Source organism: Gastrolobium bilobum, unplaced genomic scaffold (genome assembly GCF_033153095.1).
Source record: "Gastrolobium bilobum isolate Gb01-03AN ecotype WA unplaced genomic scaffold, APGP_CSIRO_Gbil_v1 utg11595, whole genome shotgun sequence".
Taxonomy (NCBI): Eukaryota; Viridiplantae; Streptophyta; class Magnoliopsida; order Fabales; family Fabaceae; genus Gastrolobium; species Gastrolobium bilobum.
In genome coordinates, this window is record NW_026898316.1 from 420,949 (window position 1) to 489,942 (window position 68,994).

At 33.3% G+C, this 68,994-nt stretch overlaps 6 protein-coding genes and 1 non-coding gene across 7 annotated transcripts; 4 read left to right on the forward strand and 3 right to left on the reverse strand.

Moving 5' to 3' along the window:
- The first annotated feature begins 17,138 nt into the window (after positions 1–17,138).
- Positions 17,139–22,801, forward strand: LOC133314818 (auxin response factor 2B-like). Its single transcript, XM_061516347.1, has 15 exons — positions 17,139–17,641; positions 17,734–17,846; positions 18,093–18,188; positions 18,342–18,398; positions 18,509–18,664; positions 18,764–18,848; positions 18,977–19,067; positions 19,159–19,323; positions 19,519–19,638; positions 19,802–19,877; positions 19,962–20,133; positions 20,234–21,165; positions 21,249–21,439; positions 21,541–21,741; positions 21,870–22,801. Exons 1-14 carry the CDS (start codon positions 17,500–17,502, stop codon positions 21,707–21,709), a joined length of 2,565 nt encoding a protein of 854 aa, XP_061372331.1. The 5' UTR covers positions 17,139–17,499; the 3' UTR covers positions 21,710–21,741; positions 21,870–22,801.
- Positions 22,802–23,309: 508 nt separating this feature from the next.
- LOC133314819 (transcription factor ICE1-like) lies at positions 23,310–26,274 on the reverse strand. The gene is made up of 4 exons (XM_061516348.1): positions 25,251–26,274; positions 24,793–25,020; positions 24,288–24,458; positions 23,310–23,640 (listed from the first exon to the last, which is right to left on the reverse strand). The coding sequence occupies exons 1-4, from the start codon at positions 26,172–26,174 to the stop codon at positions 23,557–23,559; spliced, it is 1,407 nt and encodes a 468-aa protein (XP_061372332.1). The 5' UTR covers positions 26,175–26,274; the 3' UTR covers positions 23,310–23,556.
- A 9,991-nt stretch (positions 26,275–36,265) lies between these two features.
- LOC133314802 (chaperone protein ClpC, chloroplastic-like) lies at positions 36,266–43,206 on the forward strand. Its single transcript, XM_061516319.1, has 10 exons — positions 36,266–36,368; positions 37,543–38,124; positions 38,947–39,062; positions 39,174–39,296; positions 39,420–39,605; positions 39,876–40,091; positions 40,718–40,935; positions 41,258–41,333; positions 41,418–41,507; positions 41,683–43,206. Exons 2-10 carry the CDS (start codon positions 37,560–37,562, stop codon positions 42,859–42,861), a joined length of 2,769 nt encoding a protein of 922 aa, XP_061372303.1. The 5' UTR covers positions 36,266–36,368; positions 37,543–37,559; the 3' UTR covers positions 42,862–43,206.
- A 69-nt stretch (positions 43,207–43,275) lies between these two features.
- LOC133314835 (dual specificity protein phosphatase PHS1-like) lies at positions 43,276–51,260 on the reverse strand. Its single transcript, XM_061516362.1, has 11 exons — positions 51,240–51,260; positions 50,930–51,019; positions 50,616–50,761; positions 50,317–50,518; positions 49,223–49,399; positions 48,956–49,116; positions 45,937–47,017; positions 45,239–45,385; positions 44,912–45,139; positions 44,138–44,295; positions 43,276–43,877 (listed from the first exon to the last, which is right to left on the reverse strand). The coding sequence occupies exons 1-11, from the start codon at positions 51,258–51,260 to the stop codon at positions 43,517–43,519; spliced, it is 2,772 nt and encodes a 923-aa protein (XP_061372346.1). The 3' UTR covers positions 43,276–43,516.
- A 2,963-nt stretch (positions 51,261–54,223) lies between these two features.
- LOC133314836 (uncharacterized) lies at positions 54,224–55,642 on the forward strand. Its single transcript, XM_061516363.1, has 5 exons — positions 54,224–54,349; positions 54,820–54,942; positions 55,032–55,293; positions 55,378–55,474; positions 55,639–55,642. The coding sequence occupies exons 1-5, from the start codon at positions 54,224–54,226 to the stop codon at positions 55,640–55,642; spliced, it is 612 nt and encodes a 203-aa protein (XP_061372347.1).
- A 9,546-nt stretch (positions 55,643–65,188) lies between these two features.
- LOC133314837 (uncharacterized) lies at positions 65,189–67,752 on the reverse strand. The gene is made up of 4 exons (XM_061516364.1): positions 66,946–67,752; positions 66,155–66,821; positions 65,685–65,711; positions 65,189–65,250 (listed from the first exon to the last, which is right to left on the reverse strand). Exons 1-4 carry the CDS (start codon positions 67,750–67,752, stop codon positions 65,189–65,191), a joined length of 1,563 nt encoding a protein of 520 aa, XP_061372348.1.
- A 37-nt stretch (positions 67,753–67,789) lies between these two features.
- On the forward strand, positions 67,790–67,896 carry LOC133314841 (small nucleolar RNA R71). Its single transcript, XR_009752013.1, has one exon. It is a non-coding gene; the product is annotated as a small nucleolar RNA R71 (small nucleolar RNA).
- Positions 67,897–68,994: the final 1,098 nt, after the last annotated feature.

Sequence of the window (68,994 nt, forward strand, 5' to 3'; positions counted from 1 at the left end):
GGTCCAATAACGATATGGAGTAAATTTGTTTCGAGATGGATGTTGTTGCAGGATCCTCCTGTAGAATAATTGTGTCGGTATTGGAGTGCTTTGTTTGGTTAGGACAAATGGGGAGAGGTGCCTGCAAGATACTCCAACGCTCAAGTTAATATTTAATCAACGAGCTTATGTTAAGATGGATAAGATTGTCATACCTGGGCTTCATGTCTTTCATTGTATAGTGGTTGAGTGACCTAACTATACCCCCTCAGTAGTACGGTGGCACTTAATTTCGTTGGTTGAGTGTCCTACTTAACTTGTGTGTGGGATGCTTATTTGTGAGCCATGTCCTTTAGTCATAGTTGAATCATGTGCTTGTCTCTTAGCCATTAGCTATTGAGGAGACTATAGAGCTCAGAGCTACTGTTACCATAGTTGCACGTTTGCAAGATATCGTGTATGTAGGATGAACACGTCCCGAAGCAGATTCACTCCAAATTGCTATTGGATCATGCTACCACGTGTGATTAAGCCCAGCATTTCTTGAAGTGATGAGTTTGATAACCAAAGGTATTCCTAAAATAAGTAAAACTAGATATTTTAATTATTTGATATCCAATATTTTCATAGGCACCTAAAATAATTAATTATTTTACATAACCGTGTCTTAAAATTTTCAGGATATATTATAAAAAAAATTCATATTCATTCTATTGGCAACTCACGTTCGAAAAATCGAATTATAAAAACAAATCGTCCCATATCAACAACCCAATTATACTAACCATTTTTGTCGATTTTCTCAAAATTTAATTATCATCCTTTTGTAGTAAAGTTGTATCATGTGTGTGTATATATATAAAAAAAAGAGAAGGATCCGTTTATAATTTTTTTTTACAAATTACATTATATATGACCGGTCATACACTCTTAATTAAAATATAAGTGGTCATACTTAATGTAATTTGTAAACAAAAAATTTATAAATATAACCTTTCGACAAAAAAAGTTGTATCATGTGTACTCTAAAAAAAAAAGAAAAAAGTTGGATCACGTGTGATGTGTGTTTCTCTAAAATGAAGCCAAAAAATTATGTACTTTGTGGACACTAAGCAGTAAAGATTACATGACTTAATTTTACTAATTTTGTACGTCTCTGCTTTTTACCTGTTGGTCCAAAAATAGCTTTGCTACTCTCTTTTTTTCCTCCTTCGTCTCTGTTCATCAATTCTTCTGAAAGGTCACGAGCGTGCGTGGATCAAAGATGAGATGAAAATAACGTACATTCCAATGCATATTTTCATTGCTTCCAGTATCATCTTCGACTTGTCCTAGTACTTATATTTCTAACATGTCGTAAAGATCTTCCTCTTTCCACATAAGAATGCAAAGATGTAGTTGAGACACGTGCACGTTTATGTCCTACGGTTCTCACTTCTCAGCTAGGTCACATCACGTGGAGTGCATGCTCATTAATTCCAATCTGTCATTTAATTGGGCTTTTGGTATGTTTGATAGAGAAAAAAAAAAATTTGAGAATTATAATTTTTAAGAATATGATGAAAAAATAATTTTTTTTAGAATGTTATCAAAAAGTTATTTGGTAGATTGAAATATTTTCAAGAATATTGAGTTAATTTTCTTAATGCTATGCTTAATTGTGTTAAATTTTTCTTTGTCATAATAATCTTATAGATGATATTTTAAAATAATTTTATACACAAAATAAAATATCAAAAAAATTAGATTTCCAAAAAAAATTTAAAAATCTCGTAACAAATATGATAAATAAAATTAACATATTCAATTTTTCAGGAATCCTATAATATATCTTCTACCAAACATTTGTAATATCGTTTTACCAAGGCCTCGCGGAAAAGTAATATACATTACTGATTAATTATCAAAACTAATTGATTATTTACAAATCTTTAATTGTAATGTCATTACTTATTTATGTTATTATTTTAACCTCTTATAAAAAATATTAATTTATTAAGTATTAACCTCTTATAAATTGTTTTTTTATATTTGATGTCCCATCATTTAATAATGGTATCAAAACATAACATTGTTTCCCCTTTGTGTTACTATTCAACTCACTATGATCAACTTTTTGTTGAAGATTTTTGTTTTCTTTATTACCCATTGTTTTTTCAACAAATTAATATGGGGTCTTGAATTCTTAAAAAATTTATTCATAAAAATTGGCTTTGCTAGCTTAACTGGTAAATCAATCGGTACAAGATTATTCTAACTCAATATAGTTGTGTTTTGTTGGGAGATATTTGTTATTCTTATGTATTGTCTGGCTCGACCGAATTAATTAATTAATTGATTAATTAGTGGAGGAATTTTTAAAAGAATTTAAAAATTAAACATGAATTATGTCGTTAAGACATAAGAGACTTGTGCAATTTTAGTATTTCACATAAATATTAGTCTCGAACCAACAAAAAAATGTAAGAAAATGAAATATTGGTAAATCAGAGGTTCAGTCGTCTACCTCCCTTTCGTTAAGACTTAATCATTCACAATGATTATCTCACAACGAAAATAAATAATATTTTGGCATTAATAATATCAAAAGCAAAAAAAATGAAATTTAAAACAGTAAATTATAAAAACTAAAAATATTGAAACTGTTTGCTGAAAGTTTAGAGTTAAATTGAATGATTTACAATTCAACGTATCAAAAAATAAGGGTGTCTTACGTGATACATATCAGTATATAAATTTATATATTGTTAATATATTTATAAAACAGAACATAGAGCAATTAAAATTTGAAACAATCACAATAAATGGCTCCTTTTAAGCATTGGCGAAGGATTCAGTCTGCACGTATAATAAAATAGGCTCTATTCTAAAAAAGTAAATAATAAAACTCTACATGATACCTGCAGCATGAAAAAAAAAATATGGCCATACGGGACAATTAATTTAAAGAAAAAAGGATGGGGGACCTTTTAAGTTAATGCAAGAGGGGAATGGTTTCATATATGACTTTTTTAATCGTGTGACTTAATCATTGTTCAAATCTTCATTTTATGTTAATTAAAAAAAAATTATTGATTTTTATTTTTATTTTGTGTAAAAATGTTCTCTTTTCAACTTTTGACTATTTATGTTTATAAAATAGTGGTAAGTATAACCTAAGAAGCACAGACACATCAATTTGGAAGAAAAATATGTGTCTGACACATGTCGGATATCAACATATTTCGAAAAACGATAAATGTTTCGATACATTTTCTGCCACGTTCCGACACGCGGTCAATATTTTTTGACATGCGATCATCGTATTTTTTGACTCCTTATATTTATTTTACGTTTTTACCCTTATTTTAAATTTATATTTATAAATTTTATCTTTTACTCTAATCATTCGTTTAGTAATAAATTATTTTATTTTTCTTTCTTCGTAAACAATTTTTATGGAACCTTGATCGATAATGTAACCAACGAATTATAATAGGATTATTTTATGAATTTTTTTTTTGATATTGTTGGAGATTGTTTTCTCACGTTATGAGTTATCGAAATCCGTATTATTCTCTTTTTATTTTTTATTCTTTTAACAAGTGATGAATCCAATATTTGTTGTGTCCATATAGGATGAAAAATACTACCTCACGTGACATGAAAAAAAACCCCCTTATTTTATAGGTGTATATACTTCTATAGTTGTATAAGAAGAAATTTTTTTGCAGCTAAGCCACAGATTGCCATTTTTAATTTTTTTGCGTTTCTCTCTTCCATGTCTCATAATTTTTAAAAATTTAATTTTTTTAATTTTTACAGTCATTTAAGATAATATTATCTACAACTATCCACTTTTAACTAAGTCTGACTAGTAAGACATAGTTATAATAATAAAACTGTTCTTTTTTCTCTCTACTCAAACATTGTCGGCTGACGTTAAAGGTGGCAAAACGGGTCGGTCCGCCCAGACCTGTCCCGTCCCGTCGCCAACCCGCCGAAAACGGGTTGACCCGCCCTGCCCCGCATCTTGATATGGGATGAAAATTTCAACCCACCCCGTTTTGTGATGGGTTGGCGGATGGCATGTCAACCTGCCTAAAATATAAAAAATAAATACATTTTTTTAAAATTTTATATTTTATTAAATTTATAATATTTCTTATTTTCATTTCACAATCCCTTTAGTTATTTTTTCAAACTAAAGTCTAAATGTATACTAATATTCAGTCAGATATTTTTTAAGAACTTATTTTTGCTTCTATATATGGATAACTTTTGTCATAAATAAAGTTTTTATTTTTATATTCTAGGGGAGTAATAAGATAAAAAAAATCATATCACAAAAACTTAATGACAAATAAAATACTACATATTAGTGCTTACCAAAAAAAAAAAACTACATATTAGTAAAAAAAAAAATGACTCACTGGCCAACCTGCCCCGACCCACCACCAACTTGTTTTGACCCACAACTAAGCGAGGCGGGTTGGGGCGGGTTGGTGGGTTAAAATCTATGAAGCACCGACACTTCAAAAATTCTGACGTGTCGTGTCCGACACTCTCCGACACTTCGACACTTCTCGACACTTCAACACACATTATAGAAATTCAAAAAAAGGTTCAAAGGTTGTATTACATGGAGTTTTTAGTTCCAAATATTAGATTCGATGGATTACGATTATCATTTTATTGAGTTTAATATAAATATTTGGGATATCTTATGTTTCTTTGCAAAATTGATAAATATTATAAGTTTAGTTTCATTTTTTTGTTAAATTATTGAATATTAAATATAATATACACTACATAAATTAAAAATATTATTTAATATCAAAACGTGTCCTAACGTGTCGAAATCTAATATTTTTTAGAATTAACGTGTTGAAGTGTCGTGTCGTATCGTGTCACGTGTCAGTATCGGTGCTACATAGGTTAAAATGTATAACCCAACCCTTCCCGTTTTGACTGGTTGACCCGTCAGGGTCAACCCATATTGCCATCTCTAGCTGACGTGACGGAGAGAGAAAATATAATTTTTATGTCTTACTACTCAAAATTAGTTAAAAAGTGATAATTGTAGACAACCTTATCTAAAGTGACTATATAAATGTTTAACCCATATACATATAGGTATTGATGCGGATGAGAAATTTTGCAACAATCATATTTACTCTATGATCCGCTACGGATCCTGTTATTTAATATATATATATATATATATATATATATATATATGATCCGCAATAGAAGTACATTATATGCAACCCTCAATTAATGTCCTATTTGTAATTTTAAAATTGACCCTATATATAACACTAACTTTTTTTTAATGTTACATCTCTGTCAATAAATTAATTATTAACGTAAAATTAAACCAAATAAATAAAAATTATTATTATTATTTATTGCTAAAATAAAATTTTAATATACGAGTAAAATTGTATATTTAATATTAAATTAAATGTTTACAAAAAAAACAGATTAAATTAAATTAATATATATTTTTTAGATTTCTCCTCCAATTCATTCAATCAATTTATCCCATCAATTCAGACTGGATCTCAAGAGAGACAAAATTTTCTGAGCACATCATGATTGAGTTCGAAATCACTTATTTAGTTAAAACAACTTCATATTAATTAATTTATGTGTTTTGTGATTTATGCTTATGTTTATGGATGATTCAAATATGTATTTATTCAAAAATATTTTTTTGGAAAAAAGACTTAAATTGAAAAGATAAGCCAGTGCCGAGCAAAGTTAGATTGGACCAGAGAATTGCAGTACGAGCGTGTATTCTTTTGACATATTGCTAGTGATGTATTTTTTATTTTTATTTTTCAGGACAAAGAAAAGAAAGAATATTCGCCTCTTTAGAGAAAAATTTTAATGCACCTTAAATTCGGTGCCTTCCTTATTAAATAGGAATTTTTTTTTACTCATATTTTCTTAACATTTTTCTTTAAATTCTAAAATAATTTTGTACTGTTCCGAAGACAGAAATATTTAGCCCAATAGGCAAATGAGTTGCTTTTGGATCTAGGTGTTCTCACATCTATGAGTTAGATACCTTTGAATTTAGCAGATTACTGTACACAAAAAAAAAAGACAGCTTTCACCCAACATAACAATAATAAAAAGAGAATAGTCATACGTGTGGACTTTACTTTTTATTTATAGAGTTTATCTGTGTGTATTAGGATTCTGGATCTTTTGTGTCTCCTCTAATAGCTCAAACTCATGTTTAATGTTGTCATATTAGAATTGATGTCTTTGATGGATATTTTTCTTTAATTATATTATATTTATATTTGAATTGTCTCTTGTTGAGCCTCGTAATAAATGAGTTTTATATATGAATTCATAATAAAATCTATTTAATATAAAAACACCAAATTCGATAATCCCAATATATTGAAAATTTTATCGTTGCTTACAATGCTTTGGACCATACATACAAACAAAGCTGTTACAGTGCCGTAGACAATCCACGTGGGTCCCCAACTTTATTCTCTACGTCTTGTGTGTATCTTCACGTGACTTGCCTGCACCTTCAAATTCTCCCCATGTAGCAATTTTACAGTGTCTCATGTCCCAAACTGGCAGCATGCTCTCTCTCTTTTTGTTTTGGTCCCAGGCTTTCATTTTATTTTCAAAATCTTATTTTTCTAATATAAAAAAAATGAAAATTAGAAAAAAAATCATCTGGGAATATTTAAATTAAGATAAGATAAACTGAATTTTTAAAGTAAAAATAAAAAATATAAATCTTTAAATATTATTATATCTCATATCGTGTTTTTAATATGGAAAAACATTTTCTCATGTCGTAGGAGAGTTGTTTTCTCCTACTAGTAACCCCTTGAATTTTCGTGCAATATTTTCTTTTGCTTTTTTATTTTTTAATAGAAATGAGTTTCTCATCAGATGTGTCTACAGCATGAGAAATTTTTTTTCTACTGCATAAGAGAATCGAAACCCTTTTAATACACTATCTCGTATTGTTTTAGTATCAATTTTTTGACGAGTTATTGGATATCCATTGATAGTTAATTACATTTAAGGATTTTTAAATATTTATTATAGGAAACAACAATTTTTTTTTTTTTGGAGTTGGAAACAACAATCTAAATATATTCAAATTAATCAAGAGTATTGGTTTCGAGAAAAGAAAAGAAAAAAACTTGGTCTCAAGAAAGATTGTTTCAGATTTTTTGGAAAAAAACACGTGTCATTCTATTTTGACAGAGAGATAAGACTTATTCAAAAAAAAAATAAAGACAAAAATAAAAATAAAAATGTGGGACCCATATCTTTTCGTAAGAATAAAATGATACAAAATGTGTTCTTTAAGATAACACATTTTTCTCATATTTATTATCCTAAAAGATTCAGGCCATTAGATGCTTGATATGATGCCAAAGATTGATATACGTTGTGCATTTTTCGGATGAATATGCCCCATAAAGGTGTGTATATAATTAGATTTAGATTATCCCATGTTAGAAAAATATCACATAATCATTTCAAGAATCATAATCATATAAAGATAAATTAATAATAATAAAAGAAGAGAAAAAATATATTAAAATATGTAGTTACAAAATTATAATCATTGATTTATCTTTCTATGATTGCGACTTATGATCTTCATATATGACCATATTATTATTATTATTTTTATAATATGAGAGGGTCTATTTTTGTATATAATTAGGGTTTAATGTATGGGGAAAGTAAGTATCATGTTATATCATATATCTTGTGTCATGTTATAGACACAAAAAAGTGGAACGTAAACCTTATTTTTTAGTAACAATAAACCTTTATTTATTTTTTTAGTGGAATACATACCCTTTTGTGTCTATGACATGACACAAGATATGTCTGTAATACAACACTCACATTTCCTTTAATGTATATTATATTGTAAAAGATAAAATTACTCTTATACATGTATAAAAATATATGTGTTCCATGTGAAAAGAAAAGAAAGGAAAAAAATACAGGTCTCACTCACTTTTATATATATATATAAGAGATAAAATTATCTTTTATATGAGAAATATTACACCCATATAATTAATCTATAATTTAAGAAGGAGATTTTTTATTTTTACCGTATTGTTCACGAAATTACTATTTCATTGTGCTCCCGAAGACAAATAATTATTACGACATCATCAAACCATTCATAAGCAATAGCGGACCTAGAAAAAAATTTAATGTCTGCACACTTAGAATAAAAGTATCAAAGAAAAAAATTTAAAGAAAAATTTAAATATATTTAAATACAAAAGAATATATTAAAATACAAAAGAAAACTTTAATTTAATATAAAAAAGTAATCAAGAGTCAACTAAACTGTTACAATATAACATTTTGGATCCTCATCAAAAATTACAGGCCTCAATTTAATCTCTTAGGAAAAAAAGTCTACTCATGATCTTTCAAAATTTAAAAATAGACCCAGATAATCAAAATCATGGTCTCTGAAATTCAAAAAGACTCACATTAATATCTCAAAAGGACTAACATGGGTCTATTTTAAAATTTAAAGCGATCACAGGTCAACTTTTTTTGATAGATTAAATTAGATTTGTAATTTTTGTTGATGACCCAAAATATATTTTATTTTATTTTTTTCCCAAAAAATTTGTTTGTGCAAGTGCACACACAGGTCCGCCAGTGTTCATAAGCATTAACTATTCATAAAGAAAGCCATCTGTATGTCGGACTAAAAATTTTAATCTAACAAATTACAAAAACGGATGATTTTTTGATAGAAAGTCACATAAGAATAATGTGATATATATTACACAAATTAGAGGTAATTGCCTAAAATGGACTATCCTTCAAATCCAAGCATAGGGCTCAGAGTGACAATTTTCAATATGATCAGTTCACACTTCACACAATATAAATACAACACCATAAATTTGTATTTGGATCGAATCAATTTTAAATTCATATTGTTTTTATAATAATAATAAATAAATAAATAATTATATTATGTGTCAACCTGCAAATATGATATTGACTCGCGTTAATCTTTAAGTTTATTTTTGTCGTGTCATATTGTGTTAAGTTAACATAATATTGGTGAAAGTAACATTTAGTACACATGTTATTTTGTGTTTTGTTGGGTCATGTCAATCCGAAAAATTAGTGTGTCGTGTTAGATTTTTTATATCGTTTTCAAATTATTATTGTGTTCATGCCAAATGTATTCGTGTTTGTATCATCGCTCGACCTGACATAAAATTGTCCCATTGAATGATTTGTCACCCCTAGGTGTAGCAAGCATGCATCTGCACCTCCTCGTCATTAATCTCTGCACAAGATCCCAATTAATAATCTGATCAAGTTCAAGGTAAGGTCCTCAAAATATATAGGCATGGATCGAAAGGGTAAACATTTAATACAATAAATTCCTTCCCGCCACGGCCAATGTTGTGATGCAGAGCAACGATGAAGCAAAAGGAACTCAAAGGTTCGCCCTAAGAATATTGGCATTTGCCCCACCAAAGAGAGGTATAAAAACTACACCCCCAAACAGGTCAAGGTCTCAAATATAGACATAAGTTGCCCAAATTGAGTTGCGACGCTTTGAAAAGCCAAAATCTATATGAAATTGAGGTAAGGTATATGTAAGTAAACTCCATGTTTTCCATGATGGATACGACCACACGACAAATGAATGTCTTGATTTTCGAGATGCCATTGAAAGAAAATTATGGAGATGAATGTGTAAGAAATTTCAAAATAGGATTATATGAAATTAGAACACCAAAATATTCAGGCTTACTTGTTGAATATATGATTCTTGATTTCTTGAGGACTTCTTGTTTACTCTGACGCTCCTGCAATAGAAAGACCAGGATCTTCCTCTGCAATTCACACCACTCCCTGATTACAACCGTCGATGGGACGAGTTGTGGAGTGATCGTTTTCTAACGCACTGTGAATACAGAGGGGATCTAACCAACTTATTAACCTTAGTCCCCTTCACATCATGGGCCTATGGGTTAGGCCTACACTATTACCCACACTAATCAGTTTACAGATATCTAAGCCCAAAACAAAAGGATCACTAATTAACTGGACTTTATACTGCACCCCCGTATGGATCATGACTTAGCCCGTTTTTATTTAAACAAAAAAAACTACAATTGATTGAAGCCCACGATTATTATAAAAATTTCTAACAGAATGATTAAGGCAATATGTCATCCTCACTCAAAGGCAAAGAAATAATGGAAAGCAATAACCTAACAGGAACTGCAATCCTGGGAGATAGCTGAATAAGAGATTGACAAAGGGATGATTGCCGAGCTCGATCCTGGTCCCCGCACTCCCTAAATAATTATGAATACCAGTAGCTCAAGATCAATGTTAATTAATATGATCTATGGTGGCTGCAAGGTATGAGGTGTCTATGCCAATGCACGAAGAAAGCATTTGAAATAAATAATGTCAGTATGTGGAAGGTCTAGGGGTGTAAACGGGTGAGTCAACATATCAAGGACCTTTGGCCCAGCCTACATCTGGTTAGTAACGGCTTGGCCTATTATATATAATAAAATAGAGCATGCTCAAGTTTTTAAAACGTTCTTTTAGAAAGCAGGCCATAGGCTTTCTTTTACAATGCCCGATCTTTAAACTTACAAGCCGACCTATATCATATTATTTTTTTTTAAATAAAATAAATAAAATTATTTATTTAATAATTTCGAATAATAAAGTAAAAAAATATATTATTGAATATGCTTAATAGGCTTAACACATGCTAATATGCCCGTGACCAGGCTTTTGTTTTTTAAATATAGGTCAAGCTAGATTTATATTTTAGGCCAACACAAGGCTAACAGACCAGGTCAGACCTAAAGTATTTTACATAGGCATGGCCTATTTAAGCATAAGCCTGACGCAGCCCAACTCATTTACATCGCTAGGAAGGCCTGCCTTCAAAGAGCATGGAAATAAGCTCAGGGTATATTTTATTTGTCTTTACTGAATAAGATATTGAAGAGTGTTGCCAAGCCATTAAGATGCTTTTGTAATCTAAGGGCATGTTTGGTGTAACGTATAGGATCTGGTAGTATAAGCTTATATTATACGTTATGACATTTTAGTTATTTGGTGTGACCATCGTATAGTATAAGCTTATACAGCAGGACCCCTTAATACATCAAAACGATGTATGACTTAATCTGGCCTAAGAGGAATGGACTAGGCCTGATAAGGGGTTGATGTATTAATATTGCTTACAAGTACAATTTTCAAGAACTAATATATCATTTCAATATTAATATATTAAAATAAATTTTTTTAATATATTAATTTTTAATATATTGGAAGATATTATCTTATACAATACCATACTAAACGCTGGATAACATTAAAACTTAATCAAGTCTTATACTATCAGGTCTATGTTATCAGGCATTATCTAATACTATGCACCAAACATGTGCTAAGAAACTTGGTTGATTGCAAGGTAAGGAGAATGTTGATAGATAATGAGAGCTCGTTCGACATCTAATTACGAAACACTTTATAGAAGTTGAATCCGGATAGGGACAACCTCAAGTCATGCACTGCCGAGCTCGTCGAATTCGGTAAAGAATGATCACCTTATAATGGATCAACAGAATTAAAGATGACTACATAAATCTGAGAGGCATGCAGGTCGGATCACGTACTGTTCATTATGGAGGACTACCAATCTCCATCTTGGGCCAATCTATAATTCACGCCTTCGATGCGATATTCTCTGCCATCCACCTAGCGATGAAGTTCACGAGGACAAAAATGAAGCGACTGCCCTTAGGGAAGACTATAAAGCCTCACGGGTCTGCTATTATGAAGTAACAAAAATCACCGTTGGAGAGCCATCCTCTCCCATATTCATTTGTCATGGAAAATCAGGTAGAGGCAAAAGTAAAGGCAATAAGATCGAATCGAAGGACAACACAGTCATGGTAGTCAAACTAGACATGCGTGAAATCGACCACTAGTCGAGTATAAAATCTAATTGAGACTTGGAATACTTGATGCTTGGAAACACACAAAGATTAAGCGAGCTCTGAAGCCCAAAATCAATGAGAAATTGATCTATTTTCTATAGTAGAATAAGTATGTATTTGCCTGGTAGCCAATAGATACATTAGGCGCAAATCCAAACTCTTGTTATTACTATGTTTCTCTGTACCTATGTGCCCGACCAGATACTGGGCTTTTCTCTCCATAGGTAAACCTTTTATATAGTTAAAAACCTCTATGTACACATATTTCCCCCATCGGCTTCTAGCCTCTTTTTTTGTGCACAATGATATGTCATCACTTATAGTTGTCTTATCAATAGGCACCGTTGATCTTCAGATCCTACATTAATTATGATCCACTTGAACACATATCCGAATGTTTTATAAAAGAAAATATTGAAAAATTGTAGCAAGCTTGTAAATAATTAGACTTTTAAATTTCATATATTCATTGTCTTCCTCCACTTTATTTTCTTTAATTTTATTATTTAAAAAAAATTAAGTAACTTTTGTTTTGCTAAATAAGAGCTTTAATTATAGCCTCAATTATTATCAAAATCGAACAAATATCAGGATATTATGGAAATTTATTATAATAAGTACTTAGAGAAACCTTGACATGCACGTTACCTACCTTCGTAAACAATGCATTCTTAATTTTACATAAGAGAACGAGTGAGAACATGAAAAGGAATAGGAAAAAACTATGGTCTCTGTCATATTTGGTTTCCAAAATGATTATTCATTTACATTCTCCTTCTTTCTTTCAAGTGTTAGACAAGCGCAATGCTTGTCACATGTTATTGTTTGCATGGTTTAAACATACAATACAACTATGCATTAATTCAGACGAGTTGCTAGTCGGTTAGCAACAACATTTTTTGTGTTCAACTCACCTTAAAGATCTTATATATCGACCATCCTTATTATATAATATTTTAAATTTAGGAACCGTGTACACAGTAAAAACAAAGAGATTTAATGCAATACCAAAAATAAATAAATACTATTCATATGGTATTGTTCACTCGTGCAAAAAATGCCAAAAAATATTGAAACAGGCATCGAAGTTGGCGCAAGATGTGCCAGAAACAGCGTAAAATGTGCTACAAATTAAAGTCCAGTATAATTTTTGATGCTGTTATAAAAAAATAGCAATGAAGTTAAAATAAAATAAATAAATAATAATAATAAACATATATATATATATATATATATATATATATATATATATACATAATATAAATCAAAGATAAACAAACAAATATCAAATATTATAATAGTAAAAGATAACGACGATACTTAGATTTTTCTTTGGCAATGATTACTTCGTTAAGGGTTAGTTAAATTTTAATTGTGCTCGTTACAATTTAATTGAGAGAGAAAGAAAGAACAGTGAACAAAGAGAAAATAATTTAAGAGAAAATAAAGGAAGAAAGAGAGAGCAACAGAAGAAAAAAAAGAAGGGAAAAGAAAAACCCGAGAGAAAATGTGAAGGAGAAAGAGGAAAATAAATGAGGGAAATAAAAAAGGAAGATAATATTGAGAGAAAATCTCATTCTCTTAATTTTATTCTAATTATGTAAAACTGATATTTTGAAGTTATTTTCTTAAAAGCTATAAATGTGTTGTTACACTGTCCAAATGTTTTCTATTCTTTTTATTTTTCTGTTATCTTTGACTTTGTGGATTTGATGAATTTATAATATTAATTATGAGAGTGATTTAAGATTATAGAACTAAGAAACTCTTTTGATATCAAATGAATATTACGAGATATGTAATGTACTACTAAATGACTGTGATGTGACTGAATGTCAAAGGAATCAAATGATTATAGGATAAAGGACGTCTTATAATGTCCTGAGCTCCATCATACGAAACCTTTCACATATAGAACCCACATAATTTGGGCGCTCACATAATTTGAGCATTAAGCATTTCAGTTAAGATTACACGTTTATTGATATGTTTGTATGCAAAAACCCACAAAATTTTGAATATGTTTTTATGTAGAACTCACAAAGGTTTGGTAGAACCCACAAAGATTTGGGTATTTGAGTGAAGAACTCACAAACAAAGGTCTGAGCTAATATTTATTATTCATGATATTGTTTTCTTATTATAAACATGTTTTGAGATAATGATATTTTTTACTAAAATGATTTTATTGGTTATAATATATTACGAAAACCCTAATATAATGAAAATTTATCTCAGGTGTGTTTGTTTTTATACTAAAATTTTCAGAGAGTAAACATGTCAGTATTTGTATCATTGACGTAGGATAAAGTATCATGATTAAAGATTATGAGGACCGTATAGAGTTTATGAAGATTGTGTATACAAGCTTAGTTATAGTTCTTACTTGATGTTAAACTACTTGATGTTAAATAGTTCAGAGATAAGAAATCAATGTATTAGACTCGGTCATATGTATAATTAAATTTTAAGTGTATTTTATCATTTTATATCCATTGCGTTAGAATCTTATACTCTTTAATTTAAAATAAGATTTAAGATTTTAAGTGATATACTCTATGTTAGTCAGTTATAAAGGATGTTACATTTAAAATTGAATTAGCATAGTAAAATAAAATAGTTATTGTTTTCGTATATATGAGAGACAAGTGAGAACGTTTTGTAAAAATTGAAGTTGTTAAGTAATACCACCCGGTCCACCCCGCATGTGAGTCAATTAGTAAAAGGTAATTTTAACTTAATTAGTGGTCATGAGTTTGAGTTTTTGAGAATGTAATCTTGTTAAAACTTAGTATGGAGATTTTTTTTTTAGCAGGCTTAGTAGGGAAACTTTGTTGCCCATATGATTCTTCCCGACTTGAACCAGACTAGTTGGATAATCGATGAATTTTGATGGTTAATATTAAAAATAAAATAAAATTGTTAAGTAATTACAGTCATTCAACTATTTTCAACTGTGTCATACTTCTTTAATTAAATATAATTAGTACTTTAATTAAGTATGGTTAGCAAGGGTTTATTTTTTTTATTAATTTCTTTTTGTTGCTAAAGTGGATTTAAAACAAATTCATTTCAAATTTCTCTCTTTCTCTCTCTATATAAATAAATGGATTAGTGTTTATCTTTTTAAAAGATATAGAATTATATTATTTTAATTAAAATTACTGTGTTTTATGGTAGAGAAACAAAAATCATGGGTGAAAAAGTAAAAGATTTTTCTAGATTTAAATATTAAATAAAAAAACATTAATTTTAACTAAATTACTGCCCTTTTAAAAGGACAAACAAATTTTTCATAAATAAATATGAATGGTTAAAGCCCGAAAAAAACATGACTAAGAAGGATACCATTCAGTCAGAACACGGTTGTGTTTGCATGGACATTATTGAAGAAAATACGTAAATATTTGAAATCCAGATTCTACCATCCATGAATTTCGAAAGTAATTTCACAAATAGTCGGGGAGTATATATGGTGTCATATTACCTATCTGTCTATGTTTTTGTTTCTATATTTGTTACAAGCTTGGTGACTTTTTCAAAAGGTTAAAAACAGAAAATGCTTCCGTATTAAAAAAAGGAATCGTAGTTCAACACTTTGCCGATGGGTATATGAAATTATATATGTGTGGATAATCTTCATAAACTTTCTTGACCCCGACCGAGTTATATTTGGCTTTTTGACGGAAGAGCTAGCAATTTGCGGACTCAAATAGGGTATAATTCGTAAAAGGCAACAAGATTTACAAAATCAACTCCGAATTTTGAAGGGTTTTTCTATTCACTACTAGAGTCTTCTAGTTTGAATGATGAAACTAAATGACTTTCTGAGTTTCACTTTTTTTTTTTTTTTTTCTGATACAATGAGTTTCATTTCTCAGCAGGATAGAATGTCATTTTTTTAAAAGGTATTTTTGTCACGAAATTTTAAATAAATGTTTTAACTTTTATGACTGAACGGATAACTGAGTTAAATTAACGATAATATAAGAGTAATTTAAATGTATATTTTTATGTAAATAATGATTATAATGAGTTACATTAGTCATTATAACGTGCTATAATAACTTTAATAGTATGTTAAAAGATTAATTGAAATGAAGGTTATATGCCTTTTTATCATTTCCACAGGTATACGTATTTTTGTGTGAGAAACACATGGGAAATTTGGGAAAAAATTGTCATATGCGTTAAAGACATATGTTTATAGATGACACGTGTACTATGTTGGCTAAAAGAAATGTTTAAGTGGAAGAAAACCATATGTTCTTTGGGCACAAGTTAAAAAATTAATCTCCATCTCCAAAAAGTTAAAAAATTAATAACAGTCAAATCATGGGGCAACATATATGGATGACTCATTACTGACATATCGTTTTTTTTTTGCCTCCCTTTGATTGAGTAGGTCTTTATTAGGGAGATTTCCAATATTTATCTTTTTGAGTTTAAAATGTAATTTAATTACTAAATGGTTTACTTGTATTATAATTGGAGTCAGGGAGGAGGTATTGTTTGTGCTTTATGTTCGTCTAACTAATATTTTATCTAATTATTTACCAAAAAATATTTTGTTATTAAATTTCAGCATAGGAAGTTCACTCCCTGATGCAGAAGAAAAATAAAAATATCGTAGATCCAAAAGCAGGTTCAATTATTTACTAAAAAAAAAAAAGCAGGTTTAATTAATATCAATATTGACAGAGAAAGATCGCAAAGACGCAAATGGGAGCTATGTTGCATTTCACAAAAAGGAATGTAATAAATAAACAACTAATGAGAGTTAATTATTTATTAAACTCAATGCATATAATCAGGAAGAAAAAACAAGCAAACTTTCCCGCGGGTGGTGTTAAATGCGCGTGTCCCATTGCATTTGCATTTGCATTTTGCATATCGCTGCTCGTTCACAGGCACAGCGAGACAACGCCACTTCCCAATAAAAACAGAGAAACTTTCCCGCGACCGTCAAGACAGACGCCGTTACGTGCCCCATACATCTCCCAACGCGAAGTTAACGCCGTTTGTGCTACCCCTTTTGTGACCGTGGAGCCGCCTTTATTTATGAAACGAGAGATGGGTGTTTTTTGCGTTTCCCTATCCCTGGCAGGCAAACGGGTTCACCGGTTTTAGCCGGTGGAACAGGGAGGGACCACCGGTAAAAGCCGGTTGCAGAGACTGGTTAATAATTGACCGCGGTTGAAATTATTGCACGCTGTTTTGACCACTCTGGTTAAGTCTTCCCCTCCGACACTCGTTTCTGTTGCTGCAACCATTTCTCAGCTGAGAGAGAAAATAAAAATAAAAATAGAGATAGAGAGAGAAAGAGAGAGACATAGAGTGGTCGAGGTTTGAGAATTTCGTTTTCGGATCCGAGGTTGCGTTGCTTGAGTTGATTCTGGACCTTTGAGAATCAGTGAAGGAAACGAAGGTTTTTGCGATGTCAAAGATACCGAGGTAATTTACATACAGAGAGAGAGAGATCTGCGACGAACAGAAGAGGAAAAAAATGGCATCATCAGAGGTATCGATTAAGGGGAATTCCGTGAACGGAAAAGGAGAAAGCTATTCTTGTGTTTATAACAACAACAACAACAACAACAACGATGCGGCAGAGGGTCAAGATGCTTCTGCATCTTCAGCTGCGAGAGGTAACTATGGCTCAGTTAGTTTTTGGTTTCTGGAATATGTGGAGTGATGAGGGTGTTGATAATGGATTTTTTGGTTTGGTTTGGTTTCACAGACGCGGAAGTTGCACTTTACAGGGAGCTATGGCATGCGTGTGCGGGTCCCCTTGTGACGGTGCCAAGAGAAGGAGAGCTCGTGTTCTATTTTCCTCAGGGGCATATTGAGCAGGTAATTCTACCTTACCTTGTTTCTAACGCTGAGTCGTGGTTTGGTTTTTGTTACTAATAATCTGGTTGAGGTTTTGAGTCAGAGCTTAGATGCGTCACAACGCGCCCATATTTCCAGAGTTTCGCTTCTGGGTTCTGGCTCTGCCCCCTTTCTTGCTTCTTGGCACTCGACTTAGGCCTCTACAGTGGAATTTAATGAATATTTTTTTTTTAATTTTTTTTATTGGTTGATGTTTGTAAACATTAGGTGGAGGCATCGACGAATCAGTTAGCGGAGCAGCATATGCCCGTATACAATCTCCCACCTAAGATCCTTTGTCGGGTCATCAACGTGATGCTGAAGGTAGTGTTGCCTCCATCTCTGCCCATTTTCTTTTATAAATTTCTAGGTTTTCGAACCAAGTTGGTTTATAATATTATGATTGAACTCTGGTTGGTCATAGCGGTTAATTATTCCTTTTTTTTTTTTTAAACATTTTCTGTCAAAATCTTTCAGGCGGAGCCTGATACCGATGAGGTGTTTGCTCAAGTGACTTTACTTCCAGAGCCAAATGTAAGTATTCAAGTTGTTGTTTTTAGCCTCATGACTCAGAGTATGAGTAACAAGGTGATACTTATTATTATTATTATTTTTTTGTTTTGGGAATTTGGATCTTATGATAGCAAGATGAGAATGCTGTGGGAAAAGTGCCTCCGCTGGCTCCTCCCCCACGATTTAATGTTCATTCTTTTTGCAAAACACTGACTGCGTCAGATACTAGTACCCATGGTGGGTTTTCAGTGTTGAGACGACATGCGGATGAATGCCTTCCTCCACTGGTTTGGTTCTTGTTGCCTTTTCCTCTTCCTTGTCTTTCGTTTATGTTTAGCCGCAGCTGAAGTTGGAGGAGTCTTTCTCTGTTGTTTTTTCGTTAACAGGACATGTCAAAGCAGCCACCTACCCAGGAATTGGCGGCCAAGGATCTGCATGGTACTGAGTGGCGATTCCGGCATATATTTCGCGGTAATTACTAACCAATCATTTGTCTCGAAGTTGTGTGATATGTGTTACAGGAATTTTTTTTTCCTTTCATATTATATATTCTTGTGTTTTTTCCTTCGGCTGTGACTCACGAGTGAAGTAAATTCCAGGTCAACCACGTAGACACTTGCTGCAAAGCGGTTGGAGCATTTTTGTCAGCTCCAAGAGGCTTGTTGCTGGGGATGCATTTATATTTATAAGGTTTGTTAATTCATGAACAGGGTTTTTTTATTTCACTGGTTTATTACTTTCTGTATTCTATTTGGTATCTGACTAACAGAGGAACTTTCAGAGGTGAGAATGGGGAACTTCGAGTTGGTGTCAGGCGTGCAATGAGACAGCAGGGTAATGTTCCATCATCGGTTATCTCAAGCCACAGCATGCATCTTGGTGTCCTTGCAACTGCTTGGCATGCCATCATGACCGGGACCATGTTCACTGTTTATTATAAGCCCAGGTTTGTAACTTGTTCTTGAAACTGTGTCTCTTGAACCTGTTATCTTGGTAATTTCAGTCTGTGACTTCCTGTTATCATGTATTGATGTGTGGGTGGGTGGGGGTACCTGCTCAACGAATGGTTGATTTGAGTGTTGCTTTCTTATTGAATCTCCAGTGCAGGATTTACAGCAATCTTGTCAATATTATTTTGCAGGACCAGTCCAGCTGAATTTATCGTTCCTTATGATCAATACATGGAGTCTCTAAAAACTAATTATACCATAGGGATGCGATTCAAAATGAGGTTCGAAGGTGAAGAGGCCCCTGAGCAAAGGTATGAATGGGTAATGCTGTCTTTTTCTCTGATTAATTTTTAATGGTTTTTCTTATCTTTTCCATCTATTGGTTGGCTATGTAATGTGGCAGTGTTGTATTATTATTACACGTACAATTTGAACGAGGAAGACATTCTTTGACCTGGCATGCTAAATTTTCAGGTTTACTGGTACCATTATCGGAATGGAAGATGCTGACTCCAAAAGGTGGCCAAAATCCAATTGGAGAAGTCTCAAGGTTGTATTCTAGTTTTTATGACAGTGTGTATGACTGTTAAGTTAGGCATGTTATAATGGAGTTCCTTGTGTGATGTGTCTCCAGGTTAGATGGGATGAAACATCTAACATACCTCGACCCGAGAGAGTTTCCCCTTGGAAAATAGAGCCAGCTCTTGCTCCCCCTGCTCTAAATCCTCTTCCAATGCCCAGGCCTAAAAGGCCTCGGGCTAATGCAGTCCCATCATCCCCAGATTCTTCTGTTCTTACTCGAGAAGGTATGGTTAAGTGGCTCTGGATATTTTATTTTCTAAGAGATTCGTATTTGCAAAATATTTTTGGGTTTGTGAAGCCTGATATGTTTTTGGTGATTAACAGTATCATCTAAAGTAAGCATAGACCCTTTGCCAACAAGTGGGTTTCCAAGGGTCTTGCAAGGTCAAGAATTATCGACCTTGAGAGGAAATTTTGCAGAAGGCAACGAGTCTGATACTGGAGAGAAATCTGTTGTGTGGCCACCTGCAACAGATGATGAAAAGATAGATGTTTCTATTTCAAGAAGGTATGGATCAGAGAGCTGGATGTCAATGGGGAGGCATGAGCCTACATATTCTGATCTCCTCTCAGGCTTTGGGGGCCATGGAGATCATTCTTCCCATCCATCCTTTGTTGATCAAAGTGGTCCTGTAGCTAACCCTGGTAGGAAACATTTGTTGGATCGTGATGGAAAACTTAATGTACTAGGTAGTCCGTGGCCTGTAATGCCACCTAGCCTACCACTCAATCTTTTGGACTCCAATATAAAAGGTTCTGCACAAGGCAGTGATACAACCTATCAAGTTCGAGGGAATTTGAGGTATAGTGCATTTGGTGAATACCCTGTGCTTCATGGACATAAAGTTGGGCAACCACTTGGAAACTTGTTGATGCCACCACCGCCCCCAACCCAATATGAGAGTCCTCATTCAAGGGAACTGTTGCCCAAACCAATATCAGCAAAAACTTGTGAGGTTGCAAAACCAAAAGATGGTGACTGTAAGATATTCGGCATCTCACTTCTTAGTTGCCCCATTGCACCAGAGATATCACACAGAAATGTTGCAAGTGAACCAGTTGGTCACATGCATCGTACATCACACCAACATCGAACATTTGAAAATGATCAGAAGTCTGAACATTCAAGGGGCTCAAAACCGGTAGATGGTCTAGTTGCAGTTGATGACCATGAGAAGCTGTTACAAACCACTCCACCACATCTGAAAGATGTTCAACTCAAACCTCATAGTGGTTCTGCTAGAAGTTGCACTAAAGTAAGTCTCTTTAATGTTAGTTTTTGGTCAAAATAACAGCTTGAACTTTGCTGTGAAAATTAATCAAATGCTGTTCATTTCAGGTGCACAAGAAGGGGATTGCGCTTGGTAGGTCAGTGGACCTTACGAAGTTCAGTGACTATGATGAATTAATTGCTGAATTGGATCAGCTGTTTGGCTTTGGAGGTGAATTAATTTCTCCACAAAAAGAATGGCTTATTGTCTACACTGACAATGAGGGTGACATGATGCTTGTTGGTGATGATCCGTGGCAGTAAGGATCTCTATTTAGCTCTACATCCTTTGATTAGCCTGTTAAATTGAAATGTATTTTTTCTTGAGAATGGTACTTAATTTGCATAATATTTAATTCAGGGAGTTTTGTGCCATGGTCCGCAAAATTTATATCTACCCTAAAGAGGAGATTCAGAAAATGAGCCCGGGTACCTTAAGTTCAAAAAACGAAGAGAATCAATCAGCTAGTGAAGGTGTAGATGCACAAGAGATTAAATGCCAGCTGCATCATTCAGCTTCAGACTCCTGATAATTCGTAGATTTGATCTTCATAGCTACCAGGTGACTTTACTTCCTCGTTCAAGGTGTTCCAGATGATGTTGCCCGTTTAATTTTGTTGCTATATATGAATTTTGAATCCAGTTTCGTAGAAGAATCTCGTAGTATAACGTTGTTTTGTTTTGATCCAGATTCCGGACTGTAGTGGAAAGGAGTAGGGACCTATCATAAAGCCATCCATCCAGTTGGAGATTATGACCTGAAGAAGAAAATTCTAATTCTGAATCTGACTGCTTATCAAGGAACTGTTTGTTTGGAATCAGTATATGGATGGCATGAATGAGTATCCATCAAATTTTGGACAGCGTTGTAGAATCAGTAGTACAAGTATATATATCTTCCCAGTTATACATTCTTAGTATAGTACACTCATAGAATAGTATGTATGCCTTGAGCGAAGTGATAAGGGTTGATATTTTGGCCTTCTGCATTTTTCGACAATCTTACCGTGTAAATAGTTACTATCCCATCCGCAGAACCCTGATGCACAGGCGTGAAAATAAAGGAAAAATTTAGTTATTTTATCTTGCAAAATGCAAAGTGATATTCACAGTAGTTTCCAAGAGTTCTCCGTACTAAAGCACAAATTAGCACTAATATCAGATAAATTGCTCGTGAACTTAGTTACATTAATGGGTTGGAGTTCTAAAGCCCTTTGAATTCCAACTTAATAATATAATAATAATTAAGTTCATGAACAAGACCAATTTATCTAGTTTTAAATTGTTTTTTTTTTTTTTTTTAGTGCTAATACTCATGGAATTTACTTGAGATATGTATATGCATTTTGCAAGATGTAATAATTCTGCCTTTAATTTCCCGATTGTGCAATTAGGGTTCGGCTATTGAAGTGGTTACGGTCGTATCATGTGGACGCAGGGTTTCCGCGTGGGCGGCGTAGAATAGATGAAGTCATATCACGAGAAGTTAGTGGACACTTGGGTCTGAAAGATTTGAAATTTCTCAGTGAATTGCATTCGTGGTTAATGGCACTAGTAGAGTAGTAGTTGTGTTGTGGTCCTTCCCTCCGTGTGATATTTGTAGCGGGGTTACGTGCTAAAGCTTCGTTCTGATTTCTGAGAAAGCACCATCTTTGAATGGCCAATTGTATTTTTTGATAAATTAAAAGTACTTTCAACCACCAAACCATACAAATATAAGAGCACGTTGTGGACCTCATTACTTCCAGGGTTCTGTCCCTATTGTCTAACTAGCTTTGGCCCACGGAATTCATTATTTATTTAGATTAAAAGTAGGGTCCAGTGGGGACATTGGTTGGCTTAACCTTTAATTTTTTTGCCGTAGATGCATGATACCCCGTCTCTCCTAGCCTCTTCAGAAGCCAGCAATTTCCAGTTCTAGCGAGTAAAAACATTTTTTTTTATCTCTTTTTGTTAAGGAGGAAAAAAGAGAGAGAAATCAGTTGCTTAAAAGCTTTGTCCCAGGTGATTGTTTGATGAGGACCATGAAATTTCACAAATAATCTTTGATATCAAAATGCATCATTAGAATGTTGCTAAACTAGAGGACCATGAAATTTCACAAATAAGTTTGATATCAAAATGCATCTATAGAATGTTGCTAAACTAAGTGGAGACCATCAGAAACTTTTCGTTTCAACATGAAAATGCAAAAGTTGCTAAACAGTTGTAGACAGTAGTGCTTTTAATTGGTAAAATGCATGTGGAAATTTTTCTCAATTCAACTAAAGCGGAAGTTAACAGATCCAGTATCGTACACTTGAATTGTTGGGCATCAAAACCCGATTAAAATTGCTAATTGGATTTGGGAGCAAGCAGTTTGTTTCTTCCAAAAAAACTAGGTCATGTTATGGAAGCCAGCTGAATCCAATAGTACTGCTTTGATTTGCTCCGGATAGATATCCTGACCTTCTTTGCATTGCTGAAAAAGAGGAAAGGTTAGAACTCGCATTAAAAAAATAAATAAATGAAAATTTAACCCCCTCTTAATTGACAGTCATGATTTTTAATTCCTATGTATTTCAATACAAATCGTAATAGAATATCATTGACTTTACAATGCTACATGATGGTTATCATACCAAGTTCGTTGCAATAAATTGATGTTTAAGGAGTTTCCGCGTGAAAGCCATTGCTATATGACTTGGATAAACCTTTTTTTTTTTTTTTAAAAAAAGTACTTTTATCATGTATTTTATTTTTTAAAAAGCTACTCAATTTTTTGTTTTGTAGGGTGTTCCTATTCATTTGGATGATATCAATTCCCTTTATGTTATAGAACGCAAATATTTTTGCTACTAGCCCAAGGTGCTTTGACTAGGAATCGAAGAAAATAAAACTTTTTCTTGGATTTTTTTTTAATTAAAAAAAACTTTTCCCTTTTTAAAAAATAAACAAAAGACTCTATCTCTTCTCGTGTAAAAGTATAAATCCCCCGAACAAATGGAATACAAAGTTCACTTTTAATAAACAGGTTTCAAACTGTATGAATTAGGAAAATATCAATTGACCTATTGGGCTTGATGCACATGGTTTATTTCAAATTGGTTACAGAATTAATTTTTTTACCTCAGCTCGAAAAATATCCATAGCAAATCCATTGAAATAGCTGATAACAGCCTGCTGGATCTCTAACCCAAGGTTATCCAAAGCCCTCATCGTTGACAGCAACAAACCCGGTTTGCGGCTACAAAACATGTGGATGTCCACAGCTCTTCCTTCCCGCAACCGAACCTCAACCTATATATATGGCCCAAAACAAAACAAATAAAAACAAAAACAAAAACAAAAACAATTAATTGCATGTTTGCATTAAGAAAAGTTCATCTTAAATCAGACTAATAAATAGTAACAATATAGAATGCTTGGCTGTGATGTGAGGCTAGTGCTAAACCAAGATTAATAAATCTAAACTTGCCATTCCAAGAACAAGCAAAAGTTCACTTCCTCATTAAAAGCACACAGGAGAAATATGAATGGCAAGTAAGAAAACGATGTCGACTAATATATATATATGCTATCTATAATAGGCAAAAAGGATTAACTTCCAGAAATGGAGAAGCAATAATATTACCCTGGCAGGTTGGCCATTTGGGCTTGGCAATGAGCTTGTGTAAAGTTCTTCTTTCATACGACCTGGTAGCGTAGATAGAGTAGTTGGTGTCAAAGGATGCAAGCTCGAAGCTGGTGTCACTGAAGAGCCAGCTGGTGTTGACTCCAATTCGTTGTGAAGGTCACTGATCCTCTGCATAAGTTCCTTCAAATACTCAATTGCATCCCCAAGGATTGAAGCCCTGTCCATCTTTCAAACCAAACTTGTCATATAGCTAATCCCACAAAAGCCCCAAATGCTTTAAAACACTTTTATGGTTGGAGTTGGACACATATATAGATCTAATTATTGTTGAATTATATATGAGTCATGTATATATGGTCTAAGACTTGAAGAAAAGTAATTTAACTTAACCACAATTCACATATATGAATATAAAAAGAGGTGGCTAGGCTATAATATAAGAAAGTGTTACTTACTTTGCTAATATTTGGAACAATGGATCTCAGCATATAGAGTCTATCATTGAGCTTCTTCCTTCTGCGGCGTTCGGCCATTAAATTCTTAGCTGGTATTCCCTTCTTCTTCCCTTTCTGATCCCCTCCTGTGATTGTGCTGTTTCCACCAATATTCTTATTGTTATCACTTTCATCATTATTCATCTCATCAGAATCATAATTTAATCCCGAACCATCAAAACTTCCATCTTCTACATCTTCTCCATAACTCCTCTTCCTTTTCTTATCATTCCTTTCCTCTGTCAAGTTTTTACGAAATGCTGCTCTCTTCTGAAAAAGAGTTGGCCTTGCACCCGATGGAGGCAACGATTCGAGGGGTCTCAGTATCTTTCCAGAAGAACCCTCCTCAAAGTTGTTGAAACCAGAAAAACCAACACTGTTTTGTGGCATTAAATGGTTATTTGAGCTTAAGTTACTGAAGGCACACGAGAAGCCAGCACCTTGGTTCATAACTTTGGAAGTAGTAACAGTAGTAGTAGTAGTAGTAGTAGAAGATTGAGGGTCTAGAAACCCAACCTCGCAACCCATGTCAAAGCCATGCGTGGTAGGGATCATGGTACTAAGAAGAGAAGAAAAGTTGCTGAACAGAGTGGAAGAGGAAGAATCCAATGTGGGGAGCAATAGATTAAGATTATCTGAGTCAGCAGCAAAGTTGGAAGAGAAGGCCATATTGTTGTCTTTAATATATGGGTGATTTTGGGTATTGTTATTGGCCACGCACCATTCTTCATTGAACTCAAGCATGGGTTTGAAAGCACACGCTGACACACAGCTCAATTCGTCAGTGTTGATGTTGGGGTTTGAGTTTGTAGCAAATGAAGCTGAAACCGAGTCTTGTTCTTCTCTGTCTTGTACCCAAGCAACGCCATTTGCTCCATACATCATTTTTTTTTTTTTTTTTAAATATATTCTCCTCTGCTCTGACAACAGCTTCTGGTTTTGCTTAGGGTAGAGAAGAACAAGACAAGCACGCAAATTGTTGGTTGAGAAAGTAGATATAACTATGAGCAAAAGAGAGAACGTTGCAGAAGGAAAAGGGCATTAATATTGGCTTTATTTGAACCACGTTTTTGGGAGGATTGCGACAAGCAAAACTTAAATACAGCTGCAAACACATTACGAGAATAAATATATAGATATGAACACCAGCCGTTAGATCAACTGGTCATTGATGGTTTCAGCTTAACAAGTGCTTTCAAATTGGTTTCAGCTTAACAAGTGCTTTCAAATTTAAGCAAATGTACTAAAATATTAAGGGTTTGTTTCAGTAAATTTAAATAAGTATTTTCAAATTTTGAGTAAATGTACTAAAACCTTATAGGATTTATTTTTATCCGTATTGATCTCAAAATGATATTATTTTGGGTGAAAATTAATATATTTTTGTAATTATAATTTATTTCAAAATTATAATAGTCAATATCATTATATTTTTTTAATTTTTCAACTCAAAATGACATCGTTTTGAAAGTGAATAACTTATTTACATTTATTATAGAAATATTAAAATCAATCTTAAATATAATTGTGTTAAAATTTGTTAAGTAGAGCTTTGTTACTCACGTGATCATATCCACTCGAATCAAACTAACTAAGCAATCGATACACCGATAAACATTATTATTAGAAAAAAATCTTAATCTGAAAGGTTGCTCAACTTGAACCGAATTATTTACATAATCTATAAACTACTAGAGAAATATATATATATATATATATATATATATAAAAGGATAAGTATGCTTTGATTCCCCACTCATAGTCATACCTCCCTCTTTACCACTATGCCGTCAGCATAAACTTATTGGCTAATTTTTCAAATTGGCTGCGAAGTTTCTCCCCACAAGTATCGTTTCGTTAGCACGGAGAAATGAATAGTTATGTTTCCTACTGAAGGGGTTGCAATTCAGTGCAAAAGCGTGACTTTTGTCGGATGAAATTATTCTCATATTTAAAATGATAGAATTTTTTATTGTTTTAAATATTATAATTAACTCCTTTGTATTTTATTACTTGATGATAAAATTTTTTATTATTGTACGTAAAAGACATTAGATTAATTAATTTCACCGTGTAACTAACTAATCATTTGTATTTCTCTTACAACCTTCTTTAAGATATGATCAATTGACAATTTTGAAAATATCATTTGTACGTAAATAACAAAACCACTAAATATTTACGTGTAATATTTAGTATGAGATTGAGATCATATGAGATCAGAGAAAAGGAAGAAAATTCGTCACTGAGATTTCGGTGTTAAACAACCCAAGTTTCTCATTCACACACAGATAGAAATCGGTGTTTTATTATTTAGGAAAATAAATAATTTAGTATTTCATGGATGCAAAATTGTTTAGAGCAAACATATATTAGTTTCCAAAGATATATTACATATATGTACTATTAATTTAGTCTTTAAAAATTAATATTAACTTATATTTCAATCATAAAAATTGACGTACGTTAATGTAGTTCTTAAATTTAAAATCCCATTAAGGTTTTTTTTACAATTTATATACATAATTTAAACGATTTTAATGTCGCTTTTCATTATTAAAAAAATATTCTTGATGTAAATCTTTACATAGATGACCAAAGTAATGTCATTTATATATTTAAATGAAATAAATAATGAGTACGTGTTTAATTTGTTGTCTATTTCGACATAAAAAAAAAAGTGCTGCTTTTATTTCATTCTCAATCAGTATTAGGAAGATGGTAGAAAACCCGAAAGAAGCCTCAGATAACAGTGTCAATCTCAAGTATCTCGTGAAGCCTTTCCTTGTCAGTTGTCACCAAAGTTATTACACAATCTAATCTAAACCATAACACTTCGCATCTCTCCACCACACTATGGGACACTCATCTATCTCTCTTTATTATTCGTTTTTACTTTACTTCCCAATCTTTTTATTAAGCCCCATCCATCAGCATCTATCAACTTTTATTTTCAGATTTTAAATTTATTAATTATGAAGAAAGGCAATTACTTTCCTTTAATCTTTTTATTTTTATTTTTTGGCGGACGGTGAAAAATTTCAAAATTATATATACATCACAGACAATAAATATAACCAGATCCTGTCAACCTATTTGGCCCACTGAAACTAAATATGAATGAAGATTGAGTGAACATTTATTAAAGTTTCAAAAAAGTATAGTCATTCATCTAACTACATTTATTTTATCATGTTCAGGGAAACGCGTTTGAACAAATAGAATTTTAAAAATATCATAAGATATGCCCTATACGTTTAGAAAGCGGAGGAGAGGGACAAGAATTTTAAATAGGTTTGCATTCAGGGCACTGTACTGTGGGTATGGTAAAGGAAAGATACTCTAATTTATTATTTCTCTACTAACCTCGTGAGCATGGGACATAGAACTTTAATTTGCCTTTGTTTTGTAGGGTATGCCATACCACATTTTCTATCTAGAACGACTTGTCCAGTGAATAGTGATGTATCTAAAGTCTTAAATTGTGCTGTGGCAGCTGAAGATGTTGTCCTCAATTCTCAAGAGTGTTCATTCTGCTGTTAGCTCAACAATTTGATATTGTAAATCCCACAAGGTTTACTCCATAAAATTTTTTAGGTGGATATTATTTCTCGTAAATACTTAAATTAATAATTGAGATGTAAAAAATTAATTTTCAGATATAAATATATTTTTAACTATTTTTTTTTTGAAATATTGATATAAATAAATTTTAAAATTAATTAAAAAGTGTGGATAGACAATAAAAGAGATAAATGTAGATGTTTTACTTATATATTATTATTTTAGAACTACTTTTTAGATATTATTTTTTGGTTAAATTTATTTAAGCCGTTTTACTTGTACTTTAGCATATTTTCCTTTTTATTATGCTAAATCTTAGAACTTATTCGTAACCAAAAATAAAAAGGAAAAAAAAACTTACGAAGTTACGCAATTTTTTTTTTTTTTTTTGGGTATGCTGAGGAAAAATCCAGCACAAAACTACAAAACAGTCACTGTTCGAGCTCTACAAACAGAGACTAAATCAGCAATAAAAACAGATTGAATCTGCAAAGGGGGAAAAACAAAGCTAGACATATCAGGAGCAATAGTATTGTCCAGAGGATAATTCGCCAGCCAGTCAGCAATATAATTTCCTTCTCTATAAGTGTGGACAAGCTGAATATGCCAATCCTTTTGGAAACCAAGCCCGTATGCGAGTCACCAAGTGGGACTCACGGGCTGCAGCACCCCTTCTAGAGAGAATGGTGACTGCAGATGTTGAATCAGATTCAACAATTAAATTTTTCCAGCCTGCCTCCCAAGCCATCTCCAAACCTTTAAGAATACCCCACAATTCAGCATTGAGAGCATTGCAATTCCCGATCCTGTAAGAGAAGCCTTTGAGCCAATGACCCTCATGATTTCGAGCAATACCACCACATGCTGCTAAGTTTTGAGCTCTCCTAGCAGCTCCATCAGTATTGAGCTTAACCCAATTCTCTTCTAGTGGTTTCCAGCTAATGAAAATTTCAGTTCTGGGCTACACTAATCTATTACAGGAAGCAGAACGAAAAGCCAACTTGTACTCTTCAGCTGTACTAATAACCGAATTCTTCTTATAGAAAAGATAAGAAATAGAATTTCCAAAGACTAAATTATTTCTCCATTTCCAAGCCAGCCAGCATGTAGTGCCAAACACCATGGTAAATTATTTGTAAACTTGTCCATACAATATAATTTTTTTTCCAGCCAACCATGAAGATCATCGGAAAAAAAAAAATATGCAAACTAATTGAAACTAATTCAGCCTAAAGCACTTTCATTTTCACACAGTCCCTAAGCAAATGTAATGATGTTTCGGCCTCACCATGACAGATTGGACACTAGGGTTGACCTAATTCAAAAGAACTCAACCTAGCTTTTGTTGTCAGTCTGTTATGAAGGACCTTCCACAAAAATAAACGGATTACTTGAGGACCCTCCCAACTCCAAACCTTTTTCCAGATTTCGGTATTACTAGGAGTTTCAGAATTATTACTTGTAAGAGCTTGATAAATGGATTTTACTGAAATTCGATCTGAATGGTCTAAGATCCAACACAAATAATCCTCTCCATCTTGTTCATTAGGAGGTAATATGCTCCTAATTGACAACACAATATGAGAAGGCAACCACCGAGTGAGAGAATGAGTATCCTGGTTACCTTGATCATCAACATAATCAATAAGCTTCTTATTGCTTTCCTCCCATGGAATTGGAACTGTAGACAAGTCCATAAGCCTATGACCATCATGTGTCCATTTATCTTTCCAAAAAGAAATCGCTGTACCATTCCCAATCTCCCATTTAAGGTGATTTTCCAAATTCTTCTAGATTGAGCATATGTAATTCCACAATCTAGAATCACCATTTTTGCAGCTAAACAAGGAACTTCCTCGATTCTGGCTCTTATACTTATTCCTAATAACTTGAACCCAAAATTTATCCGGATGAGTAAAAATCTCACAAGCAAGCTTCCCTACAAAAACATCATTCATGGCTACTAACTGCTTAAAGCCCAAACCTCCAGCAGCTTTCGGCTTTGTAATAGTCTCCCAGCTCACAAGATGCATCTTTCTCCTCTCCTTTGTGTCTCCCCATATGAATCCTCTTTGTAACTTTTCAATTGCATGACAGATTGATCTAGGGATTTTATCACACTGCATTTGGAAGAAGGGAATAGCTTGAAGAACAGATTGGACAAGGGTGATCCTACCCGCTTGAGAAAGGCACTTTGATTGCCAACCATTCAACTTATTTTGAACCTTTTCAACAATATTAGCATATGCATCCTTAGACACCCTGCCATGTTTCATCCACACACCCAGATGCCTCCCTACATTTTTCACCCTCTTAAAACCACAAACATTGGAGATCTCAGTAGCTACATCATATGGAGTATTTTTGGAAAAGAAAATACTAGTCTTTTGTTTATTGACTCTTTCTCCCGAGATATCACCAAACAGCTGCAAACACTTAAGAATAATTTGGATTTGATCCACAGAGGCTTCAGCAAAAAGCATTAAGTCATCGGCAAACATCAAGTGGGAAATAGCAGGTCCACCCTTTCCAGCATGGATTGGCTTCCAGAGGTTACCCTGAACTGCAGTGTTGATAATATGGCTGAGTTTTTCCATTGCAATAACAAAAACATACGGGGAGAGATGATCACCTTGTCGGACCCCTCTAGAAGGCTGAAATTCCTTAGACATCCCTCAATTCAAGAGGACATTGAAACTTGTAGTAGAGATTGCAGCTATAATAATCCTAACTAACTTATCTGGGAATTGCACCTCCTGAAGAGTCTTTTGAATAAAGTCCCAATTCAATCTGTCATAAGCTTTTTCTAGATCCACCTTGATAGCCATGAAATAAAATAGGGAAATGGCAAACTTTTACCAGAGTAATCTGTGCAGAAGAGAAGTTATTTTATATATTGTGTTCATCTAAATAAATTAAAAATATTTTGCAATTTTTTTATTCAGTTACTAAAATGTATATATATATATATAGGCTATATTGCACCGACACCGACACGGGACACAGGATACGATACGATACGATACGACACTCCGACATGTTAATTCTAAAAAATGTTAAATTTTGACACGTTAGGACACATTTTGATATTATATAATATTTTTAATTTATGTAGTGTATATTATATTTAATATTCAATAATTTAACAAAAAAATAAAGCTAAACTTATAATACCCATCAATTTTGCAAAGAAACATAAGATAACTCAAATGTCTATATTAAACTCAATAAAATAGTAATCATAATACAACAAATCTAATAGTTGGAACTCAAAATACAACGCAATGTAACCTTTGAACCTCTTTTGAGTCTTTGCAACGAGTATTGGAGTGTCGAACACGATACGTCAATGATTTTGAAGTGTCAGTGCTTCATAGTACGTAGGCTTAATTCTTCAATTCCAATGAAAACAATAAAAATTAAAAAAATATTCCCTTACATAATTACCCTCAATAGAAGAAGGGAACAATTTAAAAAGAATAAGACATCATGTATTTTGTTTTTTAATTGACAAAATTTCGACCATTATGTTTTTTCTTTCTTGGGATCTAATTCAAATTTCGACCAACGCCCATAATAAAGAATCCGTGTCGTTGTTTTGAACAACTAACAGTGTAGGGCCCAGTTATTCAAGGCTAGCTCTGTAACCCACTTTTTCTTTGGGCCATTCAAAGCCCACTTTGATTGATTCTTATTTTCTGTTAAAGTCCTCTCGACACAAATTACAATGATCCTTGCACGTTGACAAAAGCCCATAGTTTTTAGAAAGAAATACTTAAAACTGATACAAGAAATAATAAATAAGAATATTGAGAACAAATATATAGTTTGACACGCAGCTCAACTTGATTCTTCTCCCCCGTTTTATTGTTGTTGTTTTTCTTTGTGTGGTTCTGAACAAATTGAACTCGACTAGCATGATCAAATCGATCCCTTGGCCCTCTATGATCAAATCTACAAAATCTCAATTTCATGTTACTTTTAGTATAAAGAAATAAATATCATTCGACATATCATTATAGAATTAGATTATTCTTTTTTTCTTTGGTGGAAAAAAGAGAGTGACATTCTTATCTTAAATTTCATCACACAAATTTATAGAATCACATTTTCCTGAAAATAAAAATAAAAATTAAGATTGTGATTTCATATTTTTGTTAGAAGAGGGCTCAGTGTTCTTTTTCTAATATACCCTTATTTTAATTTATAATATTACAGATATAACCTTATTTATAATTTATACAAATATTCCTATTCTCCACCTCACTTATTTACCCATATCATAAAACACAATGCCTTAATTTTAACATATTAGTTATAATGAACAATATTTGAAAAAAATGTAATAAAAATGATTTATTAATTAATTTATAGAAAAGTAATCTTAAATATTTTCCTTAAAAAATAAACATTTGTATTGTGCATAAAATATCAACATCAACATCAAAAACACCTTTATCAAAATTCATATTTTTCAAAATTGTGATCTTTCTTGCCAAATAAGTGTTTTAACATATTCTTGCATGTCCCTAGTATGCTCGAAAAATAGTTTTACAGCAAACAAGAGATTTTCACCATGAAATTCTTAGAGCCATCTATCCACGTGCATGAAAGAAAGTTTAAAATCATCAACCAAAATCTGTCAAGATAGTTTCATGCAGCACCCACATTCATCCATCCTACATTCTATGCATGTCCTCAAAACTGAATTTCCATGGATAGAAGTAGGAGTGTCTATCTACTAGTTACTTACTTGTTGGAGCTTCTTCAATTTAATTACAACTTGAGCTTCTTTTGATTTTCCGTTTTGACTTCCCCTTACAGCTTTGATAGCAGCCAATTCAGGTTCTGTCCTTGTCTCCCTTCCACGTCCTTGAATTCTTGAACCTTTCAATGTCTTCTTATATGCAAGAGCAGATGAAGGTGTGAATATTCTGTTCTTGCTTGAAGAATGAAGGTTGGTTGAATTGTGATACTAATGGAGGGTGGGAGACGTGGTGAAGTGAGGTTGGAGTGTTCTGTGGACTTAAATTGAGAGGGAGGAAAGGTGACGCGATGAGGAAAGAGTTCTAAAAATGGGAGAGTGGTTTAAAAAAAAAAAAAAGAAATAGTTGTCTTATGTCACATAATACAACTATATTATAGTGCACGCTCATGAAATTTTGTACTCATTTTTTTCTTTTTCTTTTTAAAAGTTATGGGTCCCACAGCTTTGTTTCACCCGCATAAAATAAATATGTGACATAAGATTAATAACTCTAAAAAATAAATGATAGGTCGATAGAGTAAAAGCAAGGAAGTGGGAGTATGTGTTCTGCAGGCTTTTTAATTTTTTTAAATTTTTTTTACAACTAATTAATTAAATTAAATTGTGGAAAAATATTTCAAGAAGGAAATTGAATTGGTGTCACATAATTGTTTTTTTATTATTATTAAAAATGCTTTTGGACACTGATTCAAACACAAAATACTTTTTCTTTTTGAAAAAAGGTCTTTCCACAAAAGTAAAGTAATTTTTTTTGGAAAGTACGTACATCTAGACTCGCCATAATAGCAATATTTGTGATTAGAAGCAATTTTACATGGGTTGATCATGTCAAGTGATTTGATGCTGCTTTGAAACTGGTTGGGGGTTGCTCCAGTCAGAATTTGTGCAAACAAGTCTTTCAGAAAATGTTTTTCTTGTGTTCAGCACACTTATATTTATAGTAAGGAGAAGACCAACTATATATGGGGGCTGTACATGCAATTTGCTTGCAAGTGGTGAGGCAACAAAGTTTTATAGTTGATTCCTGCAGGTGGCCTGAATAATTATTGCAGAGGAGTCGCACAATACTGAAATGTAGGGGTTATGTTATATTGCTGAGATGCAGAGCAGCCTTTGTTGACTTTAAGAGAATTGTTTGAGATATTTTTCTTTATGATGAAGGCTTAACAAGTGAGCTTCATATTTATTTCAGATCAATTTTGAGATAGATACAAATCAAGTCATGTGAAATATTAATATGAGAGGTCCATTCCCTCAATTTGAAATGTGTTGGATGAACAAAACCATTCCCTCAATTTGGAATGTGTTTGATGAACAAAACCACATTAAGAATTTGTTTGTGTCACAATTTCAGGGGAAACAAATTATTTGATATGACATGGGATAATATACAAAGATCTCAATCCCAAATATACTTATTACAATTCTAGATAGTCTTTTAAAATTTATAAGATTTTTTATTTCAAAATAGTCTTTCAAAATCCTAATCCAATACATCCTTTTAGGTTCTATATGCAAATTTTAAATTATTTTAACAAATAAAAAAATATGACTCTTATAATTATATATGCATAGCTCTGATACCAAATGAAAAAAATAATTTTCTACGCATTAGTCAAACCCAAAAGTAGGAACAAGAAGATGCTAATGCGTGGAGAACTAGTATAGATATGTGAAGAGCTACTGCTTAATGCGACATCAAGTTACATCAAATTATTGATTGAGAAAAATTATATTTGATTTTACTTTTTTTTTATTAATATCATTGCATTTCTTTGTTATTTTTTTAATTGACTCTTGTAATTTTGAATGTTTGTTAAAAATTCATATTGTTCTTTCAAATCTTATAAATTCTATTAAAATACTCTAAAATTCATTCTTATAAAATTTTGATCGTAAAAAAAAAATCTTTATAGTTACTACAATTCTAGATAGTCTTTAAAATCTATAATTTTTTTCATCTCAAAATAGTTTTTTAAAATCCTAATCCAATACACCCTTCAAAATTAACTGTGATTTTTTTAACCATTTATTTCAATGTGTATTTTTAATCTATATTGCACCGATACTACCACGGGATATGACATGACATTCGACACGTTAATTCTAAAAAATATTAGATTTTGACACGTTTGAACAAAGTTTTGATATTAAATAATATTTTTAATTTATATAGTGTATATTATATTTAATATTTAATAATTTAATAAAAATAAAGTTAAATTTATAATACCCATCAATTTTGAAATGAAACATAATATATCCGAAATATTTATATTAAACTCAATAAAATAGTAATAATAATCAAACAAATCTAATAATTCGAACTAAAAATGTAACATAACACAACCTTTGAACTATTTTTTGAATTTTATAACTCAAAAATATCAAAATATCAAAAAATATAGGATAGACACTTCAATTTTTTTTGAAGTGTTTATACGTCACAATTATCAATCGCCATTAATTTGTAGGACAATAGGCAAAACCAAAGCTAGCTCAAACGAGGTGTTTGATCAGAAACGACACCGTACGAGAGGGTACGCTGAATGCGAGGGCGCCTTTTTTCTACAGACATATATATAAAATGTATGTCTTGTTATTGTTACTCAGTTCAAACCTACGCCTTCTCTCTCTTTCTTCACAAAGGACCTATCCGTTACTTTTTCTTTCTTTGTTTTAATTTTCTGATTTCTTTCTCATCTTCTCAACTTGGTATTCGGTATTCGTGGAATCGAGGGCTTCTGGTGAGTTCATCATTGTATTTATTTACCTTTATTTATCCACTATTGCATTATTATTTTATTTATTTTTATTTTTTGTTTGTGTCATTATGTGGTACTTCAAGAGCTGCTTCAATTAGGTTTAGGAACTAGGTTCTGTGACTTTCATTTTCTTACGTTGTCGGCGTGGTTTTTCCTCCGTTTCTGGTTTGGCGCACCAGGTGTTTGCTCAAATGATTTTTTTTTTTTTTAATTGTCAAGTTAATTTCAATAATTAATATGCTAGTAGTTAATTTAGCTCTCTCTGTGTTGTTTTCCCGAGTGTATATGTGCTTCCAGTGTGTTTGTTAATAGCTAGTTTGTATGCTTTTCCAAGCTCCGAGTTTGTTGTTGTAGATTTCGTTTTTGTCCTTTGCTGCTGGTTGTGTTGATTTGTTAGTCCCGCATTCCGTGACTCTTTTAAGATCTATGTGACTAGGATGTCAAGTTGAGTTTCCTTGTCCAAGTGGATGGATATGCCCTGTTGTTTTCCATTTCCTGCTGATTGATTAACTTTTACTTAGAGGAAAAAGTTGATAGTGTAATTGGGAAGCAGCTCCTTCCTGTTTCAACTTTATGAACTGTAATTTCTTGTTATGAAATTGTACAATGATGCGTCTGTTAAATCTTCTGTGTAATATAATGAAACTTTTTTTTTGGGGAGGGGTTGAGGGGTCAGAAAGCTAGTACATATGCGTGCCTTTTCTACCCTTCAATCATCTTAAGGAAACTAAGATATGGGCAGTTATATATGCTCTTATATACCGTTAGGGCATCACGGTACTTTGAGGTTTATAGTTTTTATGATTTTCTTCCTTAGCATGTATATCTTTGTTATTCATAATATGATGTTCTCAAATAGTGAACAGGGGAAGAGTTAATTTGATAACTGGCTTCGGTTACATTAGGTTTTTTTTTTTTTTTTTTTAAAACTTATTTGCGTGAAACTTTTTAGCTTATTGTGATCTGAGTACAGTTTCTAGTTCTTTCCAATGTTCATTTTTTGGTAGGATCTTATACTTACAGCTTGCAGTTTAGTATCATAATTTTGGCTGCTTGACGTGCCCAAAGATGAAACATACATATTTGGTTATCTGAGTGCATTCTGTTATTTCAAGCGTGTAATTTGTCAACTAATATGCTTCATCAATGAATGCAGCCAGCATTTCAGGAATCATGGCTAGGGTTTTGGCTCAGTCAATTAATGTCCCAGGCCTAGTGGCTGGGCAAAGGCATGGTCAGCATAAGAGATCTGCAAAATTAAAAAGATCTGTCAAAATGATGTATACCTTAAGGATGCCTGCATTAAGACTGGCAGGTTTTTCAGGACTACGTACTTTTAATCCTTTGGATACTATGTTGAGACCAGGACCAGACTTTCATTCTAAGGTGCTAACTGCAACTTCTTCAAGTCGAGCACGGGCTAGCAGATGCATACCTAAAGCCATGTTTGACCGTTTCACAGAGAAAGCAATCAAAGTTATCATGCAATCCCAGGAGGAAGCTAGACGGCTGGGTCACAATTTTGTTGGAACAGAACAGATTCTATTAGGTCTTATTGGTGAGGGAACTGGTATTGCTGCTAAGGTTCTAAAGTCTATGGGAATTAATCTTAAAGATGCACGTGTGGAAGTGGAAAAGATAATTGGAAGGGGTAGTGGATTCGTTGCCGTTGAGATTCCATTTACTCCCCGTGCGAAGCGTGTTTTGGAACTCTCACTGGAAGAAGCTCGCCAACTTGGTAAGCTCACCAACTTGCTCTTTCTTACCAGTTTTCCCATGGTTTGTTGTTGCTGTTTGAAAAATGGTAGAATTGATTTGGTCCAGTGCATTTATCCATTTTACATGAAGAGTCAAGTAAGTTTTGATGATTTATAGAAAAAGTAGAATAACAAAGTAAAAAACCTGAGGATTGGATTAACTACCCCATTATGTAATGTGTTACAGAGAGAAGATAAGGATCATGAACTAGATTCATATTTATAAAGGACTCCAATCTTCAAATGATCCATAATACTCCCTGGAAGATGCTGTTTGCTAAGTACTGTGATGATGTAAAATAAATCTCTTTTGTCTAACATTTCTTGCATAATGCTCCTGCCGAATGCTTGAAAACCTTTCCAGCCATGGCGATCCACTGATAGATGGTACTATCTTCCTTCAAAAACTAAAATGATTTATACAAATTGGTTGGAGTTATTAGGATGTCAAATAATATTTGGAGTTAACAAAGTTTTACTCAGTGCCCTCTTGAGCATTTGGAATTCTAAAATTTTGCATTTTGATGGGCATAAAAGTAGTTTTAGAGTAAGTTATTTACTATATGAAATATTGCAAACATGATGCTGCCTTGATTGATTGTCAAGTAAGAAGTAATTTGCTTTAAACACATTCGAAGCGAGTTGGAGTTTATTGGTCAATTGGTTTATGTTTTTTTTTATTTTTGGCTGGCCTTTTCTTTTTTTTCTTTTTTTGGGGAGTGGAGGGGAGGATTGGGAAAATTTATATTCAGTTGTGATATTTAGTCTGCAGATGCTGGAACATTTAAGCTAGAAATTTTCAGGTCACAATTATATTGGATCTGAGCACTTGCTTCTGGGTCTCCTTAGAGAGGGAGAGGGTGTAGCAGCACGTGTTCTTGAAAACCTGGGTGCTGATCCAACTAATATTCGCACTCAGGCTAGTATTATGTCCTCATTTATTGTTTTTCCCACATTTTCTATTATATATGAATATATTTTTACCTTAACTTTTCTGTCAATCTTGTTTTTCTCCACTGGATGGTAACAGGTTATTCGCATGGTTGGTGAGGGTGCTGACAGCGTTGGTGCTACTGTTGGCCCTGGAAGTAGTAGCAATAAGTTACCAACTTTGGAGGAGTATGGCACCAATTTGACCAAGCTAGCAGAGGAGGTATTTGTCAGTTCCTAGTTTTTTCATGACAGATAGTAGATGAGGCTTCATTCTATGCAAAACCATAATTATTTCTCTTCCTCCATTCTCCCCCTCCCCCAACTAAAAAAACCAAAATCCCAGGGAAAATTGGATCCTGTTATGGGTAGGCAGCAACAAATTGAGCGTGTCACTCAAATTCTGGGCCGTCGTACAAAAAATAATCCTTGTCTTATTGGAGAACCTGGTGTCGGGAAGACGGCAATTGCTGAAGGTCTTGCCCAACGGATCGCAAATGGTGATGTTCCTGAAACCATAGAGGGAAAGAAGGTTCGGAGAAATTATTTAATCTCTACAGTCTTTTAAAATTGGTGTTGGTTCAATTCAGGGGATTTGCAGTTTCATTTTCAGCTCTATCAACATGTTTAGCTTGCTGGATCTATGTAGAATGATTCTAAAATAATATCCCATTTCTTCTATTTTTATTTGGGGAATTTCACATGTTGGCTACTAAGGTATTTTTGGGAATCAAGACGGTTTGGAGCACCCTGCCGGTTCCATTATATGCTGATAGAGTACCTTGTGTTCTGCATCATTTAGGTTATAACCCTTGATATGGGTCTGCTTGTAGCTGGAACTAAATATCGTGGAGAATTTGAGGAGAGACTGAAGAAACTAATGGAGGAAATCAAACAAAGTGATGAGATAATACTTTTTATTGATGAAGTGCACACTCTAATTGGAGCAGGAGCAGCTGAAGGGGCAATTGATGCTGCAAATATATTAAAACCAGCTCTTGCCAGAGGTGAACTGCAGGTGATGTTTTCCCTTGACATTTTCAAAATGGATATATTTCCTTTTGACTTTGACCTTCTCCAAATCAATATCTTTGTGGTGTATAGGGGAAGAAAGAATGGTTTTTGCATCGCCCTTGATTTTGTCATAAAAAAAGGGATAAAAGACTTGCTCTTTTCCGTGTTACTGGTCAATGGTCATATGTTTAGGTTATCCCAGCAATCTATACTTTACAAAAAGGAATATCTAGTCTTTCCTCTTGTTGTTCAATGTTTGTGAGTTGTTAAAACTTGTGATATTTAATAGGTCTGGTATAGGTGGGCTTTTAATTCCCAATTCTGATAAATGATCATTTATTTCTTGCGTGTAGCAGAAAATAATTTGCGGGAGTTTCAGTAATTAGTTTTGTAATGTTATTATCAAAAAAAAAAAAGCTCTCATATTCAACACTTCAATCTTGGTCATTAGTATAAGAATGCAGAATGATCACTTTAGATTGGTTGTGATATGTGAAGACATCTGGTTATGCCTATACTAAACTTACCATAATGCTCATCGTGTAGATAAGTTAATAGATTTGGTTAAATGCCGATACTGAACCTTAGGTGGAACTGTTCTAAAAAAGCGCCTGCTTAAAATTTATGCAGTGTATAGGAGCCACAACACTGGATGAATACAGGAAGCACATTGAAAAAGATCCAGCTTTGGAGAGGAGATTCCAGCCAGTTAAGGTGCCAGAGCCAACTGTGGATGAATCCATACAAATACTAAAAGGACTTAGAGAACGCTATGAGATTCATCACAAGCTCCGATATACTGATGAGGCTCTTGTAGCTGCTGCACAGCTGTCACACCAATATATCAGGTTTGTCATAATTTATATTTCTGCACCTTCTCTGTTCATTTTCCCTTTTCATTTATGCCAGAACAGACAATAATTTTTTTTAATCAATGTTGCATGTTTAAGCAGGAAATTTTCCACTGAATTAATTAATGTATATTAATCTCTGTAATATAGCATTGGTAGTTCTCTTTTGATTGTTTTTAACTTTTTACAATATTTATTTTGGAACTCTAATATAGTTGTTTGATATAAATGAATAAAAAATGTTATATCTTGTTATTTTGTGTTTGCATTTTATTATCTTAAGTATTTTCTAGCTTATAAATGATGGTATCTCCTCCAGTGATCGATTTTTGCCCGACAAAGCTATAGACTTGATTGATGAAGCTGGTTCCCGAGTCCGGCTTCAACATGCACAGGTATATTATTCGTCTATCCTTACTTGAACTAGCAGTTTTTTCGTCTATTGTTGAGCTAATTGGACTAGATTTACGTACTTCCAGATGCCTGAAGAAGCAAGAGTGCTCGACAAGGAGGTCAGGCAGATTGTGAAGGAGAAAGAAGAAGCTGTTCGCAACCAAGACTTTGAAAAGGTGAGATTTAACTTGTGAAGTTTTAACGTCAACCAGCATTTCCAGGACCCAAACCATCTTTTTCCAATGAGAGATAATATTATGTTTGTCTTTAGCAAAGTAATGTTTTACTTTTACTAAACATATAGAGATACATGAGTTTGGCTAACAATTAACGGTTTGATGATATAAATAGGCTGGAGAGCTACGAGATAGAGAAATGGATCTTAAGAGTCAGATCTCAGCACTAATAGAAAAAGGAAAGGAGATGAGCAAGGCAGAGAGTGAGGCAGGAGATGGAGGACCAGTTGTGACTGAAATCGACATACAACATATTGTCTCCTCCTGGACTGGTATTCCTGTTGAGAAAGTCTCGACAGATGAATCTGATCGTCTCCTCAAGATGGAAGATACATTACACAAGCGAGTCATTGGTCAAGATGAAGCAGTAAAAGCTATTAGCCGGGCTATCCGTCGAGCCCGAGTTGGGCTGAAGAACCCTAATCGTCCAATTGCCAGCTTCATCTTTTCTGGGCCAACTGGTGTGGGGAAGTCTGAGTTGGCCAAAGCGTTGGCTACTTATTACTTTGGTTCTGAAGAAGCCATGATTCGGCTTGACATGAGTGAATTTATGGAAAGGCACACAGTCTCCAAACTCATTGGCTCACCGCCTGGATATGTTGGTTACACTGAGGGTGGTCAATTGACTGAGGCAGTTCGGCGTCGTCCCTACACTGTTGTTCTCTTTGATGAGATTGAGAAAGCCCATCCTGATGTTTTCAACATGATGCTTCAGATCCTGGAAGATGGAAGGCTAACGGACAGTAAGGGAAGAACTGTGGACTTCAAGAATACACTTCTTATAATGACATCAAATGTTGGAAGCAACGTGATTGAGAAAGGAGGCCGTCGTATAGGATTTGACCTTGATTATGATGAAAAGGATAGCAGTTACAATCGAATCAAGAGCTTGGTGACTGAGGAGCTGAAGCAATATTTTAGGCCTGAGTTTTTGAATAGGTTGGATGAAATGATTGTTTTCAGGCAACTCACAAAACTGGAGGTGAAGGAGATAGCTGACATAATGCTGAAGGAGGTGTTTGAGAGACTGAAAGCCAAAGATATTGAGCTTTCAGTTACGGAGCGATTCAAGGAGAGAGTGGTTGAGGAAGGTTATGATCCTAGTTATGGGGCTAGGCCTCTAAGAAGAGCCATAATGCGACTTTTGGAGGACAGCATGGCTGAGAAGATGCTTGCTAGAGACATTAAAGAGGGCGACTCTGTTATAGTGGATGCAGATTCTGATGGTAATGTGATTGTGCTCAATGGCACTAGTGGTACCCCAGTGTCGCTGCAGGAGGCTCTTCCTGTATAACGTAGTTGCCTTTGCTTAGTTGTTTGGACTTGTTTCTTTCAAAACACAGTCATAGCCAGTTTAGTTGTCAATCAACCTAAAGCTTTTAATTAACTACTGGAAGTCCTAGGGACGTTTTGCTCATATAGCCATCAAAGCAAGTAGAGAAGAGTTGGGGAGAATGCAAAATGGCGCTACTGTTTGTCATACTTTGAATAGGGTAAACAATTTTTTATGAAAGCTGGGGATTTTTAAAAAGTTTTCACTGCTAGGCCTCAGGGATACCAGAATTCTATTGTTATGGCTTAATTTTAAAAAGATATATTTGTTTGACAATAACAGGTTCATACGAGGTATAGCACTGCTGTCGCCAAATGACCTATGGTATATAGTTTTCTATCATGGGTTACTTATTCAATTCTCAAATGCATGCTTTTGATTGCAAAATAGAGTACAAATTCCCCGAGTGGGGTATGCATGATTCTTATAATACGGACACCCGTTTGCTGGCCTGTGAAACAACTTCATTATGACAAAACTCATGCTACAACTCTTTCAATGAACATATTAACGATATGTGACAGCTGTTGGATCCACTTCCAATCCTATATTCTACTTACACTGAATTTATAACATGCTGATATTTGTCAGAGTAAAATTTTAGAATTTACAGTTTCTATTGATCAATTATTGAATGAGAGGACCTTTGTGTGGGGCTGACACTCCCACCACGGCTAATCTTCAAAGCAGTAATTGCCTTCTGGATCTCCATTGTCATGGCACTATCTACGCTCCCAGATGATAGCTTTCTATGTGATTTCTGCAGATGTAGCTTAAGTGAGCTGCTGCTTAGTCCAGCATTCTTCCCACAAATGGGGCAGACTTTCATTGTTGGTTTCCGCTGTTGCCATTCCATTGAAACCTTCCCATGCAGTTTCTGATCCAATTCCAGTAAGAGCCTTGCAAAACCATCATTGGGCTGTGCTCGACGGTGAACTCGTTTCAGAGCATGCCATGCTTTTGATAATGTGAACTTCCTGCACCACAAAAAAATTTCAGTTCAAAAACTGTTCCAGGTGTCAATCACTAGCAGTAATAATCTTAAATATCAAAGAACATTAACTTATGATTGCCAGATGGTGTATTATAATTAGATTGCTTCATAGCATCTAACCATGAAAAATTTGGTGATTGATTATACAATTAAATAGTTCACTAGCAACATTGATTGGTTCCGGAGGACAGTATCATTTTCTACTATGCCCTAATATTTTATTAATTGTTATTTTTTACTTACTTCCTGAGCATTAAGTAAGCAAGGACCAACGTGACACTTCTGCTTCTCCCCTCAAAGCAATGAACTAAAACTCTCTGACCTGTTTGTTCAACATAATCTATAAAATCACACGCTTCTTCAAATATGGTGCTGATGTTAAAATCTTCACTGTCACACACCTGTTCGAACGGGACAGTGAGTAAAACCAGTATAAAGACATAATCCTGAAAGGAAGCTAATATAAAAGTACATTCTAACGGGAAAAAAATGCACAAGAATAAGAGCACAGCATATGATACTGCTGTACTATTGCTTCTGAGCTAGGTTGGCATATTGCTGACTGATGCAAATACTGAGGGAAAGGGAACAATTTCAAAGGCAAAAAAATAAAATATGAATTGATTAAGCATGTTAGTAATGCAGAAAAAACTTCAACCAGATTTACCCTGACCATTTCTCTAGTCCACTATCTAAGAGAGAACACTGTAGTGGGACGAACCGATTTAAGGATTTCGAAGAAGATGATTGTACCGAAAAAGGCTCACTGACTAAGAGAGAAACAACATCGACTATAGTGATACTTAAATAGGAAAAAAATCACGAAGTATATGGGTATATAAAAACCAATCCTAAGAGATAAAAAATAGATAAATAATGAGATTGCATGGATAAATAATGAGGAAAGTTAGAGATAAACATCAATCAGGAGCTCAACTGGTTCTCAAATAAATTAAATATCCGCAAATAAGAGAATGGAATAATTGAGGGTAAAAAATAGATAAATGAATGACTTACAGAGAAATTTTTGTACTCGAACAGATCAGGAAGTTGACATTCAGACTGTCCAATTTCATTGGTACACAAACACAAAATATGTGTGATTCCCAAGTATTGGAGTGTGTATACAGATCTTGCAGCAAGTGCTCCCCCAATGAACAGACTACTTGTAACAGCGGATGGTCTCTCTGTACTTGCAGCCTCAGATATCAATGCAATTCTCTCGAGGATATGCTCAAGTCTGACCTGAAAGTTAAAAGGGTAAATGCATCATGAATAGGAATCCCTCACAAATGAAAGGAGTCTAATATATTTCAGTTCTGAAACTATTAAAGAGAAGATAACCTTAAGTTCGTATGCATCAACTACACTGTTATTATCACTACCCTCGAAAAATCCTGTATTGAAATTGTTCTCCTGGCATAGCTTCATGGCATCACTTTTAAGCATTTCATTCCACTGCTCCAATTCTTTATTAGATTCAGCATCAACCTGAAATCGTGATACGGTCAGTATAAAAAAGCAGGAAAATAACGAACACACATGGTAAACATGCTGTTTTATATGGTAAGCAAACAGCTAATTACGTTGCTCACTTGCTCTTGTATTCTTATTTGCCAATCACCCTGAGACACGGGATTGCATATGACTGCTAATGTTTAATTTGAAAACCACATTTTCCAGCGTTTTCGTGACAACCTTCTGGTATATGTTATATAGTGTAATTACAAGACAGCATCAAGAGCAGAAGTCAAGGTAACATAGAAATAACATGCATGCCCAAAATAAAAATCTATGCTGTCACTTTTGAAATCAACAATTTGTCAGAATCATAAGCATTGTCCACATTAGTCAATTTTGTGTATAGACATGCAATAAAGTCATCTTGTTTTGCATAATAAAGCAATATGCCACTGACTATTTATGATCTATCCAAAAAGTCAAATGGAAAAAATGCACCAAAACAACAATTCAAATTACTCCATCAGCAGCACAAAAACCATGCAACCAGTAAACAAGGATATGTTACCTATGAGACCAACCTTGGCAAATTTTTGGAAGTCACGGAGTTTAGCTGTCAAGCGGAGACAACGAAGTGGCTCCCCACTTCCTTTGTAGAATTTTCCATGCCAACCTTCTCTTGACATAGGAGCCGAATCACAGCAATCTCTATTGCATAACGACGATGCCCTTGAAACAGTTCTCTGTGATTCTGAATCAGTAAAATCTTGATGGTTATCATTAGCAAGCCTCTCCTTACTTGTTGGAGAGGAACAACTAACACCAGCAGTCTGTGAAGGTGAGTCAGGAACCACTGAATCCTCTTTGTCGGATTCCCCCGAAGATATTTTGCTTATAATGTTCATAAATGATCGTAACAAACTGTCAAGTCTTTGGTGAAGTGTGAGTAGGAATATATGGAATCCTTGCAGATCCCTAATAGAAGCACGGAAACCAGTACGGAACGCATGAACTACTGATGTCATGTCACTTGCATGTACATCAGTTGTATCCATGTCTTCTGGTGAAGGACATCCTAATTTCCCTCCAGTTATATCATATAACAGGTTTGAGGCAAACTCAGAACTATTGATCAACAACTCAACCAACTTAGGATAATTAACCTGATCATTTGCACGTTTTCCAGCAGGGGGTCGCCGAGGAACACCAGAATCAATGGCTACAATATGAAAGTCAGGAGACAGTGATTCTCCTGATGTTTGACTTTTAAGGCTTATGGCACAAGATCTTGGTGATTCTGCGATCTCTGAAAGATCAGAGGCCTGTGATATCAAGCCAGGATTACGAGAATCGAGTCTGCTATCTACTGAAGTTGACCTTCTTTCTTTTTGAAGTGCCCTAATCACCTTCGGTCTATATCGATTAATTGCAGAATCAAGAGCTGCTTCTAGTGTGTTTGTATTCGCAGAGATCATCTTTTCAGCCAACAATAAATTTGCAGAATTCCCACGCCATCTAAGCTCACGGCAAGGGAGCCTATCTTCATTTCTGATGACAAGGTCCAGCATCAGTACCCTGCCAAGAGCTTCTGATGTTCTGTCTGCAGATTCGCCTGACTCAAATGCACTAGAGTTTTCAAGCAAAGGTGAACCATGTACGTAACTGCAAGAAGATGGTGAATCTTTAGAATAAACAATCAAAATTTATTTTGTAGAAGAAAAGCCATGTGCTTTTGCAACAGAAGATGCTGTTGAGTTACTAGCTATAGTTAATAGTGTTTATATATGTATGTATGTATATGCATGCATATGCCACTATTTCCTAGAAAGGACAACAAAAGCAATTGATATGGTATCTGTAGAACTAGAAAGGGGAAAAGATCTTAGAGAAACCTTATTCCTATGAATATGTCAATGACTAGCACCGTACATTACAGTGTTATTTGTAACAGGCAAAAGGGGCCGTGCACAGCCTGTAGAACAAGTGGAATTGGTTTACCATCATAAGTGGATGAGAAAAAAAGAATCAGTTAGTTGTTTCTTGGTGGTTCTGTTGGGTATCAAAGACTGAAATTAATGGAAACAAGAACAATCTGGAACTGTGTTTGTATTTCTGTGAATGTGATTACAATGGAAACAGGAAAATGTGACGAAACAGAACACGAACAGATACACACTGGCAATTCTGAGAAGCTAGCCCTCTCCCCAATCACCCCTATGGTGCCCCCAATTCACTCACTATTTTCCTACCTTCCTCGAATCTTCTACTTCCCTATCTAACAGTACCCCTAACCAACTTTCCCTCCAATTCCCTCTAACGGATTTCCACTCACGGTCTCTTCCACATCAGCATCTTCCAAGTGTTTATCAACTGACCCCCGCTTATTCTTTCTTGTATACACCCTAGTTACTATGGGTCCATCAGGTTTCCACTTCCCAGAAAACTTTGTGAGTGTTACATTGAAATTTATCTGAAAATATCATTTATTGAATGGTTTTATACTTGAATTAACTCATAATATAGGAGGATATGACTGCACAGAAGCCAAATTTGAAATTACGACCCCAAGTCCAAGCATGAACAAGAATACTTATTTCATGGAAACACAAGATCATCAATCAGTGGCAAAAGTAATAGAATAGCAGGGGTTGATATTTTGGGTACATTTCTTTTAAAAATGGGAAATTATGTATTCTGCTTTTTTAAGCATGCCCTTCACCTTCATGCCAACTACACCTGGCAGGACAAAAACTGTTATTATGTAAACGGCAGAAACTTTCATAAAGGCTACCTTTGTCCAAAGACTAGAGCTTTTTACCTCGGCAATCTTAATTATCAGTACCAAAAGAGGGAAAGATAAGGAAATTAAAAACCCAATCTAGGTTTCCCAAGAATAAACCTTTCATTGGTTTTCCTAGAAATGCTACAAGAAAATGCCTTCTACTTAGCATGCTGGAGAAACTGGAAATATCAAGAAAACATAAGTACCAAGAAAGACACTTGCTTTGTCAAACAAGGCAATGGGACTTTCATGTATGAGAAAGAGCAATTATCTATTTTGTTAGAAATATTATATAAAATATAAAATCATTCATGTGCCTTCTTTTAATAACTAAAGCTTTTGGGAGAGTTGGTTTATGACAAAGTATTATAACCTCTATGACTAAGTGGTCTAGAGGTAAGTCCTTGTCTCCCCCATTCTTCTCCGTTCTCATAAATATTGTGGAATTTTTTAGCATAAGTGAGTCTGTACATTGTCTACCCTTTAAATCTATGATCTTTTGCGTGAGAGGACATGTTAAAAATATAATATAAAATATAAAACTATTTATGTGCTTTCACCTAACAGCTTAAGCTTTTGGGAGAATTGATTCGTGACATATTTCAAAGATTTACTTCAGGTATGTCAATGCTCAGTTGAATGGTCCAGCACTGAGCTTATTGAAATTCCACAGAAAATAAAATAAAAAATCAGTAAGCGGCATAATACAATGTCTGCTTCATTCAAGACAGAGTTATCGGAAGTGGTTTAGCAAGCAAAGATATTCCATGCTGCCATGTTATAAATCTGATCATATTAAAACCAGATTTGGATCATACCTCATAAAAAAGAGACATCGGCTAAGCTCAAGTGCTTCCAAAAGTTCAAAACATGTCACTTCACCAATTTCATCACCCTCAGAATTTGCTGCTTCTCTAGCTTTTTCTGCAGCTTCCTTTATTTGTTGCCATTCTAAACTGGTATTGTGAATGACTCTAGCCTGCATCTTCCAAATAATAGAAGAGAATGAATATGGTAGAAGTACAGTCTGATAGCCTAAGCTTGCCGCTATGGTGCTTGTGTTATAAAACCTAAGGGAACACAACCTGTGGAGATTGGACTCCCAACCACTTGGCAAATTCATAGCCAAGGCGTTCGGACTGTGTTGCCATTCTTGATGATGCTATCTTTATAACGGCTGCTTCTTCTTTTGGAAAAGCATCAGCACTCCCAAGGCAATTGAAGAATGCAAAGAAGACAACCCCTCCTGAATTTACAGTTACCTATGTACACACAACTGATGAGAAACTTTGACAGAAATTAAGAAAATACACAATTGATGCACACATACTTTTATCTAATCTGGTACTACAAAGAAAATACAACATATGGTTACTATAATGTTTGTCCAAAAACGAAAACCCATCTGCATAGGTAATGCTATTAACTCCACACTAGAATGAATTAACAGGATAGGTGCTGATGCTGTACAGTGAAGCACTAAGTGAAAATATATTGGACAGAAGCTAAACCAGCAGCAAATCAACATTCTTTATAACTTCGAAAACTAACAATTATCAACATGCTAAATCAATATTTACTCTCTCTGTATCTAACTCTCAGGGTTAAGCTAAAATAATGATATAATCAAGTTTACAGTTGTTAGAGAAATATAAAACCATTCATGGGCCTTCACTTCTGAGCTTAAGTTTTTGAGTTGAAATGGTTCTTTACATGCTATCAAAGCTTCTGTGACTAAGTGGTCACAAGTTCGCTCTTCACCGCCCCCATTTTATTAATAAATAATTAAATATTGTAGAGTTTCTTAGCACAGGTAGACTGTGCCTGATGCATCATCCACCCTTGAAGTCTAATGGGCTCTCATGTGAGGGGATGTATTAGAGAAATATAAATCCATTAATATAGCCTTATCCAGCAGCTTAAGCTTTCGGGTTGAATTGATTCTTTACAATGGTCATAATTAGAAGGGCACAAATAAAAAAAACCAAAAAGGGTGTCCATATGCAGGGTGCACATTGGCTTACATGTGAAAACTATGTTGGCAATCTATGACATACAAGTTGCATATAAAATATCAACCATATTTGCTATTCACTCCTAAAAATTGAAGGACTTTATATTAAACTCAAAAGAGTATTGTGCTGCAGCTTGTACATAATAAGTATAGAAAACGATGAACCTCAAGAGCCTTGTTCATTTCATCCTCAGAATGTTCATTGCTACTGCTGTGTTCAGTGTGGTGCAGCGAAGAAAGCATGTCCCAAGAAAAGGAGCTTGATTCAATGTCCAACATTGCAGCTTTCCCAAGCCTCTCCCACAAGCTAATTTCTGTTTGATCAGGGACCAGCTCACATTTTGGATCCTCAATCGATTCTCTGATGCTGAACACAATTTACGAGCATTACCAACACAGACCAGAAACCTTAAAAACTATAACATTCAACGAATGCCAATTGAAAGTAAGTAGTAGTAACAAACCTAGAACTTGAAGGCATGGTGGTGCTGGAAGTGCGGTGAGGGAAGCCAGAGGAGCGATACTTGATAGTGCGTTTACGAACCAATTGGAGCCATTGCGTGAACCTAAACGCAGGCCCTGCAGCAATATCTCCCAACATATACAAAACCTGCGTTCCCCAATTCCCCAATTCCCCAAACAATGTCAAAAAGTTTCAAACTTTGAACTTTTAGCATTGATCCATGCAGTTGCAGTTTCAGCTTCAAAATGCCATAAATTTGAAAAAAAAAGAAAAAAGAAGAAGAAGAAGAAGAAGAAGAAGAAAAGTTAAGCAGACCCGAGAATTCACGGTGAGAGGCAATGGGACATCAATGTCAGCCTCAGCCTCATCGATTTCGAGTTCCAATTCCTTCTGTTTGTCTTTGCCCTGCAATGCCCACTCCCACATGCAAAAAATGTGTTATGTTAATTTGAAACAGCAACCAGATACACAATAATGGATCTACAACTACCACTGAGTGAAGATCACAATACAATACACAACAACACTTCATGTAAGATCTAAATTTGAACCATGGTGTTATTTTTTATTTTATTTTTATATTTATATGATTTTGTATATTAAGTACATGAAAGAGGGTGTTAACCTGCTTTTGCTCTTTTGCCATATGTATGGTATTGTTATACGGTATTAAAAGATTTTGTTGTAACGGGGAATGTAAAGTCAAATTACAAGGGAAAATTGCACGGAATGGAAGGCAAAGTAGTCTGCTTTTTTTAAGGAGAGGGAGAGAGAGAGAGAATTAGGAGGGTTATGAATATGATGATAATATATATATATATATATATATATATATATATATATTTTGGAGGTGAGAAAGACACAACAGAAAAAGAGCTACGCCTGCTGCTTGAAATTCTACTATCAAACACTGCTTAGCAGAACACAAACGTTGAATGATAACAAATTAACAATTGTACAATGAGTATAACTAGATTTAGAGAAACTTTTGAGGTTCAGATCAGGCAGTGGTGTGGTAGTGGTTCATGTCAATGAATAGAGAAAAAGAGAGAGAGGTGAGTTTGAGCTTGGAAATGGAAGATTAAGGTTTCAGCAAAGCAAATCATGACTGACTGTGATGGCATCAATATCCTCCACTTTTCTTTTTTTATGACGGTGTTATGGACTCTACAGTGAATAGAATAGTGATATCTTTGGATTCGTTTATTTTTATTTATATATTATGGTACCATCATATATAGTAATATAGTATCTCATGCCTTTATAATAAATGCTTACTTATGAGGTTTTGTTATGAGTATTCAGATCTCGCAACGGTCTTTTTCATTAATTTTCCCCGCTTTCTGTAGCGCTAGTACCAATGCCAACAAAAATATTAGTACGATTTTTAGTTCACATGGGGTGGAGTGGTGGACAGATTCAGGGCATTAATAAGTTGCTGTGGTACTTATTTGGACATCGCATCTACTGCGATGGCTGAATTATTTGCAATTAAACAGTGAATATATAAAATCGACTTACTAGAGATGTTGAAGCCTACGCCATTCTTTTATCTTAGCCCGTGACAGGACTCTGATTGGAATAATAAATCAATGTACAGATATTTTTAGCTAAGAACTGGGTATTATTGTATTGGTTAATTTGATAACTTTCTTCCTATTCCCACTAGTATTTAAGGGAGTGGTATATATACTAAAGGCTTGGAAGTGTTAGAGAGTCCTTCAACTTGGATTGCTCAGTGCAGGAGGACATGTAGAAAATACTCTAATGTTTTTTTTGTTTTTTTTTTACATACCACAAGTATTTTTTAAAGGATACAATTCTGTTTTACGCGGGTTTAGGATTAAGGTTTTACAGAGAATCAAATAGATGCTTTCACCCGCACTTGTTCAGCTCTATGTACCAACTGAGCTATCATTGGTCAGAAAATAATCTAATGCTTAAAGTTAATATAAATGTAAATGCCAACGGAGTGAAAATAAAGAGAATCATACTTGAATTCTAAAAGGTTAATCTGGTTCGAGCCAAGTAGGGTAAGAAAGTGCGACAAAACTGCCCTCATTAAGTCTTTATCAACTCGACCTAAAATTATTGGTTAAGTTGCCACAACCTCCTATTTATGTTTGGGAATCTATACTGTGACTTTCCCTCATGATTATCATAAATGGAGTGTTTAATTAGTAATTATTATAACCGTCATGCATTTAAGGTTAATGTGATGTTGAAACAAAAAATCGAAGAATTAAGATGACTAGAGAGAAATTTTAGTTCTAAAATGGATTATAAAATAATAATAAAATTTAACAATTCATTCATTTAGCCTAATACAAAAGTTATATATATATATATATATATATATAGAGAGAGAGAGAGAGAGAGAGAGAGAGAGAGAGAGAGAGAGAGAGAAGGGTTCTTTTGACTCTAGAGTACAATTTTTAAGTCTTACTCCTCATCTTAGCCGTTGATGAATGAAAATCAACGGTTGTCATTTGTAATGTAATTAATAATTAATTGATTAATATAACTTCCAAAAATATAACCATTGGATGGACGAAAATCAAAGGCTGAAATGGGGAGTAAGAGTTATAAGTCTTACTCTGGAGTCAAATTAAAAAGTTTGACATCAAATCTTAACTGTTGATTTTCTGAATTTAACAATTATAATTTATTGGAAATTAATAATATATAAAATAAATATATTTACACCAGTATAAGTTATACTCTGAATTTTGATCATTAATTTCATTTTATCTAAATAACTTTAATTTTTTAATTATGTGAGTTATTATATACAAGTGAATCATTGATCAAAATTTAAATTTATTTTTTATTTTTACGTCAATATATATATATATATATATATATATATATATATATTATGAGAAATATTTTTCTCATGTTGCATGAGACATGTTGTCTCATGCAACACACAAAAAAGTGAGTGGGACCCACTAAAAAGAAGAGAGAGAAAGAAAAAAATGAATCTTACTCACTTTTGTGTGTGTTGCATGAGACAATTTGTCTCATGCAACATGAGAAAAACATATCCCATATATTATCAAGCTTTGACACGTTAACTCAACAACATAATTTATTTAAGGAAAAAACGTGTGTCATTTTAAAGGATGTAAAGTTGTGTCATTTTAAGAGAGAGAAAGAGATAGAAAAAAGAGGAGAGAGAGTTGACAAAAAAAAATAAAGGTGTGGGTTCCACCTCTTTGTGAGAGTGAAATGATATAAGTTGTGTCATTTAAAAGGATAAACACTTTTCCCTTTATTTAATCCATTATTCGTGTCGTGTGGTATCCTATTATTTCATAATAAGTGAGTGATATGGAGTGGTGTATGTCAAAAATATATAAATTTGAGGTTGATAAATTATACATATCGTGTCCACATAATTACATCAGACTTTAACCCAATAATACGAATTATCACGTACCAACGAAATGCAAATACAATGAATCAAATGCTAACTATAATCCAATGATGTTTCGCATGTGATCTTTGGGATTAATATTTCTTATGTTATATAAAATAATTTTATCTTTTATACATATATAAAAATGTGTAGGGCCTGTATGAAAAGAAAAGAGAAAAAAAGTAAATATGGACCTCATCTTCTTATATTCTAAAGGAATTCCATTCTTTGGCAAGTTTGCTGACATGTCGCTTCCTCCTTCACTTTCAGCTTTGTGTTCACACTACAAAATTTTAAAAACCTTTCATTCTTTGGTAAATCAGTGAATAAAAAAATATAAAAGAAAATCTAATTTTCAATTTAAATCGATGGACAATATTTCTTCATTTAAATCAATGGTCAAGATTTGTTATAAATTGTTGGTGGCAGACAACTCATTTAATGTACCTCTACTTTCTGAATTTCCAAATTTGAATTTGAATTTAAGTTGAACTTTTAAATTTGATTTTTGAATTGTGAATGGTGGCATGCAACTCATTTAATGTTGAGCTACCTTCTGCATTGGATTTGTTGAAGAATTGAAAAAACACATATGCTTCCGTGTACAAAATAGGAACGCTTGGGGGATGATTTTTCCTCTGTTGCTTCTATTGTTTTTTTTCTTTTTTTTTTTTCTGCTGCCAAATATCAGCTGTTTGCGCATTACTTACTCAACTAAATCGCGTTGTACTTCTCTCCTTTTTCGTCTTACCAAATAATGTTTTCAAAATATGATTTTCTGAAGGATGTCAATACTGCCAAGGAGGACTGGAGGATTAAGGTGAAGGTGGTTCAGGCTTGGAAAGTTCCTAACTTTCAACGTAAAGATTTTGACGACAAAAATGAAATGGTTTTGATGGATGAACAGGTAGTTGTCTGCGTTTTTTAAGTCTTCTGTCTCTCTTCTAATCATTTTAGTTAACGTTATTGATGTAATTTGTTCGCGATTTTTTGTAGGGTGGTCGGATCTATGCCACTGTCAAAGGTTCTTTGCAGGTACGGAAGAAAATCCATGAAGGAGAATGCTATTTTATAAAAAAATTTGGAGTTGGATTCAATAGTGATATTTTCAGGCCAACCAGGCATCAATATCGTTTGTCTTTCACCTTGAGGACTGATGTTAAATCGATTGTTGATTCTAATCTTTCTGTGAGTGAATTTGATTTTGTTGATTATGACATCATTGAAAAAGAATCATCTGACTCTCCTTATTTAGTGGGTAATATATTTTTCCTCACTGCTAATCGTTATTTAATTATTGCACTTTTTATGACGGACTTTTGCTGCCCTCTTTGTTTTGTAGACATCATTGGTTTACTGTCAGGAATTGGGGAAGTTTGTGATCGTGTAGTTTCTGGTAGGAAAACCAAAATGGTGGTGTTGGATCTTGACAACCTGAGGTATTTAAAATGTTATAGGTATTTTGGCAAACAACGACACTCCTCATAACATCATAATAGTTCAACTAGAAGGATAAAATGTTTTAGGGGTATGTTTTTTCTAAAGAAACATTTTTTGTTTTTTGCTTCTGTATTCTGTTTTTTATTCATTTTGTTTTCAATAGGTAAGGCCGGGTTAACGAATACAAAATATACAACAAGGATTGTCATGGATTCAAAGGTGCCAAAGATCGTTGAGTTAAAAAAACGGTGTGTGTATTATTCTTAAACTTATGTGTCACGTTTATTTGGGTTATTTGTGTTTTTTTTTTTGTTTTTTTGTTTGGCATATTTTTTTTATTCTTAATATAATGTGAAAACCATTTCATTTGATGACGTTGAGTGAAGATGCTCATAATTCAATTTTTTCTTTCTTTCTTTTGAATAGATTTGATGCAGAAGCAGTAAAGAATACCCCGTAGATTGGGCTAATGTGACTGGAGGAGAATATTTTGTGTCTTGGATACAATATGTTTACAAAAATATTGTTGTTATTGGAACTAAACAATTGCTATGTCTTTTGTTGAAGTGACATTTTTCAAATATTCAAATCGTGTTGTGATGTTTTCCTATGTTGAGTTCAACCAATGTATGTATTATCTGATGTACATTTCCTATCTAATTTGGTATATTGATGAACGTTGTTGTTTGCAATGGAATCCTAATATGTTGATGTGTGGTATGAAAAATTGTTTTATTACCCTTGATTCAATGGAATTCAAAAATTTACTTTTTTTTTTCTTCAAATAAGCAAATTTCTAACTACTAAACAGATCATAATCTACGATTTAAATCTAAACAAAGAAAAAATTGAAGTTTTAAAAACGAGCATCTATTTTAAAGTTTGTGTTCAATATTAATGCTGATTTAAATGGATTTTTACTGGTGACAGTGGCGTATCACTTCCTTTTCCAATATAAAAAGGATTTCGAGCGTCTAATTTAAAAACAAAAAATTTACTGTTTTTTCAATGCTTGGTTTGTATTTTTGAAATTTAAATTCTAAATTTGACTCAAACAAAAATTAACTAATTTAAACTTTAAACTTTAATATATGTTTAAAGAGGATAAAAAGGATTTCGAGCGTCTAATTTAAAAACAAAATATTTACTGTTTTTTGAACGCTTGGTTTGTATTTTTAAAATTTAAATTCTAAATTTGACTCAAACAAAAACTAACAAATTTAAACTTTAAATTGTAATATCTGTTTAAAAAGGATTTCGAGCGTCTAATTTAAAAACAAAATATTTACTATTTTTTGAACGCTTGGTTTGTATTTTTAAAATTTAAATTCTAAATTTGACTCAAACAAAAACTAACTAATTTAAACTTTAAATTTTAATATCTGTTTCAAAAGGATAAAAAAGATTTCGAGCGTCTAATTTAAAAACAAAATATTTACCTTTTTTTGAACGCTTGGTTTGTATTTGTAAAATTTAAATTCTAAATTTGACTCAAACAAAAACTAGCTAATTTAAACTTTAAATTTTAATATCTGTTTAAAAAGGATAAAAATGATTTCGAGCGTCTAATTTAAAAACAAAAAATTTATTGCTTTTTGTACGTCTAATTTTTAAATCTTACTACTTTCTACCTTGAAATTTCCAAATTAATAATAACTCATTGCTTTTTGAAATATTTATTTTAAATTTCGAATTTCATTTAAATTTGAATTTTGAATTTTAAACTTTGTAATGGTGGAAAAACATTTGGACAATTATTGGTGGCAGATAGCTTATTTATTATCTCATTATTTTCTACATGGGTAACTATTAACCATATTAATGCTGCATAAAAAAAAACTATTTTGTTAAAAAATAATCATTAAAAAAAAAAATATTTTGTAAAAAAATGCAAATATTTTGTGTACAAATAGAATATGTGTTATTGGGTTTTTTCATTTGGTAATGAGCTCCTGTGCACATATTTCTTCTCTTATCTGTCTGTTTATTTTCTTCATCTTCTCAAATTGTTGTTCTATTACATGAACATGTAATTTTTATTTTATTTTTTTGCATCTTTGTTGTAGAACAAAGTTGACGGGATGATTTGGAATCACTGGGATATATGCTCCTTGGGCACCATCTCAAAATTCAACACGATAAATTTTTTTCCTTTATCTTAAAGTCCTTCTATTTTTTATCTTTAATGTCTACAAAAGACATTAAATGAGCTGTCTGCCACCAAAAGTTTTCCCACCTTTTCAAAGTTAAAAATTCAAATTTAAAATTCAAATTTAAAATTCAAATTTAAACATAAATTCGAAATTTAAAAGAATTGAGTTATTATTAATTTAGAAATTTTAATGTAGAAAGCAGTGAGACATTGAATGAGTTGTCTGCCACCACAAATTGTTCACTTAATTTTTCATTTAATTTATTTTCAAATTTCGAATTTATTTTACAATATAAATTTTTTTATTGTTTTACAATATTTTTTTAATGTTTTTGTTTTTTTATACAACATTAATAGGGCTAACAATTACCTATGCAAAAAATAGTGGGATATACAACAAAAGAAAAATAGATATTTTTTTTACTCATAACATACAACAAAAGAAAAGTAGTGAGACATTAAATGGGCTGTCTGCCACCAAAATTTTTCCATCATTACAAAGTTAAAAATTTAAATTCAAAATTCAAATTTAAACATAAATTCAAAATTTAAAAGAGTTGAATTATTATTAATTTGAAAATTCTAATGCAGAAAGAAATGAGATATTAAATGAGTTGTTTGCCACAAAAAATTGTTCACATAATTTTTTATTTAATTTATTTCCAAATTTCGAATTTATTTTACAAAATAATTAGTTTTGTTATTTTACAATATTTTTTTAATGTTTTTGTTTTTTGTATGCAGCATTAATATGGCTAACAATTACCTATGTAAAAAAATAGTGGGATATACAACAAAAGAAAGAGGTCTTTTTTACTCATAATATTCAACAAAAGAAAAGTAGTGGGACATTAAATGAGTTGTCTGCCACTAAAATTTTTCCAAAAGTTTTCCTTCCATTACAAAGTTAAAAATTCACATTCAAAATTTAAATTTAAATATAAATTCAAAATTAAAAGAATTGAGTTATTATTAATTTGGAAATTCGAATGTAGAAAGCAGTGAAACATTGAATGAGTTATCTGTCACCACAGAATTTTCAAAAAGTATTCTTTTTTTTTAATGTGTAATAGAGTTTTTTTTTCTTTCAACAACATTTCGTTTGCTAAAAAAAATAAATTAGTGTATTATAAAACAGGTCCTAACAATGACCGTGTTTCTAAATATATATATATATATATATATATATATTTGTAGATATACATATTCTAATTGTTTTTACTTAAATAATAACATATTTGATTATATTAAATGCAATTCAATTCAATTCACCAAACATTCGATTTAGTAGAATAATTTTTTTGTATCAATTCATATTTGTTCATTATATTTTTGTTATAAATATAAAAAAATATGCACAATGAAAATAAAAGAATTTAATTTTTTGTTTTAAATAAAAAATAAAAAATTGCATTTATCTTTCTATAAAAAACAAATAAAATTCTGTAAACTGGACTAGGCCCGGAGGGCCTGCACGCCCTGCCTGCCAACATATTTTTATAATTAAATTAAAATTTCACTATTCTTCTTTTATAATTAAATTTATAAATCCGATTTTAATTTTTGTAAATACAAATTTGTAAAATTTCAAATACAAACGACACAAATCCTTGCTAAAAATAATTATTTATTATTAATTTGTAAATCTGATTGTAATAAATGAAAGTTCATCTCTGAGATAAAATATAAAAATCTAGACACAACTATAAGAGCCCTTTTTTTTTTATAAATATAAAAACATTACATGCTGATAGTTAGACGTGGCAAACTGGATTCGGCCAAGAGAGTCGGCCCACTAACACATTTGTCTAATTAAATTAAAATTCAACTATTCTTCTTTTATAATTAAATTTCTAAATCTGATTTTAATTTTTGTAAATACAAATTTGTAAAATTTCAAATACTAACGACAAAAATCCTTGCATAAAATAATTATTCATGATTATTTCGTAAATCTGAGTGTAATAAATGAAAGTCCATCTCTGAGATAAAATATAAAAATCTTTTTTTTGTGGATAAGTACAAAAACTTATTACATGCTGATAGTTAGAGGTGGCAAACTGGGCTCGACCTAGAAGGCCGGCCCACAACCTTATTTTTATAATTAAATTAAAATTTCATACTTCTTCTTTTATAATTAAATTCATAAATCTGATTTCAAATTTTGTAAATGCAAATTTATAAAATTCAAAGTACTAAGGACACCAATCCTTGCAAAAAAATAATTATTTACATAAAATGCTGATAGTTAAAGGTGGAAAATTGGGCTTGTCCCGGAGGGCCTGCGCGACCCGCCTGCCAACATATTTTTATAATTAAATTAAAATTTTATCCTTCTTCTTTTATAATTAAATTCCTAAATCTGATTTTAATTTTTATAAATATAAATTTGTAAAATTTCAGATACTAACGACATAAATTCTTGCAAAAAATAATTATTTATTATTATTTTATAAATCTGAGTGTAATAAATGAAACTCCATCTATGAGAAATACTGAAAGAAGCCGAGTCAAACTTTGTAATTTTTGAATAACCACAAGACAAGCTAAAGTATAGCGATATATTTTGGAATGACCATAGGATAAATATAAAAATCCATTACATGCTGATATAAAATGCTAATAGTTAGAAGTGACAAAATGGACTCGGCCCAGAGGGCCGGCCCACCACGCCAAACAAATCAATTTTTTTCTCCGTGCATCGGCACGGGTAATACACTAGTATATTTTTATATGAAAATCATGGGAGAGAAAATTGGTAGTTTTTTTTTAATTTAAATTTTAAATAAAAAAATAATTTCTTGTGTCTATCTCCCTCTTAAAATGACATAACTTTATGTCATTTAAAATGACAAACACTTTCCCTATTTTTATACATATTTAAGAAATAAAATTATTTTTAAACCTTAATCTCATAATTTATCACGAAAAAGATCTTCTTCAGTTTTCGGAAAAGTGCAAGAGATCTTAGCCAGAAAAAAATTGTTGCGATGCAAAATATTAATAAATAATAGATTTCAATAAATATCAGCCATTGGATCAATAACTGCACGATTTGCAATTTTTTAGGAAAAGGCATAGGACCGTAATCGATTTATCACCTCTACAATTCGTGGTTAAGAACTTAAGACCCAATGTCACTGATATAAAAACTTTTCCAAAGGCAATGAATTCCTTTCTCAAATTTTCTTTTGGGCTAAAAATAAATAAATTAATGGACTCAGAAAAAGCCCATTAATATGAGGTATACTAAGGGGATGGGAGACAACAGATAAGACATGCCATGATGATGCCAACATTATCAAATCCGAATGTCAAAACGAGAGATCTTACTTTTTTACCCTTCTGTACGATGAAGGGGTGGTTAGCAAACCACTTCAGGAATAAATCTTGAGTGCAATTAATGTACTGAATAAGTATATTTTATACTGTTTCTTGCCACTAAGGAGAAATAGGATCAGAATTGAAGCAGGTGAGCTTCTACAAGCTTTCCTGAAGAAATGACCGTGCCTTCAGCTCAACCAGGAATAATTCATAGTTTTCAATTTATAATTAAGGATAATATTTTTTTATAATATATAAGAAAAGTATTATTTCTTACTCAAACAATAAATACAAGAGACAAAAAAATTCTGGTAGAATCCATTTGAAAAATGTGAGTGTAGAAAATAATACTTTTTTCTTATTTAACATAAGAAAAGTGATTCCCTTATATTAATGTCTCTTACATATTTCCTTATATAAAAGTTGGAAAAACATTTTCTCCTTTTTAAAGAATAAAAATTTTCTCATGTTAGTGACTCATAGCATAAGTGGGTTTCACGTTAATTTTTTTTTTCTCTCCACTATTTTGTGGGCCCCACTTATAGGAACAGTGACCATTTTGCCACTATTGTCAAGAAAATTTACCAGACTGCCACGCCAACAGTAAATTTTGCCAAATGACACGTGACATATTTCACTACAATGTGTAGCAAAATATGTGTGCAAATAATTCGCTACACAGTGCAGCGAAATATGCCACGTCAGAACCAAAAATGCCACATCCCTGTTTGACACGTGACATTTTTGGTTCTGTGCATTCTGACGTGGCATATTTTGCTGCACTGTGTAGCGAATTATTTGCACATATATTTCGCTACACAGTGTAACGAAATATGCCACGTGATATTTTGACAAAATTTACTGTTGGCGTGGTAGTCTAGTAAATTTTTTTGCCAACAGTGATTCTTTGGTCACTGTTCCCCACTTATATTATGAGTGGTGAGAAATAATAAAAGGGAAAAATGTTTTCCGAGGAAAGTTTTTGGATTCCAAGCCTGGATAATAAGTACAGTGAGCTTTGAACCCAGGAACCACTTTGGTTACGAACTATGATATTATATGATATAATTAATTCAACCTATTAGAAAAAAGTCAACGCCTGAAAGCATATAGATCCCTAGGTTAGTGTTGCTACTCACGGCAAGTGCACCGATCGTACAAGTAATATATGATTAAGTAAGAGATCGTTCCCACGAGGATTACGGTTCAAGCACTAATTCACTATCGCAAACTTAGTTGGACAATCGAAAGTGTATTTGGAAACAGGATTTGAATTGCAAAATTAAAATATTAAATATTAAGCTAATTACTTGCAAGAATTAAAGACAAGAAATTAAAGATGTGATTTAACTAATAAAATAAAAACGTAGCTAGGGGTTCGATTTCCTTTAATCTCCTTATTATGATTCGAAGTCCTTCTTTACGTTAACCGTCCTTAATATCAATCTAACCAATTCTTTCGCGTGTTATTAGAGTTCAATCCCTTGTTACCCTAAAATCTTTACAAACTTGAAAGAACCCTAGTTCCCCGGTTATTCCCCAAGAATGCAAGCATTAAGTTCAAGAATCTTAAGGTTACGCAAATTCTATGTCTATCCCTAGAATCATAGCGTTTACGATGAAGTTATCAGATATGGATCACACACCAACATCCCTATTGTCATGCATTTACCGATGATCATTATATAAGATTCAAGCCTATATAAAGCATTAAAAACAGATAACTTCATTCATGATAAAAAGGAAAATTAACGTACGAATTATTCAAAGCATAATAAATCGACTAAAATCCATCTAACCCTAACTACTTAAAGAACTAGCCGGACATGGAAAAATCAAGAACAAAAGAAAATAGAAAAGCTCCCCCAAACTCCATAGGTGATTGGTGGATCTTCAAAATCTCCAGTGAACACTTGACGTTGATCCGTCTTCGCCGCTCACGAACATGAATCTGATGTTTCTCCGCGTTCCTTCAGCCTCCAAGCACCCAAGAGTTGTTTAGCAATCTAAAAGTTCTTCTTCCAGCGCGCTTAAGCCCTGAGTTAGGGGCTTAAGCGCCCATAGGCCGAGACTTTTTGCGTATTTTGGAGGCTTAAGCTTCCTTATTGGGGCTTAAGCTTCCATTGGCAGAGGCTATTTGCTTGTTTAGGAGGCTTAAGCTTCATGATGGAGGCTTAAGCTTCCTCTCTAACAACTTGATAAGATCTTAAATCTATCTTGTTTTTGATCTTCCTTTATCATCTCTTGATCTCATATCTTCTAGTTGTGATCTCTATCTATCCAATCTTCATCTTTTGACTCCTTTTGTCAACAAATCCCTAAAAAATAGCAAAGATGATTCAATTAAATAAAAATTCAGATAATGTTCATGATTATTATATTAAACCCTAGTTTTTGACTTATTTAACTTGATATTTTATATTAATTTAGTCTATAAAATAAGATAAACTAAAGGTTTATCAAACAATTCCCAGATTTGAACATTGCTGTCCTCAGCAATTAATTAGAATAAAACTATGGGAAAGTTTGGAGACGGCTAGTCATGCTTAATGAATAACAGACAGAAAACTGATCAATAATGAGATATCAAAGTATTCAGATTTATTAAAAATCAATGACACATCAATTTCAAGCAAACAGTCATAATTCACCAGTCATAAAATCATAACATGTGTTCTCAAAAGAAAGAGTAATACCATTTAATTTCCACAACACCCTCTCATTGGATTTTTATTTATTCACTCATACTCAGTGTTTAAGGGTATGTGTTTCACTCTTACTTCACTGCATTAACACTACCATAGGCTTGTTTATATTCTCACTCTCCACAGTGTAATTGGTATACAAGGTTAATCAAGAGGTCTTTGATAAGGTTGTAACGTGGCTTAGGTAAAAGGAAAGGAATTATCTGGGTAAGTGGCTTGAGATTACTGATCAAAATTCAATTTTAAAGATGAACTTTAATATGACTTTTCAACATTTCTCTTATTTTTCTCCTCTTTTCTTCTTCCACTTATTCATAAACTAGGAACCTTTTATTTCTTTTCTTTTTTTCCTTTTGTTTTTCTTTTTCTGTTTTTGTACAGATACACATTTCAACCTTTTTCTTTGCTTTTCTTTTCCACCACTTTTTGGCTTTTTCCTCTTTTCACCCTTTTCTCCCATACACTTAGAGTTTGATTTTCTCTTTTTGTTTCAATCATATCTAGTCCCTCATTTAAATTTGAAATTTAATCAGTTCAGGTGAGGATGTGTATAAAATGGCTATTCACAATAAGTTGTCAATGAATAAATAGGCCTAGGCTTAAAGGGGCTTCAACTAAGGATGAACATCAGGGTGGCTATTTGGCTATCTAGCTTTTAGAAAGAACTGCCTCTATCATTTCAACAATTGTATACTACAGACCATTTCAAAGAGAAACAAAACAAGTTCTAGAGTGATTCATACAGAGAAGTTCACACCACAAAAAAAAATATTTTCTGTTTAGGCTCAATAGCTCACGGCTAAGGGTGTGAGACTTATTTTTCCAACTCTCTATTTGATCACTTTAGTTATTTTTCTCTTATTCCAGTGAATTATGAAGCATGCTTGACTGACGCTCATTTATGTGTGAAAATAAATTTACACCATCATACTCTTAATCTCAACTATCAACCAATTTCATGTAATTATTCACTATGCATACATATCAAGCACAATGGAAAATTCTAAAAATTCACCAATTTTAAAATTTCACTAAATATTTAGTGATTAAGGATGGATGGGGTATTAAAAACTAATATATATGAAAACTCAATATAAACTAATACTTAATCAAAATAATTTTTAAAATAAACTAATACGAAATATTTAAAATCATATAATATGAAAATAATATTGAGAAACTCCCCTGAAAAACTGCATTTGTAATTTGGATATTTCTGTGTAATTTGTGTAATCATGAGTTTCTCCTGCCGACCATGTGAAGTTTATGGTCTGATGAATTGCGTGGTACCCATTCCCAGATTTAAATCTTGTTGTCCTCAGCAATAAATTTAAATCTAAAAGAATCCTAAGCAAGAAATCAGAAAAATTTGATACTGTACTCTGCACACATGTCACAGATAAAGAAACTACGTCAGCATGTCATATCCAAAAAAAAATCAGATTCACGTCAAGATCAGTCTCAATATACATCTCATATCAACATGAACTAAAATCAACAAAAGAAAAAAAATCTAAACATTGAGACAATGGTCAATCCTCATCAATTTCAGTAGTGGGTGCAATATCATTTCTATCAGCATCCTGTGTAGTGTCTGCAACCATATCAACATTAGTATTCGAGTATCCAACATGTTTGCAAAGTTAGTGCAATTTCCACATAACAATTCCCAGATTTATATTCAGATGCATCTGAAAATAATAATGAGTATATGGAACTGAAATACTTTAACAGTATGCATAATGTCAAATATGATCGCGCTTAAGCGCAGTGATTCGCGCTTAAGCGCGCTGAGGCAGTGAGAAATAGGATAAAATTTTATTTAGCGCGCTTAAGCGCGCTAGGGCCGAGAGAAATTTCACTTTTTTGGGGGCTTAAGCCTCCTTTAAGGGCTTAAGCTCTCAATACTTAGAAAATTTTCTCCATATTTTCCTATTCCTTGCATTCATCTCTACTGTGTATTCTTCCACCTTAATAATTCTGCTCAATATCATACACAAAACATATAAATGAATAAGAGTTGCGTACCTGTGTATGCTTTAATCCCACTTACACCTGAAAGTCCATCTCAACAGAATTTGATCATTAACCTCAATGTTTTTATTTTATTTTTATTTTTATGATATGACTAAAATAAATTATGCTAAGAATAATTAAAATAAGCTAAACTAAATTTAAAATACTATACTAAAATGTTGGAAAATAAAAAATATAGTTGGGTTGCCTCCCACAAGCGCTTGTTTTACGTCACGAGCCTGACGTACCTCTTTTATGTTCATGGTGGTTCAAAGCATGGGCTTGGTGATGACCAAGCTCTATCATTCAGAATGGTGTCCTCCCATAGTACTCTTGTGCATATGAGTGAGATGAAGTAGGCTCAATAGCTTTGAATTTTGTGTTTACGTGTTTTCCCTTGCTCCTGAGCTTCTCCATTTTAACCTTTGGCTTACTTTCTTGAGAAGAATTCTCTTTGTGCTCTTCTTCTCCTTTCTTTTCACTAATATAGTAGACTTGATCTTCCGGTTTAATTATAGGTGAGGGAACTTCTTTATCAAAGAACTTGAAAATTGCTTGCTCCCCGTCTACCCGTAAGATCAACTCGCCTTTCGGTACATCAATCAGCGCTCCTGAGGTTGCCAAGAAAGGTCTTCCGAAGATCATAGGAATAGTAAAATTTTCCTCTATATCAAGGATGACAAAATCAACAGGAATGATGAATTTGTCAACCTTTACCAGTATGTCCTCAATAATGCCATAAGCTTGCTTTGTAGAGCAGTCAGCCAGTTGAACTATTGTCTTGGTTGGCCTTACTTCAGTGATCCCCAGTTTCTTCATCATAAATAGTGGCATCACATTGATGCTGGCACCGAGATCACATAGAACATTTTTCACTTCCATATTGCCTATGTTGCATGAAATGCTGAATCTTCCTGGATCTTTAAACTTTGGAGGCAACTTTTTCTGGATAATGGCACTGCATTCCTCTGTCAGCGTCACCGTCTCACATTCTTGTAGCTTACGCTTTCGTGATAGAAGATCTTTCATGAACTTTGCGTAATTGGGCATGTTCTCCAAGGCCTCAGTAAACGGGATATTGATTTGCAGCTTCTTGAAAATGTCAAGGAATTTGGAATACTGCTGCTTTTTGATTTCCTCTCTGAACCTCTGCGGATATGGAATCTTTGCATAAGGTGAGAGCTCCAATGGCTTTTCTTGCCTTTCTTGAGCTTTCTTTTTCCTTTTCAGTTGCAAGTTCATCATCTTTCTTTTTCTCTACTGAAGGCTTTACCACAGGTTCAATGGCTTTCTCACTCACAGTAGTAATCACATTGCAGTGTTCCCTACTTGGATTTGGAATAGTGTTTCCTGGAAAAGTTCCTTGAACTCTTTCAGTGAACTGCTTTGATAGCTGGCCAATCTGAGTTTCAAGATTCCGGATAGAAGCTTCTTGATTCCGGAATGAGGCCCTTGTCTCTTGCATAAAGGCTGAAGTGTCCTCTCTGAAATTATTGGAACTTTGAATGTAATCTGCAGTGGTCTTGGATAGTTGTGCAAAGGCCTTCTCCCATTCTGATTGTTGTGGAGGTTGTTGTTGCACTGGCATAGGAGGATTCAGTTGATGGTTCGAGCTATAACTGAATCCTGGATGTTGATTTTTATTTCTCCACCCTTGATTCTGGTTATTGCCGTATTGGTTCCTCCCTGGGTTATATGGAACTTTCTGATCATGCCAAATTCCATTAACATCTGCAGTTTCGGGTGCCTTGCAGTCTTCAGTAGCGTGAGCACCTGCACAAATACCACAAGTTATTTGAATATCATTAACAGAAGAGACTTGAGAACTGGTAAATTGCTTTGTGAGAGCATCTAGTTGTTCTTGTTGTTTCTTGTTAATTTGTAAAATCTGTTCATTCTGAGCTAAGATGGCATCATAGCCATCAAGCTTCATAATCCCCGCTCTTCTCTGTGGTACTGGAGCATTATCATACTCCTGAGAGGCTAGAGACTCTAGTAATTCTAAGGCTTCCTCTGGAGTTTTTGTTTTTAAGGACCCTCCTGATGCAGCATTCACCAATGATCTTGTGTTCGGCGTCATCCCTTGAAAGAAGGTTCTCGCTTGCTCCCAAGCTTCAATGCCATGTTGGGGACACTTCCTAAGTAATCCCTTGAATCTTTCCCATGCTTCATATAGAGATTCACTTCCTTTTTGTTCAAAAGAAGTGATATCCGCCTTGAGCTTTGCCATTTTCGAAGATGAGAAAAATTTGTCCAAAAATTTGTTTGCCAAGTCGTCCCAGTGGGTGATGCTTCCTTGAGGTAACGATTGCAACCATCCTCTTGCTTCGTCTTTAAGTGAACAAGGGAACAATCTGAGCAAAATAGCATCCCGAGACACCCCATTCATCTTCAAGGTATCACAATATAGCAAGAAGTTTTCCAGATGGATGTAAGGGTCTTCCGTGCTTCCTCCGGCAAATTGGTCTTTCTGAATTAATTGTAAAAGTGCCGGCTTGAGTTCGAAGTTGTTAGCATCCACGTTTGGTCTAACAATACTCGCCGTCTGTGGAACTCGAGCAGGAGTCATGTAATCTCCCAACGTTCTCGGAGGTGGTGGAGGTACATTGTTGTCTCCCATTGCTTCTTCTCTTGGTTCTGTTGAGCTTGAAGCTTCTTTCTCTTGCTGTCTTCTTTCTTTAGCAAGTTTTCTGTTTCTTTTTGCTGTTTTCTCTATCTCCGGGTCGAATTGCAAGGAATCGGTGTCAACGGTACCTCGCATAAACCAGAAAAATAGATTATATAAAATAAGAAAATAAAACTGAATTTAAATAACAGAAAAAAATAAGGTAAGGTCCAATCTAAAGAATTAATAGCTACTATTAATGTTGAAATAGTAATCCCCGGCAACGGCGCCAAAAACTTGTTGCTACTCACGGCAAGTGCACCGATCGTACAAGTAATATATGATTAAGTAAGAGATCGTTCCCACGAGGATTACGGTTCAAGCACTAATTCACTATCGCAAACTTAGTTGGACAATCGAAAGTGTATTTGGAAACAGGATTTGAATTGCAAAATTAAAATATTAAATATTAAGCTAATTACTTGCAAGAATTAAAGACAAGAAATTAAAGATGTGATTTAACTAATAAAATAAAAACGTAGCTAGGGGTTCGATTTCCTTCAATCTCCTTATTACGATTCGAAGTCCTTCTTTACATTAACCGTCCTTAATATCAATCTAACCAATTCTTTCGCGTGTTATTAGAGTTCAATCCCTTGTTACCCTAAAATCTTTACAATCTTGAAAGAACCCTAGTTCCCCGGTTATTCCCCAAGA

Bases quoted from the DNA above. Each gene is read 5' to 3' on its own strand.
- LOC133314802 (XM_061516319.1), top strand. From the start codon at position 37,560: ATGGCTAGGGTTTTGGCTCAGTCAATTAATGTCCCAGGCCTAGTGGCT. The intron at 38,125-38,946 runs GTAAGCTCACCA...AGAAATTTTCAG, and splicing joins GGAAGAAGCTCGCCAACTTG to GTCACAATTATATTGGATCT. The intron at 40,936-41,257 runs GTTTGTCATAAT...TATCTCCTCCAG, and splicing joins CTGTCACACCAATATATCAG to TGATCGATTTTTGCCCGACA.
- LOC133314818 (XM_061516347.1), top strand. From the start codon at position 17,500: ATGGCATCATCAGAGGTATCGATTAAGGGGAATTCCGTGAACGGAAAA. The intron at 18,399-18,508 runs GTAAGTATTCAA...ATCTTATGATAG, and splicing joins CTTTACTTCCAGAGCCAAAT to CAAGATGAGAATGCTGTGGG. The intron at 19,878-19,961 runs GTTGTATTCTAG...ATGTGTCTCCAG, and splicing joins CCAATTGGAGAAGTCTCAAG to GTTAGATGGGATGAAACATC.
- LOC133314837 (XM_061516364.1), bottom strand. From the start codon at position 67,752: ATGACGCCGAACACAAGATCATTGGTGAATGCTGCATCAGGAGGGTCC. The intron at 66,822-66,945 runs GTAAAGCCTTCA...CCATATCCGCAG, and splicing joins AGAAAGCCATTGAACCTGTG to AGGTTCAGAGAGGAAATCAA. The intron at 65,251-65,684 runs GTACGCAACTCT...ATATGGTTGCAG, and splicing joins TGGGATTAAAGCATACACAG to ACACTACACAGGATGCTGAT.
- LOC133314836 (XM_061516363.1), top strand. From the start codon at position 54,224: ATGGACCTCATCTTCTTATATTCTAAAGGAATTCCATTCTTTGGCAAG. The intron at 54,350-54,819 runs GTAAATCAGTGA...GATTTTCTGAAG, and splicing joins TAAAAACCTTTCATTCTTTG to GATGTCAATACTGCCAAGGA. The intron at 54,943-55,031 runs GTAGTTGTCTGC...GATTTTTTGTAG, and splicing joins TGGTTTTGATGGATGAACAG to GGTGGTCGGATCTATGCCAC.
- LOC133314819 (XM_061516348.1), bottom strand. From the start codon at position 26,174: ATGATGTATGGAGCAAATGGCGTTGCTTGGGTACAAGACAGAGAAGAA. The intron at 24,459-24,792 runs GTAATATTATTG...CCATATATATAG, and splicing joins CAAATGGCCAACCTGCCAGG to GTTGAGGTTCGGTTGCGGGA. The intron at 23,641-24,287 runs GTAAAAAAATTA...CCTCTTTTTCAG, and splicing joins TGGATATTTTTCGAGCTGAG to CAATGCAAAGAAGGTCAGGA.
- LOC133314835 (XM_061516362.1), bottom strand. From the start codon at position 51,260: ATGGCAAAAGAGCAAAAGCAG. The intron at 49,400-50,316 runs GTTCATCGTTTT...GTGTGTACATAG, and splicing joins AAATGAACAAGGCTCTTGAG to GTAACTGTAAATTCAGGAGG. The intron at 45,386-45,936 runs GTTGGTCTCATA...TCACGATTTCAG, and splicing joins ACTTCCAAAAATTTGCCAAG to GTTGATGCTGAATCTAATAA.